General features: G+C 44.0%; 3 long non-coding RNA genes across 5 annotated transcripts; 1 reads left to right on the forward strand and 2 right to left on the reverse strand.

Annotated features, from left to right (window-relative positions):
- The first annotated feature begins 28,817 nt into the window (after window positions 1-28,817).
- On the forward strand, window positions 28,818-50,472 carry LOC111757653 (uncharacterized). 3 transcript variants are annotated; one of them, XR_010049652.1, is made up of 3 exons: window positions 28,818-29,045; window positions 48,852-48,994; window positions 50,063-50,472. It is a non-coding gene; the product is annotated as an uncharacterized LOC111757653 (long non-coding RNA). The 3 variants fall into 3 exon arrangements; XR_010049651.1 differs by lacking the exon at window positions 28,818-29,045 and having other exon boundaries at window positions 48,761-49,066; XR_002791957.2 differs by lacking the exon at window positions 28,818-29,045 and having other exon boundaries at window positions 48,761-48,994.
- Window positions 32,393-35,413, reverse strand: LOC134477523 (uncharacterized). Its single transcript, XR_010049547.1, has 2 exons — window positions 33,640-35,413; window positions 32,393-32,822 (listed from the first exon to the last, which is right to left on the reverse strand). It is a non-coding gene; the product is annotated as an uncharacterized LOC134477523 (long non-coding RNA).
- LOC111757654 (uncharacterized) lies at window positions 38,305-50,066 on the reverse strand. Its single transcript, XR_002791958.2, has 3 exons — window positions 49,510-50,066; window positions 39,169-39,274; window positions 38,305-38,406 (listed from the first exon to the last, which is right to left on the reverse strand). It is a non-coding gene; the product is annotated as an uncharacterized LOC111757654 (long non-coding RNA).
- Window positions 50,473-72,089: the final 21,617 nt, after the last annotated feature.

Raw genomic sequence — 72,089 nt, forward strand, 5'->3', positions numbered from 1 at the left:
AAGTTTACACTCTCTGTCCAGCACATCCTCAAATTTCCAAATGAGAAAATCTCAGGGGATTACTGTGGGAAGTTAGTAGAGTATCTTGGTGATTGGTAAATGTTTCTCAGAGGGACAGGACTTTGTAGTGAATCCTGCAGTTATTTGGCTTCAATTTCCTTGTCTGAAAGGTGGTGCTTGCCCTGTCTAGGTCACAAATTCTAACCTGAACAACCAAGACGTAACCATGAGCATCAGGCTCCCAAAGAGAAATGCTGCAGCTCAGAGCGAATGTGCCTCTGTGGTCCTGGGTAGTGGCAGCTCCTCCACCCACTCGCACCCCTGCGCTCCAACCCCTGTGGCTAAGCCTGACATCTTACCCACAAGAGGCAACAGATTCTTACTAAGAAATAAATTTCTTTCCATGTGGAGATCCTTCTGCAGTGGATAGATCCCTGGACGCCGTGCCACCCCTGATCTCCATCCTCTGAAGAAAGCAGCCTTAGGATGGGGAGCTGGGGTCAGCCACCTCGTCCATGTTGCTATCCTTTAAATGGCTCTGCTCAGTGCTTTCTGATGTTTTCAGTTTGTCTTCTCAGGACTTGGGATTGAGAAGCAACTCAGATGTCTGTTCATGTGCCAAACCCCAGAGCCCCTCTGCTCACTTCCTTTCTCTCCTCCTCTGCCCCACCCTTGGAGAGAGCGGGGCTGTCCGCTCACAGGGATTGGGGAGCGCTTCCATGACTCGCTGGAGAGGCAGCAGCTGAGTATGGAAAGGAAGAAAAGCTGGAAAGTGGAGAAAGAAGATGGGGGAAAGACAGGAGATTAGAAGGCATCAAGAAGAGGTATTGAAGTCCCACGCAGCACCTGGGAACTGGTGCTTGTAGCTACATGGGGCTGGAGCTGGTCCGAGAAGCTGTGTATTGTAGGAGCCCAAAGAAGACGGTTGCTTGCTAGCAAAACTCTGGGGACTTGGAGCAATACTTAGCTCTCAGAGAGTAGTGCCAGGGCATCTGTGTGCTTATCCTGGCCTAGAGGGTGACAGGTGCTTATCTGATTCACCTCTGCATGAGGTGGACTCTGTGTGTGTGGGGGGGGTGTGATTACATTTCATTAGTCTATGAACCACAGGCATTCACATCTGTGTGTTCCCAAATGTGTGAGTATACAAGCCTGCCAAACAGGCAGATGGGACTCTGAAACCATGACCAGCTAACAATCCAGACAATGCCAGTGAAATAACAGTCTTCACTCTGCGTAGGGACAGCAACTGCCCACTCTCCAGGTTAAGCAGACTCTAACACATGGCAGTAGTTCAAGGCCACCACCTCCTCCTCTGTGGGTTGAATTCCTGACTGACCTGAGCCAGGCCCGGTGGTCTACCAGGGACTTTCACCCTCAGGCTCTCATGTGATCCTCACAAAAACCCATCCAGCATGCTGAGCAGTTCCCTTACAAACAGAAACCAAGGCTCAAGAATTTACTCATTTTCACAGTATTGTGAGTTATGGGTCTTATCCCCATTTAACAGATGAGGAAAAGTGACTCAGAATATTAGATAATCTTAATACTTACACAGAACGCATATGGGATTTGAGCCTGGCAGCAACATTTTGTTTAACCACTGAAATACTGACACTTCTTTGCGGGACTACACGACCACTTGCATGTGGGAAGCAGGGTAACAATGCATGAATATCCAAGCCTGTCTGCAAACTAGTTCTCCTCCCTTAGGAGGCAGGACTTAGGTCTCTCCCTACTGAAGGTCTTAGATAGACTTGGTGACAGTCTTCACAAGGAAGAGTGAGCACCATGTATGTGATTTCTGAGGCTGGTTAGCAAAGCCCACCAGCTTATGCCAGTCTCTCCTGGAACAGTCACTCCAGGATCCCGTAAAACCTGGCTATTTAATGGCACCACATGGAGAGCCCGTGGAGGAGGAGTGAGATGCCCAAAAGCTCTGATTGGCTGTGTCCTCCACATGGATTAAAAATGGTTGCAAGATGACCCCAGTACCACTTTCACTGATATGCACAACCACAAGAGCATCTCTGCATGACAACTGCCTTACTGAGCCCAGGCAACCCCCTGTCCACGAGCAGATGAAATGATGTTATTTTTATAAGCTACTATTTCAGGTGGTTTGAGATGCAGTAGTAGGTGATCACAATCTTCACTCTTCAATAGCTGTGAGGAAAACTTGAAAGTGTAGGTGTCAAGACCCTATCCGGAAAGCCACCTTCTGTCCATCCTCTATCGGCACTCTCTGGGTGCTCTTATGAAGACCTTCAGACTTACCTCAAAGCAGAAGCTGCTTACCCACGAGTTGAACCACCACCTCAATAAAACCATGAACTCTTGTGACAGGGACTCTACTTTCTCAGGGTCACCCATGATTTTCTTGGCCCTTTTGAAAAACAAAATCACTGTGTGGGATGTTAGAGAATGTATGCTGAATGTATGCTGAATGTTGCTAGGTCCTCCACTGGGGTCACACTACGGCAAGTTTTCTTTAGACTGTACATTTTGCAGGGGTAAAACGCTTTAACTGTATTTTATTGTGTTTATGTTGCAAATTTTGTCGTGGAGGCAGAGAGCAATGCATACTAGATTGTAAGGAGGGAGTCACAGACCTCTCCGAGGGACAAGAAAGAGGGAATGAAAGTGAAAAGAAAAAAGAAAGAAAAGAGGAAAAGGTGGAGGAAGAATAAAAAGAAGACCAACCGAGGCAAAGGAAAGGAAACAGCGAAACAGCCAGAAAGCCAATGAAGGTGAAATACAAACAGAGAGAGGGCGGGGCTTAAGAGGAAAGGCCGAGAGCAGCAGGAGGAAGGAACACAGGCTGCTGCTGATCCCCAGGCCTCCGGCTGCATGCTGGAGCGGGCAGGCTGGGGGCTCCAGGCCACAGATCTGTCTGCCTCTCCTGGTGCCAGCGCTGGCCTTGCACACGCAGCCCTTGCCTGCAGCTCAACACCCTGAGCTCCTTAAATAGCTTTGATTCGCACGGAGTGGTGGATAAACATTTGTTTCACAGCTCACAAAGCAGAGCTGCTGGCTACCGGCAGGTTTGATGTAATGAGTTCCATTCTGGACCTGGGGGAGCATTTAGAATGGGCTCTTCTTTGCCCAGGCTGCCAGTCAAGCTGGTACCAGGGGGAAAAAAACACAACGCTAATCTCTTCCTCACCATTCCTGTCCAGATCTGGACTCCCCTGATGCAAACTACTCCATTCTCCTGGGACAGGATTGGGCACCTGAGTGCCCCAGGAATCTAGCATCTGGGTGCCAAAAAGAATGACCAGGCACCTCCTGTCTGGGCATCCTTGAGATATTACTTGGCCTCACCACAAGCAGCCCAGAGCACAATCTCTCCTTAGGAGCTGAAATTACAGGCACTGTCTCTGGTGCCAGCCCCTCCTCTGCCTGCCCCCGCCCCCCCAGCCTCTGCAGCCCTGAAGCTTGAATCTTAGGAAAGAGGGTTCTAGTGAGACAGCTTGGCATGGTCGTCCTGGGTTGGCAGCCACACTCTCTGACCACTGCTCCCATCCAGATTGAACTCAGAAGCTTTCTGCCCACCTCTGTGATCAGAGAGCCATGGAATCCACTGGGTCAGGGGCTCTTATGTCCTTCAATTTGACCGAAGTTCTGAGGAGATAGAGGGACAAAGAAGGATTTCCTCTTTATTCTGCCCTTCTTTCCAAATTCCCCACTTTAGGACCATATGCCATGCTGCTGGAAGGAGCTGAAGACCAGTTGATATGATGTATAAATGGTAATTACATCCTTGGCCTTTCAGCCCTTCCTCTGTGGATATTAATAGCCATTAATGCCCTGCTGTTCTGTACTACGCCAGAGCCTGCCAGATATCTAGAGCAGGTCGCCGCCTCAGCCCCTTCACTCGGCTCCCCCCACTCTATGGGCTCCACTTCATTTGCTTTAGAATTTTAGGAAGGAAATGAACTAGCAAAGATGGTGGAAAATTAAAAGGGAAGAAAACAAACCCAAAGGGGAAGTTGATTTAGTTTTTCAGCCAAATTGGTTGTTGAATTGGCTTCTTGGACTATTACGATTGGATCTCCTAGTGGGCATCTTGTCTCTTCCTCAGACTCTAGGCAGGAGTCACCATGAAGCTTATATCGTTTTCCTTAAAGTTACTGGAGCTGAAAGAAATCGGCATATGATTCAGAAGCAGACCTGAAATTCCCCACCAAAGCATGTTAAAAGACAAGAACAGGACTAAGGCTTAAACAGCACAGGTTTAGAACACACGTGGGCATTCTTGAAGCTGGCTGCCTTCCTGCAATCAGCCTGATGTGCTGGAAGACCATGGTCCTTGGAATCATAAGGAGCCTGGGGTCAGGTGGCTGGCCTCCTTACATGCTAACTCTATGACACAGACTGTAGGAGATAAGGAGAAGAGTAGAGTCCTTGGGTGAGAAAGCTCAACTTTATAACTGTGTGATCTGAACCTCAGTTCCCTCATGAGAAATAAATGTCCTCAGAACATAACAGTGTATAATAAATAATAAATGTTAGCTAAATCCAGTAATGTGTAGAGCCCACTTGTACTAGTTCCTGAGAGCTATTGGTATGCACCTCTTCCCAAATTTGTGCTCAAGAGCATTATATGGTGCTTTGAAATTGATCATGCTAGGAGTATTTACACCAAGGAAATTGGCAGTACTACACGTGATCATTTTATCTCAAGAGAGACAATTGATCGATCTATACCAGGGACACATTGTTCTTACCCATTTCAGCTGTGTGCAATGGAGAGTTCTGTAGCAGGTCCTCAGGCTTCCAAAAGCTACAAGCCAGCCCTTTGGATGATGTATTTGCTTCCCATCCACCACAACAAACTGCTCACTTCTAACACAGATTGTCAAATCTCCTTGAAGCCGTATTTGAAAGCTGCAGCTCCTTGATCTATTCAGCACCACGAGGCAAGTGTGGAGGAAGTTGATTGTAGTCCAAATCCAGGTATCAATTCAAAATGTTTTTGCCTCAGACAACCACGTACGATCAGTAATGTAATCCTCTGCTAGTAGGACACAAAAACAAAGCCCCACCTTGCCTCTTAAATACAGCACCATTAGTCTTAGGATAAACTATAAATTGATGCATAGAGCAAACAGCCAGAGCTGCGTCACAGGAACGGGAGCAGATGAAAGAGCTGTACTTTATGGTGAATGACAAATCATTGCTTGTTCCATTTCCTATCAAGTGGAACACCATCAATCACATGGTGGACTCCTCGGGTTCCAAGACGGATAGGACACCACAAGCACAGCCGTGGCTAACACTGCTGGTCTGGGCCGAGCTGTGTTTTTGCTTTTGCTGGAAATGAAACCAATTCACTCTCTGTATGGTCCTGTCCTTCATTCCAGTCTATAATGGTGAGAAGTGCAACAAATCCCATAAGTCATAATGTCCTGAAAGATGAGAACTTCATCTTTTTTGTGTTACATACAGTCCTGTCTGATGGTAAAGAAAGAGCTAAGCTTCCAACCTAGAGAGAAAAGAAAAGGGACAGATCATCTTTTGATTTCAGAAAGTCATTGAGTCCTCTCTGTCCTACAAAGTGACTATCTCTGAGTCTGACAAGGAATGTGTAATTCCCAAACTTTAGATCTGTTTAAGTTATTGTTTTATTATTGGGACAAAATACCCAGCATCCTCCAATTTAAAAAAGAAGTCATTTATATTGTCTCACAGATTTTAGAGGACTTAGTCCATGATTGGCTAGCTCCGATACAGAAGTGGCACGGCCAACGGGTGTAGCAGGGGAAAACTGTTCATATCACGGTGGCCAGTAAGAAGAGAGCAAAGGGAGGAGCTGGAGAGGGAGCCACATCCTTCCAGGTCACATCCCCAGTGACTCGGTTCCTGACTAATCCCCACCACCTAAGAGCACATTCAGTTATGGATTCATCAGTGGATCAATCCACTGATGGAATATAGTGCCCTCATGAGTCAATTGCCTTCCAAATGCCCCACCTCTGAATACATGAGTCTTTTGGGAGACAGTATAGAGCTAAACCATGGCACAATCACTCCTTTATATTAAAGTATTATGTCCAGAGGATTACCCTGCTGTGTGTATGCCTGTTCCATCAGAGTGCACAGCATTGTTCGTATCTTCCTGCAATATGGATAAGTAAGAGGATGGATATATATGGCACAGTAGTAGGTTTGGATGGAAGAAGAAAAACAGAAAGAGTGAGAGGTTTAGCTGTGCAGTAAACACGATGGCAGGAGATACTGATTTCAGGGATCGGAGACCAGAGCACGTGATCCAAAATGAAGGAGGATGGTTTCGGAGAGAAAGCAGAAGGCCTGTGGATAGCATCCACCTCCTCTCCAGTTTTTCCCAGGGCCAGTCCCAGACCTAGTTTGTTTTTAAGCAAAGCATGTTGAAAACAATAAAAATCAAAGCCTGTCTCTGTCCTAATGGGAATGAGAGGCAAAGAGGAAAAGTTAGGTGGTTGTGATTTGCTGCAGCTCATGAATAATCCCTCTGGCCCTATTTCTGGCCTTCTGCCATTCCTGAGTCGGGGAACTGAGGGGCAACGGAATCTTCCTGACTGCTGATTTAATTAAGTGTGGCTAGTCTGTGACAGAGGCTGACTTGGAACAGAGCCAAAGTAACAGGTGAATTGGTCGTGTCATTGATGAGTGAGTCCAGCCTCGTGTTTGACCAAATCAACCAATCTTTCAGGATACCTGGGGACTTACGGATAGCAACTGATCTTACTTTGGTACCAGAAGACGCTGATAACTTGGTTAAAACCCATCAACGTGGTGAAGAATAGGCCAGTTATTTCACTTGATCTGACAGTCCAGGATAGCTACGATTTTAGCGACACTGAGTATTTGACATGATGTGCTCCAAACAATAATTGACTGATTTTTCCCACTGGGTTGTTGGGAACATTGTGCTGACACAGCTTAGGAGTGGCTTGGAAGCAATTGATGTGTTTTCTTTCTGAATCTCACCTTCGCCATCTGTAACTAGGAAAGCGAGTCTTCTTCCTGCCAGTTTGCCCCAGCTGAAGTCTACACAACCTTTATCCAGACATCAGGAACAGCTGTCTCAGGCAGAAGGAGGCTGACTCCAGGTGTGCATTCAGTGGCAAGGTCGGGTGAGATAATGAGCAATAAGGAACCCTTTTCAAGGAGGAGGGGGCCTGTCGGGGAGGAGAGTGGTTTAGCGTATGCCAGGCCTTACTCAGCTTCCAATGCTTGCCCTTCCGTGAAACTTGTGTCTCACTGTGGGCTCAGCTTTCCCTTCCCCTCTCTTCCTGTTTGCCTGCCTTCTTCTCTCCCTCCATTGACTGGTCTTGATGCCACAGAAGAGTCAGAGATGGGGCAGCTCTAAGCCCTACCCTCAAGGATCTGGTTATCCTTAGTTTGGAAAGAAAGCAAGTTTGAAAATAACCATACTGAAAAAAATACCAGCAGGAGATAAGATACACATGAGAAGAGATTAAGTGATTTTATTTTGGCTTCAGAGAGGAGATAAATAGTAAACACAGGTGGACTCAGAAGACCGGGTGGGATTAGGATGACTGCAAGCATGGGACAGTGGCAGCATCTGGCCAAGTATGAGCAGGAGAAAAAGAGAGAAATAAGATGTAAATGTGCAAAGTAGGCCAGAGTGGTTGAAGTGGCCAAACGTTTTTCTGGAGAGAACATAAAGGTGGGAGGGTGTGTTAGTTAATCTTGATGGCCAGTTTGGCTGGATGAAGAGATTTCTAGGGACCTGACTGGACTGTGAGGGTGCTGACCTTATCCATGAGGATCAGGTAGAAGGAGCAGGGCGTGGAGTCATGCTCTTGGTGATTGTATCTGTCCCCTGGGACCTTCCGCTCTGGCTCTGTCCTACCAGCTCTGCTTCCTGGCATCCATGAGTTGGGAAGACTCCCTCCCTCGTGCTTCATGAGGTCTCTGCCGTAGAACCCGTCAACCAGGCACTAAACCTCTAAAACTGTGAGCCATAATGAACTTTCCCTCCCTACCTTAAACTGTTCAAGTTTGTCCCAGAAACGGGAACACTGATCTGTAATAATGGTAAATGGGAAGGAACCCGCTCACCTCCCTGGTGAGCAGCTGTGGCTCGAGCGAGCTGTGGGTGACCCAGGGAGAGAACCAGCCAGCCGGTGTCTCCCAAAATCCGCTCCATGTTGGAACTTAGGGTGCTGGGCAACAAAGCAACCAACTCACCTTCCTGGTATGCAGCTGTGAGCCTACCGGCATGCAAACAGGGAATCAAACATCCCATCCTTCCCCCTTTAGCAAATGGGAGCCAGGGGTCTGAGCATCTCTTGGGAGAATGACCGTATGCAATATAGCAGATAGGGGGGAATTTCCTTCTACCGTCTCTTTGAGGGTAGATATTATTATCATTGTTTTGCTTTGTTCTGATTAATTGTATTGCTCTATTCAGTACTCTGTTTTGATAGGCTTTATGATGTTCTGTATTTGGTTTGATTTTGCTACACCTGACTGAATGGACAACTATTTTGAAGATAACGAGATATACTGTGGTACCTATTACTGTTATCCCGGTAACCTGCTGTAAAGTTCTGTACCAATTTCACTGCATTGTCTCAATTAGCTTTGTTCTGTCTTGTTCTGTTGTATTTTACTACCTTCAAAAATAAAGTGGGGGGTGGTGGTGGTAAATGGGTAACAAGATGAATATGTTTGTCTCAAACAAAAAGGACCGAGCAACAGGGATATTAGATGCCTGGTTAAGGATGTCATTGAAAGTCATTTGGAAGTCACTGAAAATTTCTTAGTAGATTAGTGATATTACAATTAATCTTATGGAAGAATTATCTGGCATCAGAATGAGGGAAGGGGATACAGTAGAGGTAAAAGAAAATAGAATACGAGATCGTCTCAGAGAGGGCAATTAAGAGCTTGTACTGATGCAGTCATGGGAGAAAGCAATGAGGGGACGATGCTAAAGAGCAGGTTATCCCTGGTTGGGACACATGGGACATGATGCTAATAAGTGTAAACTGCACTTTTGTGCTTTGTTGCTTGGTAGTGCTCACTTGGAAAGGATGCTGATGGCTTTAGTCTCCCTTTGGTCTGCCCCAGCTGAAGGCCTAGAGTAGTGGAAAGTTCCATGCGTGTGCAAATACAAGTGTTTTATCTGATTCCTCCCTCCAGGGATGCCTGTTCTTTCTACACTGTGCCCCAGAACCTTCTCCAAAACCTAAGTGATCACTTAGCTTGCCCCAAAGAGTGGTCGGAATATATGAGAGAGGATATCCTCAGGGAATTCTTCACCAATGGGAGATGGGATCAGCGCTGCACCTCTGGTCCTTCAATTTGGAGAATCCAGCAACTTCTGGAAGATTCCAGTGGGAAGAAAGCACCACTGCCCAGAGCACATCACTGCTTCTCATTCCTCTCTCACTCCTCCTGCTCCCTCACACACGTCCCCTGGGGTCACTGCTCACAGCAGCTACCCGTACCCCCATTCATTCCTTCTCCCAAACATTTACCTTGGGGAGTAATTGAGATGGACATATAGATTGAACTCTTCCCTAAGGAAAATATAAATGTGAGTTCAGAACTATAGAGAGAGGGTGGGTTTGAGACACAGGTTGAAGAAGCATTTGCATGGAGAGAAAGTGGACAAAAAGGTCTAGAAAGAGGATACAGAGGAAAGAAAGAGAAGGGAGGGAAACCAGACCTTGGGGGATTCTCCATCTGGTAGTTCGCAGGGAAACAAGCTTGCACTCCGAGACAGGGAATTGGCAGAGCACAGAGGGGTGGTGAGGCTCAAGTTAAGGGCTCACAAGCGTGGCTGTCAGAGGCGAAAGCTGCAGAAGTCCAATGAGGATGTGGCATTTTGGAAGTCCTTGAAGACCTTAGGAAGGTGGTTTTAGCTGGGACAGTGAAAGCCAGGGGTAAGGAGATGAGGAAGCAGAGGTCAGAGCGATGGTGATGAGCCTACAGCACACAGGCCACGCGGGCTCTTTGTCTCTCTGAAAATTCTGCAAGATTCACCATCACTGACCTAGAGCCCAGATCGGCTGTTCCTACACTTGGCACTTTCAGTGCCAGGTATCTTTTATAATGTACAAACACTGACCAACTAAATAAGAATCTCTAGGGAGGGGGACCTCTCCCTTAGTTAGTTTGAGGGGGAAGGGAGGAAAGTGACAGTCTGGTAGCTCTGGGTATCAAGGTAAGGAGAGGAGCGTGAGGCAAGAGAGGAGGAAGAGATTTGGCCTGGGCAGAGCCAAATCTGTGGAAAAGTTACGTATTACAGATGTAACAGAGAGGGAACAGAATACGGAGGAGTGTTCAGTAGCAGAGAAGGGACGGAGAACAGAAGCGGGACAGGAGCGTTTAATTAAGAGGGTTCAGTCTTCCCCACCCAACAGGAACAGGTGACTTTGCACCAGGGCACTGGCATAAACAGGAGGGCAAGGGACAGTTTCTTCCATCAAGGTGAGCGGCAGTGAGAGATGACCATTAGAAATGTGTAAGTTCTACAGTAGTGGTAGCTACTACAGAAAAGACAAAGATCTTCCTGACTTGCATAGAACCTGTGCCCCCTCCCCTTCCCTGCACTCAAGGGAGAAGTTACACCAGCCTGAAGACATGATGGTGCTAAAGTGCTCGGCTCGGTGGTGAACACACGTAGGACTTCCAGAAACCTGGTTTCCGGTATGGCACAGGAGTGCAGCAGGCAATGACATCACGGAAGAAGCAATGCCTTACTCTTCCAAGAAGACTAAGCAGAAAGCTTTCCAGCAAAGCTATTATTCAAATTTAGAGCTGCAAGACAGAAAAAAGGTATATGAAGATGCTGGAACAGTAGGAGTCAAGGCAGCACAGTTAATAAAAATAACTTAGATGGTTCTGGTCTTCCAAGAAACAGAAAGCAAGCTTGTCTTTGGAGGGTAAATGCCATGGGTTGAATTGAGTCGCCACCTCCAAGAAATCTCACAGGAAGTCCTAAATCTAAGAAGTTCAGAATGGGACTGTGGTTTATAATTAGAGCTTTTGGAGAGTAAATTAAGTAAAATGAGGCCACGTGGGTAGACTCTAATCCCATGGATTTTGTTCCAAGAAGAGGCGATTCACACATAGACACACAAAGGAAAAGACAGTCACCTACAAACCAAGGACAGAGAAAACTGTCAATGCGTGGTCTTGAACTTTTAGCTTCTAGATCTATGAGGAAGCAAGTTTGTGTTAAGCACTTCCCACCCCAGTCTGTGGCTTTTCTTGCAGCAATCTTAGCAAATTAATCTGCAAGGACCAGGGTCTAGAAACAGGTCTGAGAGAGTGAGGGACAGATAATGCTTTTGGAAAATCCACAATGGCCACATCCACTAAAGCTAAATAGTTAGGTCCCTAGGAAGAAACTGTTCCAGCCGACTAAAGGTGAGTCCATGATTGTTTGTTTATCTGGTAAATAAGATAGCAGCGTGACCCTGAGATGTGTCCAGATTCTGGTACCAAGGCACTCTTGGGTCAGGAGAATGGGGCTTCCAGAGTGACTGTCAATGCTGACTGACTGGCCACCGACACAAGCTGGGAGAGACTGACAAGGCCAGAGAGGACCTTAAAGAAGCTCTGGAATTGAAGGCCAGGAAGCAGGAGGTAGGAAAGGACAAAAATGTTGTCCCTAGAAGGACAGTGGGCGTGGAAGTGTGCTCATGGATTTAAAATAATGGACAGAATTGCATGGTGCTGTGAGAGGACTAAGGAAAACCACACAGTGCCAGTGAGTAGAGAGGACCCCCACTGGGGTCCCCCCTGGACTCTCATGTTCTTGACCCCTGGGAACAGCCAGTCAAGGAGATGTCAACAGATGCTTGGAGAAGAGCAGAAGGCAACCGAAATGAAATATCCCAGAATGTCATTAGCTCTGCCTGTTTCTGTCAGATCTCTGCTCTAGGTGATTTTCTAAACCATTCTGCAAGAACAGCCATGGATTCCCATTACTCTGACCGCAGCTATACACTCCCTGCCCCTAGGAGAGAAGCTGGCACCAAGTAGACACTCATTAAATGTTTGCTGAGCACAGAACGCTCCACCAGTCTTCTGGACTTCTTTGAATTCTTTGTGCTCCTTCCTAGGAGTTCTCCGGGGTTTCCCTATTGCCTGGAGTGTTTCTACACTTAGGTGCTGAAACATACTAGTTTGTCTTCTCTGTTATGAGGTGCTTGGCAAGGAATTTGTTACCAATAAAGAAGTATCCCAGCTGGGCCAGTTTTATTTGAAAAACAGAGAACATTTCAAAGGCTGCTAGTTATGTCTCTCTTTTTTACACTGCAGTTTCATAGCGAGGAGGAGAGCAAAGGATAGTCCCAGCTGGGCTACAGGGCCTTGTGCATAGCCTCTGGTAACAGAAGGGTGAGTGTGAATATGGAACTTTCATGCAGTGTTCCTGACTAGGAGGAGAATCGTCTATGAGGGTCACTGTTAGAACATGCATTCCTCTACGTGGAAAGGATGGCCAGATCTTTAGATTTCACCTTGCTAGGCTAAATATTAGCAGATCTGCCTGGTGATTGGACAGTAAGCCCTTTCCTGAAGAGCATTTTAATTGGATGAGTGGGCCTCAGAGAACCTGCCCCCATTAGTACGAGACTGATTCCTGAATGTTGGCTGGAACATAGCAAATGCAGCCATGCCTTTGTCAACATGGTCCTGGGGCCTCTGATCCATGTCTCTCTCCGTAGCCTTGGCTGTTTCAAAGAGATCATTAACAAGGCGGAATTGGGAGCCCCAGGGTCACCACACAATATACATTGTTGCTGTCTTTTAATGGACTTGCCAGAGACACCGTGTTTCTTAAACAGCAGCGTTGGCAGCTGCTAATGCATGGCACAGCCACGCTATCTGCAACAGCAACCAGCCTGCCAGTCCTGCCAAAATGAATCTGAACTTGGGCAGATGGATCGGGCTTGGAGGAGGGGCACAGAAAGGGATCTTAAGGGAGGGGACGTGGGCAGAGAGGCAAGATAGCCTTTGGAGGTCCTTGTTATTGATTTAGCGTGAGGACTGAAAGTGGCAGGCAGGCAGGTGGCAGGGGCTGGTGGGCAGGGAAGACAGGTGCAGGCAGTCGTGGGCACTGATTAGCCGGGGCATTGCAGATGTGGCTGAGGAGTCAGCTGGTGGTGATTAGCATGGGCACTTCTGAGTCCAGACGCGAGGAGCCAGTGGTCCCCTCCTCCAGCTTCCCAAAGGGGCATCTCCAGCTCCGCATCGCCCTCGGGCTGCCCACTTCTCCCTTCCCCTCCAGGCAAAGGCCTGGACTCGCACACTGCCCTCCCCTGGTTTCCCGTCTCTCAGGCACTTTTCCAGATGACCACACAGACGCCAGGGGACAGAACGTGTGTGAATCCCCAAGTATCAGCACACTCACTGCATCAGCACATGTCAGGTGTACATGGTCTCCACTGGCCTGGAGCACTTTTCATAAACAACATTTACACAGTATTCAGCAAGAAATATTAATTATTCACTGCTCTGACTTTTCCCGTCAGCCCTCGTAGTCCCTGTCGCCTACCTTTCACTCCAAAAATGACCACGTGACCTTATTTACTTCAATTGCTACACACTCCCTTAGACTAGTATTTGGGAACCATGCGTAAATGGATCATATAAAGTGCGTTGTGTTGTGTCCAGCTATTTTTGATCGATAATGTATTCATAAATGGCAGATTCTTTTTTCTTGTTGTATATTACTCCACCTACAAGTAAACCACGATTATCCATCCCATAAATGTTTGGGTTGTTTCCAGATCTGGGTCACTGTGAATAACTTAGTTTTAATACTCCAACAGGACTTCTAGTGTATGTACACATTCATTTCTATGTTTTTAAAAGTGACACTGTTAGAATCTTCAGCCTGAGTACATTCAAATGTAGTAGAAATAATTCAGTAGAAATTTTTATAATAGGGCTCTGCCAGGCCCAGCTCTGATCTCTTCCACACCACAAAGGCTCAGGAACTTGCAAAAAACTGGCCACTACCAGGCCACCCATCTCTGCATTTTATAAGACCAGATTGGAGTTTACATGTCAATTCATGATTCTCTGTCGTCACCCTCTTTCATGTCTTGGTGCGTACAAACTCTGCCCAGCTGGGACCATTTTAGGTTCTCAGTGCAGCAATGACCCCATCAGACAGGCCTCTGTGACTCACATTCCACCGTGTTGGAATGTGGCGGTTATTCTGGTTTCGTTTCCACAGAACTCATTCAAACCAGGTTCTGGCTTCCCTGCTGGAGAGAGTGGAGCAATCAGAAATAGAGCCCAGCATCTCAAGAAGGGAAGCAAGTGAACTGTAAGACAGGCAAATCAATGAAATTGGCATTTTCTTTATTAATGGGAGCAATTTGTCTTGGGTTAATGGCTATTTACACAATTTCAAGATGCCTCGCTCTTTGAGTTTCCCTGGGTCCTGGCCACTGTTGTGAAATGATTGTGTGTGTGTGTGCGTGTGTGTGTGTGCATGTTGCTGTCTCACAATGTCTGTTTATTTCCAAGCCCGCACCAAAGTGCCCTGCAGGCAGAAGAGGATGTGGAACGGCACTGTCCCATGGCTGGTGGCCGGAGATGACTCACTCAGCGTCTCCACGCCTCCCTCCCTGGAGTGGAGCACACGGTAACCGCAGCACCCGGCAACTCAGGCGGTGTCTGAATGATTGGAAACAATTTGCGAATTGAGTCACTTCAGTTGAGAAAACAGTTAAGTCAGTAGGAAGAGAAAATCAGTGAAACTGGTTATTTGGCATGATGCAAAGTAAGTGGCCCATTGTTTGGTTACAGTTTTCACTTTCCAGCTGGTCACCGTGACACCGAGGCTGGGCTTGCCCACACAAATGCTTGCGACAGTTTCGACCCAGGCTATGTCTACACAGCTCTAAAACCATCTGGTGAGCCACTCAACAGAGTCCAACACCCAGGCGACTTTCTGCTTCCCTAGTAATTTTGTCCTCATGACATTTTATGGGGCACATGTAGGAAACTACAATACGGGTTTTGAAGAGGCATGAGCCTTTGAGGGTGCTGTCGCACGCCTCCTGTCTTCTGTATCTGGGACCTCGGTGGCCTCAGGTGTGTTTGTTTCCACACGGTATCTGCTATTGGGAGTGGGAAGCAGAGGCAGGGAATGCCAAACTGTCAAATCTAGAGATAATCTCCACAAATCGTACTGACTAAATGTTTGCTTTCATCCAAGATTAGTGAGTGAGTAACCTGAAAGAATCAAACATTGGATTCTGGCTTTCATTAACGTAAATCCTAGATTTTAGAGGTGAGTTAAAGGAACCCCAGGGAGGCAGGGAGCTGTACACAGGGTCACAAAGCTAAGAAGAGAATGTTTCTTGGGGTAAGATTGACTGTTCCTCCCCATCTCCAGCACTGGTGCTCATACATAGCAGACCCAGCTGCATTTTAGGAGCTGGTGATGGAGATTCTCAGAGGAGTGGGACACACAGCAGAATTCTCTTCTGAAAACTGGAGAGTTTCCCCCATCCTTGTTAGAGCACCCTCCCTGTATCTCATCCTGTCTTTACCTGCCAGATCCACCATCAACATCCAAAGAGCAGTTGTGTCCAAAATTAAGGCATCACTATGATGTGAGATTGGTGGGGTGCATTTGGGACCTGGAGTGTGCTCTAATTGTGCAGACACCCCCATAAATGTTATTTTGTTAACAGTAAATCTGTCATAAGTAACAGTGAGTTTGTAGGTAAGTTTAATACGCTTGCTGTGAGCCTTATCAGTGTAGTAGCTTCAATCCATGCTGCTATCTGTGCAGTTACAGCATTTTAGGGACACAGTTTAGGTGCTGGGTTTATAAGATGTGGTTCCTCATAGCTTAACTCTCATAAAAACCTAGTAATTGTTCTTGGGCTGGGGATTTAGCTCAGCAGCATAAGTGCCTGCCTTGCAAGCAGGCAGTCGTGAGTTCGATCCTTGGTACCGATAAAAACGAAAAAGACCAAAAAAAAAAAAAAAAAAAAAAACAACCTAGTAATTGTTCTTAAAGATAGGAGAAAGAAGACCAGAGGTGCCTAAAGGTTTACTCTCTGGAGAGTGTTTGGAGACATTTTGGGCCAGTGTAGCTAGCGGGAGTAGGTAAATAAATGCACTGAATTTTCTTTCTACCCTAAGTGCCTAACCTGTGCAAAGATCCCATGTCTGCCATCTTTAAAATGGTGCCAGTACATGAGCTACTGCATGTTAAATGCAAAAATCTTGTGAGCCAGGCAAGTTCTTAGAACACAGGAAAAAATGATGGAGTGTATTCTACCACATTGGATGATTTCCTGTCGCCGTTCTACTGGGGAAGCCGCATGGCCTGCAGAGGGTCCATAATCCTCCGCATCCTCGAAAGAAAAGGGGAAGGGAGTTTGATGTATGTTTCTACCCAAAAAGAAATTTAAAGTAAGTTGAAACCCAAACCCATGTTGATGAAGCAGAGTGATTCATTTTTTACTTGTGATGTACAAGCCAGGCGATTGTAAATGTTTTAGCACTCTTTAGGATGTTAGCAATTGTCCAGACTAAACTGGTAGTGTTTAGGATCAATCAGGTTCAGTGCTAGTCATTACATTGCAAAGCCGATCATGGACGACCATTTCTGGGGCAAAGCTGAAGCATCCAGAGGAGGCTGTCTTTGAAGGATAAAATTGGGAGGCATTTGCTTTTAGCTCACAGAATTGAATTAGTTGTTATTCATTACAAGAAGTCACATTTCATAGCTTCTAAGAAATAAGGCAAACTTGGTCATAATTCCATGTCCGATGGAATTTCTTTCCACAGCCTTTTCAGAACATCGCTGTAAAAGTTCCCCACCATTTTTTTAATATTAATTTAAGAAGAAAATGAACTAAGTCTAGAAAAAGATGTTGGAGGGACATACAGGTTTACAGGCCCAGAGAAAATGTGCTTGAAGAAAAATGTCACAAACTGAGGTCAGCAGACGTTAAATTACAGGCATTTCCATGGTCTGTCCAGATCGGTTAGAGCATGTTTCGCTGTAGCAATAAAAAAGAGAGACATTAACAAGCAGTGATCTAGATGGAATTAAGTAGTGTTCAGATGATGAAAGGGAAAATTAAGGAGTTAACCTCCCTCTGCCCAGACAGTTTACACGGTCAGTAAAAATATAACATGATATTTCTCACTACCCTCGCTGCCAGTGGGAGAGAGTAACTCCAATGGGCCCAAGGCCAACTGGCTGTCACATGCCCCTGGCCAACTGTCCTTTCCGGACCCTCCTGATGGCTTTGGGTGACTAAGTGGCCAGCTAAGTGCAGTGCATTTTGACTGTGAATCTTGTCTCGTTTTGCGGTCCCCTGGTACTTCCCAGATGCAGGAGACGCCATACATCACTGCCTCTCTGCAGACGCACCACCCAGATAGCATCCGAGAGACTGTAAACAGGGTGATTCACAAACTGGTGGCAGCAGCTAAACGCAGTGCAGTTCGTGACCCTAAGCACAACGCCAAGATTCTAAATGGGATCCTGCAACAACGAAGCTACTTGAAGATTCTAAAACATAGCGGTGTCACCCAGACATTCATAGGGTGCTGTAACCTGTAACTGACAGGCACAGCTGCTGTCATTTATCCCCAGGTGCAGAAGTCTTGAGCTCCACTGAGCTTCTTGTTGCATTGCTGTGTTTATTTGCATCTACAAGCAGGGGAGCAGATACTCTGCAGAAATAACCCCTGAGAGATATCTGATTCCCAGAAGCCTTTGCAGGCAGCTACAGTGGAAAGATTTCCAATACTTAGTTACTGAGAATTCTGACCATGATATGCAGACCATGGAAGATCTTAATGACAATAATATCATCTCACATTTTGATGGCGTTTAACAGTTTACAAAGTGTTTTCACATACATTATCACATTTAATCCCAGTGAGGTCAATAGTTTCTTCTCCATTTTATTGGCAGCTTAGTGAAGCAGAAAAAGCCTTGGAGTGAGACTGACTTAAGTTCGAATCCTAGCCCTGACCCTCACTGACTATCCAATCATGGAGAATTTGCTTCATTTTTCTGGGTCTTCTTCTACCTATAAGTTGAGGAATCATTTCTCTTTCTGAGGTTTATAGCAAAAAAAAAAAAATGAATAGTATATGTAAAGACCCACAGCACAGGGCCCAGTGCTTAGAAGTGCTCAATAACAGTTCATTTCTATGCACCCACAAAGGCTGGAAATGTAGCTTCAGAAGTGAAGGAAAGTGCTGAAAGGAATAAGCTGGTGAAAGACAGAGCTGGGACTTCCTTCTTAACAACCATTATTGAGCATTTACTGTAGGCCAGTGCCTGGGGCATAGGCAAGTGGAAGGAACAGAATTCTAGCTCTTGAGATGTTCGTTGTGGGGTGCAGGATCTGAAAAGTTAGTACTCAACTGTGGCCTAGTGTGGTCTGGAGGCAGAGTATTCAGGGAACGCCTAAAGCTGTGGGAGCATGCAGGGACCTCTGCAAGAGTTGGGTTCAAAGAGGAGCGAGCTTCAGGGGAGCCACAGTGGAGATCTACTTGAAACTGAGCTTGGACGATCTTGGTTTCAGAGAAGGGCAACCTAAAGAATCATGTGTGTTCCTCCACAGAGCAAGGTGGCTGTCATGTGTCCTACAGCAGTGAGGGGCCTTGAGGGGACAGGTAGAAGGGCAGAGGCAGGAGGGAGACGGACAGAGGGGCTTGTGCCTTGTGCTGAGAAGCATGCATCTCAGGTTAGTCCACAGCAGAGCGAATCCTGTGGTGATTCACATGGGGAACCAACCTCATAGGCATTTCTGAAATTACAACAGGAGGGTAGAACATTGGCTACAGGACAGAGGTAACAAAGGCAGGAGTCTGCTGAGAGATAATGAAGCTATGAATGAAGAAAATGGACGAGCAGGTGATTTTGGAGGTATGGTGGAGGCAGAATTGGCAGGAAGTGGTAATTGATCAGCTATAGAGGCACAAGAGACAGGCATCTACCAGCACGCCCAGGTTGGACTTTGGATGGCACAAGAAGGGTACGAGGTTTGAAGGGATGCTAGTGAATTCATCTGGACTTGCTCACTCTGAGAGCTGTGGACATCAAGGAGCAGACACTCAGTAAATGATTACAGCACATGCCTCAAGTTAGGGAGAGGACAGATGGGAGATGCACAGGTCCGCAGACCCCTGGCTTGCACACGTTGTTGAAGCTGGTTTCAAGCTAAGGAAAAATCGGAAGAAAAGAGGTTCATGAAATACAGCAGGGAGCACTGATGCTTAGGTGCAGAGCGAGGAGTGTCAGGGGAGTGAGCGAGCCAGAGAAAGGGGAGATTTGGGAGTCAGGGGAGACAGGGCTTTGTGGTTGCAGAAGGAGAAGAAAGGATCAGACTTTACCAAGAGGTTAAAAGAGATGGAGTTAAACTGTGTACAGACTTGGCAATGAAAATGTCACTTTGGCAACTCCAGTTTTAGACAAAGTGATTGAAAGAAAAGCAGTTCATTATTATAATTTTTTACTGTGACTTACAGTAAAAAAGAAATTCCATATTGTGACCTGGGACAAAAGTTTCATGAAATAATACTCACTCCTTGATGTTTCATACTTTTTATTCTATTTTATTCTGTTGTACTCATAATACTGTGGCACACTCACTACATTTGCTTTATGGCCAACTGGTGGAATTCAACTTGCAGGTTGAAGAAGCAGTGGCTTAGGCAGAGTGTGGGAGAGACCAGAGAACACCGGATTCTGAGCCAAGACCCCTGATTTACAGCATGACTCGGCTCCTTACCGACTGTGTGACCTGAGATGTGCCCATTAACCTCGCTGCATCTCTTTCATTATCTGTAAAATTCAGATAATATATCAGCTGCAAAGGGATCTTCTGGGGATCAAATGAGATAAAATGCGTGAATGCAAAGAACATATGCCCAGAATTGTCCTGGTCAAACGAAAATTATCCTACCAAAATTAAAAAAAAAGAAGAAGAACAAGAAGAAGAAAAGAAAAAGAAAAATGGTATAGGGTGTATCCCAGATGGTCTGATTCTCCAATCTGAATCCTGGACTCATGTCTCTGCAGAACATATTGAGAACTGTAAATAGGACCAAAAATAATCAGGTAAGACAGGGATTGCTGCCACATTTATAAAAATTGTAGCATTTATTGGCAGAGAAGCCTTTGTGAAATCAGCTCAGAATCACGGCACTGTTGTTTGAATACCATTGTAGCTGTCTTGATTTTCTAAATACCCAGACACCTCTCTTAGGACATTCAATATCATCTACTGTGAAGGAGTTGATTTAGGCCATTTGAAATGACAATAGACAAACTTCAGGAGGAAATGGCAACGTCATTTAATCTAAGCAATAATCCCCATAACTTCCATAGATCCTGGTGGTATTATTGCATTCAATTGATTGTTACTCTAATTTTTATGATTAAATTGATTTTAATGATTCACTCAACAAACTATTACACTTGAATACCCAATGTAGGTACTGACCTAGATGCAAAGAAGGCAAAGATGACCAAGGCTTGGTTCTGGGCCCTGAAAAGGTACATTCAGTTGGATAAAATGGGCACATAAATAGATAATGTCTTTTAATTTGAGAGAGATCTGCATCTTAGCATGAGAAGATATGAAAACATCATGGTAGAAAAGAACAAATTGCCCAAGGTGGAGTTTGGGGAATACTTTTTGAAGATCCTCCCCAAGTTGAGTCTTGATACAAAGATAAAGGAAGATAGACCAGCTGAAAAGGGCGGAGGAGTATGCAGCCCTCTAGTGTATACAGCATTTCTAGATATGAGAGCGGGTGCAGCCCCTGTCACTGAGCTTTCCACATCAGGCAAAGGTGCTTGGAGCACATTTCACTGCCCAGCTTAAGGCTAAGGGAGATGGCAGAGGAAGTTGAGAGGTGATCAGGGACACAAGTTAGGGGACCCCTGCAGCGGCCCAGGAAGAGATGTGTTGAGGGCCTGAACGAGAGATGCAGTGCTAGACATGGAACGAGGAGCTCGTTTTGAAAAACATTTTTATACTGTATTTACTGTATCTAAATGTAGAGGCTGAGGCAATGTAATAAAGGTTCTGTTTCAGGGACCAAAAGATAATTAATACTTCCCTATAGCGCCCATTAATATTGGTTCTCTTAAGGATCCAGTCTAGAGAAATTAAGAAATGTCTACAGGACACATTGTGTGAGTCAGGAGATTCTTGGTGAGCGGGGAAGGAGGCAGACTGTGGGAGTTAAAAGAAAGGGGTGAGTTCCAGACAGGTGTTCCAGCGATGTGTTCATGGAAGAAGTGCCCTTGAAAGATGGCTAAGAGCTTGCTATGAAGGTAAGAGAAAAAGGAATTTTTGGCAGCATCTTGACCACAATGCATGGAGTCTAGGAATAAAAATAGAGGCTCTGGATTTACTTAAGTCTGGGATACGCGTTGGCTCTGTCACATTTTAATCACTGGATCAAGGGCAATTTACTTCTCAGAGTTGCTTCTCTTTTGTATTGTGTTTCTAATTATCATTTACCTTTCTTTGCCATTAAAAATTACTAATCGATTGCAATGAAATTGAGTTTTACCAGTGAGTTTAATATTTTCATGTGTTTTCAAGTTATTAATTAGGATCCTTTTATTTTGACTTCAAGTATCCATTTTAGCATCTCTTATTAGGCAGATGTAGTGGTAGTGAACTTCCATGTCTTATTGTTTATCTTGGAAAGTGCTTGGCTCTCTTTAATTTCTGAATGACAGCTAAGTATTCTTGTTAGGTACTTTTTTCCTTCTAGTACATGACATATATCCTACTCTCTCTCCATCTGTAAGTTTTCTGCTGAGAAATCTGCTGATAATCATGGAAGATTCTCTTCTGTGTGATGAGTTGCTTTTTTCTTGTGGCTTAAATCTCTCTCTCTCTCTCTCTCTCTCTCTCTCTCTCTTTCTATCTCTCTCTCTCTCTCTGGCATATTCTGGTATAATAGGCATGTGCCATCATACTCACAATTACCTGGTCTTTGGACTTTGAGAGTTAGATTATCACTGCTCGGTGAAAATCTCTTTTACTCTACTTGAGGTTCTTTAGGCTTCAGAGATCTGCATGCCCATTTTGCTCTGCTGATTGTTCGTCATCTTTGAGGACATGTATTGACACTGATGCGTTTGATGAAGTAAGCACTTACTCTGGTCTTTGCAGGCTGACTCCAGCAGGGAAATGTTTTCATCAGTTAGCCCATTCAGAGATTCTGGGCAAGCTGTCTGATATGACTTTTAGGTGAGCTGGCTGCTGGGTTTTCAAGCAGGGTAGTAAATATAGGGAAGGCCTGGTTAATACTGGAGCCTGGACTCATCAGGCAGACACAGAGTGTGGGTCTTCTAGGGGGTCTGGAACATTTAGGAGCCTGGAGCCTGCCTTAGAGAATGACCTAGAACCTAAGTTAATGTCACTTGATATTGAGTCTGCTATGACCTGTTAGGTGCTGGCATGGTCTGGAGCTGGGATCATGTGAAAAAGTCTGAACCTAAGTCCATGGGTGCCTGCCTGGTGATGGAGCAGCCTGGAGCTTGTAACTATAGGGACAGGGATGGGCTCTGGTGTGATGGGACAAGGCTAGCACCTAGATCTGCACTGCTGGCTCTGGAGCCTACGGTAATGAGAGTGAACCAGTGCTAAGATCTACCGAAACAGATCTGAACTCTGGTTCTGCTGGAACAGGCCGGGGCACTGGGTCTGCTAGATCATGGGGCCACAGGGGCTGGCTTAGAGGTTGGTGCTAGCCTGGTTCATGTGGTATCATGGGCCAGAACAGAGGCGGGGTTTAGAGATACTATCATGGTAGTGAGGTAGGGCAGGAGGCTAGATCTCTGGGCGGTGACCTGAAGTCTGAGCCTTTGAGAGCCAGTTGGGTGCCTAGGGCCACAGAGGATGGCTTGGCACTAGGTGGGCCAGGAGCCTGTATCCACAGGCACCAGTGTCCATCTGGAGAAGGCTTGGAGACTGGGTCTGTGGATGCTGAGTTGGAGTTTGGGGCTGCAAAGGCTGACCTGCCTCTACAGGCAAATGAGTTTTGAGTCAGCAAGTACTGGCCTAGAGCTGAGTCTCTGAGCTCTTCATCCTAAAGTATACCTGCAACCTGTGTCCATAGGTCTTGGACTGGAATCTAAGGCTACAGAGGTTGGCTCAGTGTTGGGGGTGGTCAGGACCTGGGACTTCCAAGGCTTGCAGAGTGATGGTGCAGGCCTGAGTCTGAATCTGCTGGACCTGGTGTGGCACTAAGGGAGACTGAATGCTTGGTTTGCAGGTTGCCAACTGGAGCCTAGACCTGTCTTTTCTCATACTTGGTTGTCCTGGGATGGGCCCAGTGCTAGGGTCTGAGGCAAAGCCCATTCCTTGCTTCTGTCTCTTTCCTTCAAGCAGAGGGCATCTCTCTGTGCTGTCCGCTATTCTGGCGAATGATGCAGACAATGTGAAACCATCTTCCCTTGTCTCTCCAGTGTTGCTCTTATTTCTGTACTATCCCCAGGTGCAATAGCATTTTGTTTAGCTTCCTGAGATCTTGTGAAAGTATTTTCAGGCATACAGCATTCTTCAAATTTATGTTTCTTGAGGGGAAAAACCCTGGAAAGTCTTATCCTGACATCTTGCTGGTGTCATTCCCCTTATGAGGATTTAATGAAGTAATAATACACATAACTGTGCTTGGCTCAAAGCAAGCAATCAATACATGGTATTGTTACTGTGGTAAAGTAACAGAGAGCAGGAGTTGGGGCAAATTTCATCATGAAAGGAAGAATGCGTATGGTACAGAATGAAAAGGAGAGAATGAGGGAGGTCAGAGACTCAAATGGCCTGTGGTAGGCCTTAGCACTCGAGTAAAGAATGTGGATTTATGAGGTGGCCATAGTGAGCCACTGAGGATTTATGAGGAGGGTTAGGAAGATGAGCTATGCTGACCAGGGTTAATCAGCAGCCACCCCACACATGGTTTGGGGAAATGAGGGGGTAAAAACGTGAAATGCATTTATGAAATTTATTATAAGACTTTGGCTTAATGATAGTAACGATTTGAACTTACGTAGTGTTAGTAAGCGTGGAGAAGACATCTTAAACATAAGCAAAGTTTTTAGGGTGAAATAAAGAGGAAATTTTAAAGATATTCAGGTTTCCAATTGTGGTTACTATATAATGAAGCTTCTCAAACATTAACAATACAATAACATGAAGAAGGAAAGATGTGATCCAGGGCGGGGCAGGAATTACAAGGGTCAGACAATAGTGCAACGTGGTATTTTCAGTTTTTGAGATCACCAGTGATCCCAATGTTCTCTTCTCTGTTGTACTGCTAGGCCACCAGCTATCAATTTCCCAGGCTCCTTTGCAACTGGGTGTGGCCAAGTGATTTATTTCTGACCAATAGTATGTAATGAGAGTAATGTGTAACTCTCCCATATTATTATTTCCATAATAAAAGCTGCTTGTTTTGTACTCTTCTTCCCAGTTTTTAGAGGTCTGTATAAATGTAATTCAGAGATACCAGTTTCTGCCATAGGGCAGTGTGAATGCTACGAAAATTCTAACAAAACTGCCCTGTCCTTCCAACGCCCAGTTCAGGTACTAGCATGAGAGGGAAGCGAAAATTATATTCATTCAAACATTGCATTTTTGTTTCTGTCAAATCCGCAGAAGCAATATCCTAACTAACAGAGAGATGATGAGCTCGAGGTATTGCAGAAGGCAGAGCTGGCCAAGACAGCTGGAAGGGAAGCACTGTAGCCACAGAGATGGGCCAGAAAAGGAAACACGGATCTAGGAGTCTGCAGAACAAGGCTAGCGGGTGGCTGAGTCATCCAGTAAGTTAGATCACTCAGGGAAATGCTGTCCAGAAAGAACAGATGAGGGTCACAGAGAGCCCTGACAATACAGAGGGTCGGGTGACAGGAGAACAGGATCAGAAGTTAAAGCTGTAGACAGATGCGGAACGGTGATGAATTAAGGGGGTGGTGTGGGGGGGAGCAGTGGGAGAGGGGCCGTGCACAAGAAATAGTGGCCAATAATATCAACTTCTTCCAAGGTATCAAGAAGGTAAAAACCAAGAAAAGATCACAAAATTCGAGGTACTAGAGTTTACCTATGACAGGAAATGATCAAGAGAAATCATGAAATCCTCAGTCATCTGTTTCAGAAGGTAGAGGATTTTATAATAAAATTTAGAGAGTTCCATCTAAAATTGTATGTTAAAAATTATACGTGGGAATACTTTTCTTTCTTGGATAAGGAACTTTATTCTCCTAATCCTACACTCTGCAAAGGCTGGACTCAGCTTCCAAACACAGAATATATAACAGGAAAAGCAAACGATGACTTCCAGGGAGAAACCAGACAAACCACTGATCTTCGCCAAGTGCTGAAGGTCAGCACCGCCAGGGATAAGTCACATGGATATAATGCACTCCTGATACGATGCAGGAGAGGGCAATTCAGCTCTGCGGTTGTCTTTCCCAAACCCACAACCCAGGATAAATATGAGGAAAACATCAGACAGTCTCAAACAGAGGGACATTCTGCAAAATACCGGAGCAGTACCCTTTAAAACTGTCAAGGTCATAAAAAAACAGAGGAGAGACTGAGAAATCATCTCAGACTTCTGACTTAGGAGACTTGAGGACTAACTTCCGTGGCCTTTCTGGGTGGAAACAGAAAGAAGCAAACAAAAACAAATGGAAAAACTAGCAAAATTCAAACAAAGTGCGGGGTTTAGTTAACAGCACTGTACCCCTGATAATTTCTTAGTTTTGACCAGTATACTGTGGATATATACAATGCTGAAATATGGAAATCTGGGTGAAGGATGTTCTCTCTGTACTTCTCTTTGTAACTTTTCTCTAAATCTAAAATCGTTCCAACATAAAATGCTTACTTAGCAAAACTATAGAGCGGAGCATACTATGAATAAGCAAGTTTGAAATATGAAGTATCCGGTCCTCTTCTTCTCCTCCCTTCCCTTCCTCCCTTCCCCCAAGAAAAATTTTTCCATTAGTCCATTATTACAGTACAATGGAATGTTCAATTTCACACTCTGTGTGACATTCCATGCCAACTAGAATAGTTAATGCAACTTTACATTTATGACTCTGCTTGGGTGTGAATTATTGTGTTTATGAAAATCTCCATATTAATGTCTGATTGTAAATCATTCTGCCGGCTCCCTTTATTAATAGCTCAATTCCCACTACTCACTGCCGCAAGCCATTCAAATTACTGCCACTGTAGTGGAGAGGGGCAGCTTCTCATGGGTTTGTTATCTACATCTAACCATCCCGGGCTTTGCTCTTAAGCCTCCATTCTGTGTTACTTCTGACTGTGATTCTCCATTGGTGAGTTTGGGCAGCTTCCCTGACAGGTTGCCTCTCTTACTCTCTGTTTCTACATTTGTTAATCTTTAGAAACACCCAGTGGAAGGTGATTGGGCATGGATTCTGCATTCAGAATGATTTGGGTTCAAATCCTCATGTAGTAAGTTCCGAAACCTCTGAGTTTCAGTTGCCTCACAGACAGTGGTAACCTATAGATTTAGGGTGATTAAATGTAACCAGGTATTGTATACACCCCTAATCCAGTACTTTTAGAGGCTGGTTGGAGTCTAGTTTGGGGATTTAGCAACTTACTGGGATACTGTCTCAAAATAAAGAATAAAAATAAGAGGCTGGGGATGTAGCTCAGTGTGAGGGCTATGAGTTCAATACTCAGTCCTACAGAGAGAGGGAGGGAGGGAGGGAAAGAGAGAGGGCTGGAGGGAAGGAAGCAAGGTAATGTGATGTAACACTGTTAGGACAGTTCTTGCCACACAGGTAGCCCTAGGTGGTCTTTGTGCTATGGTAATTATACTAAAAATAGCAGTTACAGTAACTATACTGGATAGGGCAGGAGGAATTTGGGCCAGCGGTTGGAAGGTCTTGGACTCTTGCTCCCATAAGCTGCGTAGATGGTTATGGGAAGTCACTTCACATCTCTGACCCCTCACTTTTCCCCCTTGTAAAGTGAGGGAGGAGCCCCTCATAAGGCTCTTGACCAGGGCAAACATCAGTGTTCCAAGCACAGAACAGAGAGCCCGCCCCGGACGGCCCCTCCATCCCTTTGTCCTGTCTCTCCTCTTCCAGCCCTTCTCCTCCGTCAGACACAGCCCAGCACGGAATGCAGCTCCCGGAGCCCTCAGGCAGGGGCCAGGCATGGCTTTTCCAGGCCTCCCAGCTCAGCAGCCCTCAGGCCTCCTGCCCCAGCCCCCTCTCTGGCAGGAGGGGAAATATGAAATCCCAGCAGGCAGGGAGGTTTTTTATGCTTCTGTAAATCATTAAAGTGGCCAATATTTTCCTCTGCTGCACTTCCCTCACCTCACAATATTTTTTTCCCCTGCAGTGAAATCCATACCCCCAGCCTGGAAATGTGGGCACTTTATAGAAAATCTTTAGCTTGTACCAGCACAAATGGATGGGTCTTATTTCCTGTCTGCAGTTCATGGCATTGCAAAGACATTGCCAAAAACTATCAACTGAGACATAAAAGCAAAAAATGGATGGGGATGAATGCGCTCACGTTCACGTATACATCTGCAAATATGATCCGGTCTGTGTTTGAAGGGGAAGTTCACACAGTGGCCTCCTAGCTGCCAGCCCAGATCAGCACCCCTGTGCATGGAGGTGTGAGCGTGGGCAAGGGCCGAGCTACCGAATTTCAAGGACCAGGAAGGCTCAAATCCCTGGAATCCTTCCCTGACCCTTGCGCCCTAAGGCTGGAAAGGGCACAACTGAAGGACTAGTTTTTGTGTGATTTTAAAAAGCAAAAAGGAAAACCACATTCAACCCTTTGGAATTCTTTCAGCGATGCGGCATTTCCTAATTCCACTTGGCTACATGGCTTAAAAGGGACAACTTTTTGCTCCACACACTGTCATATGGAATATTATGAAGGCACGGGTTGTGGAGCTGGGGACTCCAGGGTGTTGCCGGGAATCCCTTTGCAGCCTTCTTTCTGCTCTATCCCATCCCCTTCTAGAGAAGTGGCCCCTTGAGCTAGACTTTCTCCTGATCACAGGGCTCCCAGTCGGTGTGAGAGGAGGCCCTGGTGGAGAAGCCGCGGAGACTGGGGCTGTAGCGTTCACCTGGGTCCTCCTCGCCCTGTCTCGGACTCAGACGACACTGGGCTACATGCCCATTTATTTGTTTCCTGTGTGGCCTTATCTGCACCCCATTTCCTTGTATTTAGAAAGAGGGCTGCTGGCGGGGGGGAGGCATCTGACGGAGAAAAAGCCCTTTTCCTCTCCTCCCCTCCCCTCTTCCCCTCCCTTCCCCTCTCCTCCCTTTTCTCTCTTCCCTCCTTCCTTCCTTCTTCCCTCCTACTCTGCGCATTCCTCCTTCCTATTTTTCTTTTCTCCTTTCCTCCCTTCTATCATCCCTCTCTTCTGTTCTTTTTCATTACTTGACGCTTTGAACCCAAACAGCCTGAATCGCTCACTGGAGGAAGCTGGTCCTTCCCTGCTTCTCTCCCTCCCCAAGCACACCCTACTCTTACGTCCTGGGCAAGTCAGTTGGCCCTTGGGTTACTCTCGGTGACCAGTCCAGGTACCCTCATTTGGCCACACTGAGTATGCTCTCCCCTGGGACAGGCCTGTGCTCAGAGCCAGCACTCTACCCAGCCTGCAGCCTTCTGTTGTGTCAGGGCTCCTCCCGTTGGGTGGCGGGCCTCCAGGCTGTAATCAGAGCTGCCCACTGCCTCCTCTGACATAGTTACGAATTTCCCAGAGCAGGACTCCTAAGTACAAATGACTCCTGCAATGGGCAAGTCCAGAGCCAGTGCTTCCAGGGCCAGTGAGGTTCCCTCTGTGGAAAGAGGTACAGCCCCCCAAGGGCAGGATGGCACCTCCTCTTCACTGCTAACCTCCACCATCAATCATCACCCTGGGAATCTCCGCCTTGGAAGGGCCCTGTTGTCTCCTCCACTCCCCACCCTGACTCTGGTAATGGTGTCGCTCCTGGCCCATCACATCCCCCTTCTCTGGACAGTGTGGATTCTCTGAAGGTGAGGGGACAATGGCTATTTGCTTTTTGTGCCTCCTTAGATGTTCTGTTTGTCGAGTGAATTGTTTGCTTCCTGGCTCGGAGCTGGTAGCTGACACGGCTCACCCGTGCTAATTAGCTAAGCCAGCTGGTGCATTGGTGAGGTTTTTCTGTGCTCCTTAGTGTGTGTTTCTTTTTTTAAACATGATCAATACCAGCTCTGGCTGGGCTCTCTTGCACATTCCCTATTGTTCTCCTGTTTGCATTGTGCCTGAGTCCTAGTCAAGGACTCAGGGAGCCTCGGAAGACACACTTTTCCGGAGCCTGGCGCTATGCCTGGAGCTCCAGAGACCGCACAACAGATGCAGCACGACCTCTCTGGCCCAAGCCTGCCGCCTGCAGTGATTTCCAGTAGCTGTGGACAGTGCCACAGAAACCTCCTTGGGCATCAGACAGTTGAGTAAAAATAAGAACTTGCTGTGTGACTCCTGAGAAAACTGCTTTCCTTCTCTGGGCTTCTGTTTTCTCGTTTGTAAAAGAAGGTGTTAATTACCAGTTTTGCAGTGGCCTGTGCCCTGATTCCAAAAGTTCTCAAAGCAGTTTCTTGAAATTGGGATCTTCTTGGGAGGAGAGTCATGAAGAAAATACATTTATAACTAGGACCTCAGTTGCTCCTGCCACAGTGCTAAGATGGACCGTGCACACGTTTGGCAGGTGGACTCAGAAGAGGCCATGCCCAGGCAGTGACAGGCTGAGGGACGCCAGGCCCCACCTCCCCAGCATCTTGGCCCCTCAAGTCCACTGTGATTCTTTCTCCTGTCATCCAACTGTAGTGATTGCTACTCACCGCGCAGGCTGCAAAGAAAATGACTCAGCTAGTTCAAATAAGGTTTTATTGACAACTCATTCCAGGGGTTAGATTTTTCCTGCTGCTTTCTTTGGATTAACAGTCTCTTCTGAAAATTTTGAATGGACCGTGCATGTGCTAGAGAGATTTTCTTATTCTTCTCCAAACTAATACATTTTTTTTCTGCTCTCACAAAGTGGTAATAAAAATATCCCACTTTTATTGAAAACAGTATGTGCCAGATACTCTAACCAGGCACATAACTGAAGTATTTTATTAATCCTTGCGAGGTACATCTGCTACCCCATCTGACAGAGGCCCGGAGAGGATAAAGGCCTTGCCCAAGGCCACCAGGTAGAAAGTAGGGGGATTAGGAGCACTTTCTGCCCTTACACCTTTTCTTCTGGATCCCCTCTTGATTCTCCTGTTTCAATGTTTAGCAATCCAAGTGGTGACATTTCACCACTTCTGATGACAACATGAAAGAGGAGAGAGGACTCCAGGCTCAGGGCCAAGTCCAGGCTTCCAGCCCTGACCCCATGGGCTCCTGGAAAGTAAATAAATAAACTCTCCAAGTTTCTTGTACCCAACTTCACAAAATTACCGTGGAGGATAAGATAGTGTTGATGAAAATGCTTTGCAAACCATAAAGCACCTTAGGGACATTTACTATCATGGTTTGTTTTGACACTGGCCAAGAAAGAGAACCAAGTCTTCTCTGTGCAAAGGAAGTGTGCCCTCCTCCCATGCAATGCCTACCTCACCCCAGTCAGCCCTGCTGCCGCCCCTGTGGAGTCCCCAGCACTGGCCTCTACAGCAATCTCCAGCTCCCTGACTCCGGAGCCTCCCTCTAGACACAGAGGAGCTGGAATGGCTGAGTCAGCTGCATTTTCTCCTGTCTCAGGGCTCCCTCAAATTGGCTGCATGGTATGGCAGGTCTGCTTGCCATCCAGCAAGTCCCCTGGGGTGTCCGTATTAATCACATTCCCTCCCGCTCCCCTCTCTGGCCAGCTCTGAGGTAGGTGCACAGAGCTCTGTGTGTGTAGATGTGGGAGAGACTGTCTGTCCCCTGGGAGCAGCCAGTGACTAAGTTCCCTCACAATAAAGAGAGTTGCTTCTTTCCTGGTAACCGTAACCTATCCCTCTTTTCCCAAGCAAATACCGACCTCCATCCACCCCCATGATGCATCTCTATGACTGGGAGAAATCAGCTCTTTTAGTTCTTCCCACCACAGAACAGGCCTGAGAGCTGCCCCATATCAGCCTGCCAGGCTTCTCTCCTATTCAGAACATCCTCCTGTAGTTATTTGCAGCTCCTGGACCCCCCACACAATTTAGGTGGCCTTCAGAGCCCAGGAAGCATCTTGGGGTGCTGATCCTCTCACTTTGGGCTGGGGCCCACAGAGCCTTGCCAGTGTCTCCACCCCACAAAGTTCCCTCTGCCTGAGGGGTGTGAGGATGTCCCCTCCGGGAGGCCCAGAGTGGCTCTGCCACGGCACATTTCTTTGAAGCCTTACAGGAAATCATGTGAATTTTATGTTCCTTTTCATTTCCGGATGACATGTGCGTTTGTTTTCATCTAAGCATGTTTTAACCCCAAATCTTCAAGCTAAATTGATGCCCCAGGAAGATAGACTCGTTTATTCAGTTCCTTTATACCACCTAAGTTGCCAGGATCTCCCCCCGGGGTACAAGTGGTCTACTTAGAGAAGCATATGCAGTAAGAACAACAGAGAAAGCCCCAGTCCCCCACCTTTTCCTCCGCACTGGTTTCTGCAAGAGAGAGCCTGTCTGTCTGCTTCCTGTGCACACAGGTCTTATGTACTTGACCCTAGGAGAATGGGGAGGAACAAAGAGCTGGGGAAGCCAGCAAAGTTACATGGATCCATACAGTCTCTGGAGGCTCCAAAATGTTTGTGGAGTAAATTCTTTTCCCTTCCTGCCCACAGTTCAGCATTATTATTAATAGTGATATCCTAACCAGAGAGAGAGACCTTTCCTCAGTCCCTAACCTTTTCCAAAGGGCTATTAAGATAATAGCCTCGTTGTCATTAATAACTGCCTGCATATTGGTTTTTTACAAGGCTGGAGTAAAAGGCAGCTCCTTTATAAAGTAAGAAGTTCTTAGCAGTTACGACCCTGAGAAATTTGAGGGAGACGAACAATAATGCTTTCTCCAATTCCCCTGGTCCCAAGGGGAAGGTCAGTTTAGAAAAAACTGACATTGCTATTGAGCAGACCAAAGAAAAGTCTAGGGATATCAGGAAACAAAAGTGGGAGAATTGATTTGGCTGAGAAGAAGATCTTTGGACAATCAAGGGATTCAGTCTGGATTGCACTAGTAGGAGAAAGTCCCCAGAGGCCAGGCAACCCTACTTAGAACAATGTAGGGACAACCAACTCCTTGCCCAGAGGCAGGGAGCCAGGCAGGCCAGGTAGTCCTGGAGCTACCATCTTCCTTCCACGCTGGCTGTGAGCTCCTCTAGGTGAGATAAATGATGGGACACAAAGGCACAACCTGATATAATATTCGCAGTATTTCTTAGACAGACAAGGGAAACATTCAGCTCTGTGATTTCAGTTGATACAACAAAGCCAAACCTTTATCACACAAGCATAGAGGAAGGGAGCTGTAAACATCTCCGAGAGCTCTGCAGACAGCCCCATACGGAGACACATTTCAGTGGGGTGGCACGGGTGGGGAGGGAAGATGAAGCTTGCCAAGCCACAGCGCTCTGATTTGCAGGGAGCAGAGCGTGGATATTTCAAATCACTTCCTTTTCGTTAGTACCTAATCTCCCAGCTGTTCTCCGAGCTCTGGTTCAAATACTGGGAAACAGTGGGCCTCAAATGTAAAAGCCACAGGGCTCCTGTAAATTATGTTGTCTTGTTACATTGGAGTGTCATGTCAACCCAGGCTCCTGTTCAGTTTCCAGGAGAAGGAAATTTTGTCTGATGAATATAAAGGAAAATGAGTCATTTTTTAAAAAAATCAAGGCCACTTAAAATTAAACATAGCTTGGAGTCTGGTATTATTTGAAAACTCAGAAGTGCTTAAGGCAGATTGTCACAGTTACTGTCCCTGCTCCCTCCTACATCTCTCCAGGCTGCAGGGTCCGAAATGACCAGGAGGCATTGGGCATCGGAGAAGTGGAACCAACATCTAGCACCAGTCTCAGTGGAATTTGGTTCTGTTCCCATTAACCAAATGCAGTGCCTTGGACGGTCACAGACACTGTTCCCATAAATTAACTCATTTAGCCCTGTGGAGCATAGGGGTTAGCCCCTTTGTCCCCACTGTAGAAACTGCGGTTTCTACAGAAAGATGTGAAAAAACTTGCTCAATTCCAAATGAAAAAGCTAAGTAGCCAGCACTTATGTGAATGAAGGTTTTCATGTCAAAGCTTGGACTCTTTCTGTTCTACCAGAAAGTCTCATTCCATATTCATATATTCATTCATTCCTTTATTTATACACTCAGCAAACATGCATTGGGTATCTACTGTGTGCCAGGCACTGGGGACACAGGGATGACTTAGACATGGTCCCTGCACTCAACGATTGCAGAATCTAGTGGAACTCATAGTCTAGTCTTGAAATATTTATTCACCAAATATTTAACATTTAGTAGAGCAAACAGCTGGCCCAATGGAGCTCAGATCTTAAGCAGTTGTTTTCCTGGCCCGTAGTTTGTTACTGCTATTGTTTTATGAGTGAGCAGCATGCCCATTACCCATGCTCAACAAGCAGGGAAAATCAAGGTGCATACCTGCAAGGCCTCGTGCTGATTCATTAAGTTCAGATTCATTAAGTTCAAACACCATTCCTTTTGGAAGCTCTGCAGGTGAACCATCCGATTGCCAACTGAAACCCAGAGCCAAGAGACACATTCCTTGAGGGCGAAAGAATAATTTGGCTTTTCTGGTTTTTATTTTTTATTTGGGGCTTGGGAAATTAATAAAGAGGATTTACTCCCATGATTTAGGATTTCTTGGATTACCATATTAAAAACATTCTCCGACTAGACATCAGCTGGCAAATGTCACACATTTGCCAGTGGTTGAAAATTACTTGTTTAAATTTATTGACTTGGCTGGGTATTCATCTCAGCTCCTGCCCTGTCCCATGATTCCCTGTAAAACACCTTCTAAAAGTCCTCCTCCAGTGCCTCCCATTGCTTTGGAAAATCTCATAAACCATTCCTTTGGCATTTTCCTCTTGTCTCCCTTGTCTACCCCCATGGTGCCCGAGCTTGGCCCCAGCCCTGGCATCTGCCCCACATCCATTTGCCTCTCTTTTTCATCCCTCTTCGGCCACGGCTGCGTGGTGAGGATATTCCAGGAGTAACCCGTCTCTACTCAGCCCTGACTCCGCGAACTGCTGGGCCCAGCTTAGCTTGGCAACAGGGGAGGCCAAAATACTGTGATGATAAATATGAAAGGAAAAGAAAGAAATAGAGATGAGGATAGGCAAAAAAATATTGTCCTCCCCCCATACATACATTTTCAATGCTAATGATCACTTAGCACAAAAGAGAGAATTTCCTTAAAAAAAATACAGTTCAGGGAGTATAAGTCCATTACTGTGTCCAGCTATTTTGTAGACAATAAGAGCAGAGCTCCCAAAGGATACGTACTTCTCCCCAAAACACCCCGATCCACAGAGCCATCATCAGGAAACAAACCCAAAGCAAACACGAGAAGCCCTAGTATCTGTGTCCGGCCCCTTCCTGAACACGTACCTCCAGATGGCTGGGGATGCCAGCTCCCTTTCCACGCCACTCAGCTGAATACCAAGACATGTGTTGTGGTAGAACCAAGCTGCACACAATTTCCATGGTGGGTCAGGCCTGCAGTGCAGCCAGGCGGCCGACAGAATGTCAGCCAGCCAACCAGGGGGTCATTAGCATTCAGGAAATATGACAAGCCTCAGCTCCCTGTCCACTGCCATGCACCATGCATCACAGTACATGACAGGAGTGGCCCTGGCTGGAGAAGGGAAGCAAAGCAGGCCATCCCTGCAGCTGCAGGTTAATAGTGGACGAATTACACACTTGGAAAACAGTTTTCCCCTCGATGCATTATCTGGACCATTTCAAAGCCCTTTGTCTGGGCTAAGCTGGCTGTGGGTGATGTTTGCAGGCTGGGGACTTGCAGAAAAGATGTATTTTCTGACAGAGAGAAGGTCACCCGGGTAGAGGCCATTACAGTGTGTTGCGGTCGGGTTGGAATTTCCCGGATCCCGATCGATGTGGTCTCAGGGCATTACTCAAGCACTGGGATTAGAACGCTGGCCAAGAAAATGCTCTTCAAATTGGTGGACAAGTCACACGCCATGGGAAAGCCATTCTGTCATTTACCATCACCCCACCCCGTCCCACCAGTGCTTCAAGTAGGCCCCCAGGGGTCACATGAAGCCTGAAAAGGGAGCTGAACAGATTGAGAGGTGGAGGGGAGGAGTGGGCTGGGCGGAGAGCTGAGCCTGGGGAGTCCTGGTGAAGGACTCAGTTCTAGCTCCAGTTCTGCCCTAGGGTCACTGAATGACCTCGGGTCCTCTGCATCTCTGCTTGTACGTCTATAAAGTGGGACTAGGGGTGCTCACCGATATATATATATATATATATATATATATATATATATATCTTTGGTCATTAGACACTACAGACACAAGGCCTCTTTGAAAACTTAGAAGTGGTATTATCTTCAGAAAAGAGTATCTCTTCTTCATCAGATGTGTGTGGGCAGTCTACAGCCGGCCATACCCCTGAATGCATCCAATCTCGTCTGATCTCGGAAGCTAAGCAGGGTCGGGCCTGGTTAGTACTTGGATGGGAGATGTATGTGGGCAGTTTTGTTGAGTCCTCCTAGCCAGCTCACCAATAATATGAGTAAAAAGGATGCTCTACTAGCTCAGAACTACGAGTGTTGCTTCCTGGTGGTCATTCCTAGGCTCTAGACCAGTCTTGATATATGGTCCTCTTTGCCCAGGCCATTTGCTCTAAAATCTGTGTTGCAAACGCAAACTAACCCTACAATCTAGCCCCAATGTTGGGCGGTAGTGTAGTCTGGCTAACTGAACTCCGACTTCTTGTTTCCAAAATGCTGCAACCTGTGCTTTTAATCGAATGGATACAATGAAAGGCACCTACCTGTCCTGAGAGATCTGTAACCACCTGGGTCATCAGACAGAAGCCCAGGAGGCAAACTGGGGAACAGTAAGTGCTGGACTCTGTCTGAAGTTTCTGCCCATAGGGCACAGGTGGGCAGGCTCTCTGTACTGCTGTGTAACAGGCCCCTGCCCTCTGAGTCTCACTTCTGCACTTGGGAAGGAAGACCACCCACTGGACCTTGATCCCCAAAATCCAAAAAGATCGCACCCACTAACAGCACTTGGGCTATGGTCAGCACGCAGTGGGTGCTCCCCGGAAAATGAAAATATGTTTCAGTGGCAGAGGAGGCCCCCAGGGAGCCGGTCTGAGAAGCCTCTGCTTTGCCTGAGCAAAACCAGCATTTACATCAAAATACCCTGTTTCTTTTGTCTGATCAGTGTTGTCTTGGTGGCTTCTGTGCCCCTCGCTGGAAAATAAATAAATAAACAGCAGATGAGGTGAGAGGTTAGAGAAGGGATGTGGCAAAAGACAAAGAAAGAAAGAGAGGGAGATTGATTTCTGGGTAGAATTTATATCTTTTTGGCTTTTTCAAAGGTAAATGAATAGATTGTTGTTGTTTTTCAGCCTGCCGCTGAGCGTGTGCAAGCGCCTCTGTTATGTATAGACCCTTTTAAAGGCTCCTGGAAGCAATCCCTAGCATTTTCTATAGGTGCAGACAGATAATTGAATGCTTTCAAAGACCACTGTGAGGCAGGGAAAGTTCAATTTTGCTGTGTGCTGGTGCCGGCATGGACTGCGCGCGCTGTGTGTGTTTTCTTGAGGAAGCCGAATTTCTTTTTTGCTTTTCTTTCTACTCCTGCCCCTTCACCCCTCGTCCCCCCTGCCCATCTCTGATGAAGCACTTAGACAGAGGACAAGAAACAATAAATAATCACCCCAAAGTCACACCAAATAAACACAGCCGAAGCTCCCAGCCACTTCTCTGGCTGAGAATGAAAAGCGCTGCCTCTTTGCTCGGGGGCTAGCGAACGGGCTTTCTGCTCAGCTATTATTAGAGCCTGATGTGGCAGAAGCCCGGGCAGCTCTGGGCGGTGGGGGGTTCTTGTTTTAATTTGTTGCCTGCACAGGCAGAACAAGTGACATGGGGAGAGAGGATGGGGGATTTCCTCCTGCTGCTATTTCTCTACAGGACACCTCTCTCTCATAGTCTCTCAGTCTCATTCTCTCTCTCTCTCTCTCTCTCTCTCTCTCTCTCTCTGTCTGTCTGTCTCTCTCTCATTGGCCTGGAAAAGGGATGTCTGTGCATGCACACTTTTGTGTGTTTGTATGTGTTCATGGAATCATGCAGGGGCCAAGGCCTGGGTGTTCCCCCTGGGTCGGACAAGAAAATGCTGCATCCAGCCAGTAAGGGATTCCTTTTAGGGTGTCAAGGAGAAATACACAGAGGTTTGAGATAAGGAGACAAGGAAAATCCACCCCTCTAGAGGCATGGCAAATTCAACTATCACTGACCATTAATCTGTGCAAATGATACCTAGTTACCTCTCACAACTACCCTTTCAAATATTGCCTTCTGTGTTCCATAGCTAAAGAAACTGAGGCTCAAAGATATGGTGTGAATTACCTGTAATTCCAGTGCAATTTCTGCTCTATTAGGCTTGTCTGGCTGGGGTGTGGGTTAGAGTATAGCGTGTCTTAAGGTTTCAGATCTAAGCACTGGGAAGATTCAGCAGGGTTCTTCCATGTGGAGGGCAGAGGCAGGGCAGCAGATACAGAGTCCATTCTGCAGGCTTTGGAAAGGGAGGCCCCGTCATTCCCATGCATCACAATTTGCCTCCAATATACTGAACTATGGAACACAAAAGGGCAGAGTATGGGGCACAAAAGGGCTGAGCACCAACAGGGGACTAAAAGCTGTAGCAATGGGTTCTCCTGTCCTCACGCTGTAAGTCAGAGGATGTAACCTCTCTGCTCAAGTCGCCAGCTAGTAAGTGTCCAGGCTAGGGTTCTAACCCAGCTTTTGCAATCTAAGTCATTTTATTTCTTCAGGGCTGTGCACAGTGCCACTGACTCTACCTGACTTTAGGGCTCACCATGTCGTGTCACGGGCCGTGCTCCTCTCATTGCTGTTCTTAATCAGACAGAGAGGGCACTTTCCAAGCTGAATGTCTGTCTTCTGGGGGGACACATCACAACCCCCAACAAAGGCTTTTTTTTTTTTTACTAGTTTTGCTGTAGTCTATCTTGTTTCCTCTCTTGGAATTTAAACTCCCTGTCTTGGTTACTTTTTACTAGTTGCTGAGACAAAATACCTGATACTCAAAGTTGGGAAAGGAAAGGTTTATTTCTTACAGTTTTTGGAGGTTTCAGTCCATACTCAGTTGGCTCCAAGGCAGGGTGGCATGGCGGGGCCGCAGTTCATGGCGGCTGCAAACAGCAAGGTAGAAACTGTCAAGAGAAAGTGAGACACCTTCCTGCCATTACATTATATCCTGGCTCCTCCCCTAGGTGGGGGTAGCACTGACACCATCAATCCAAGCCCTAGACAATGAACCCATCACAGATGCACAATGCAAACTCATGAGGCCTGGGGGCCACCGACATAAACCATGACTCTGCCCCAAAAGAAGTTTCAGTTATTTTTGACCCTTCACCTTACCAAAGGGTTCTAGTCACCACTTACTGATATTCAAATATGCCACTTGCCATCCGCATAGTATTACTATGTGACTGAAATTATATATAATTATACAGATAATCCAGAACATAGCAGACAATGAATAAATATGAGCTAGCTTGACTTTTAATATTGCTATCTTCTTTCTAAGAATCATAGATTTTAGAATGAAAAGAACCTTCCAAGTCACTTTGTTGGCCTAACATCCTCTCTTTAGATAATAGAGGATCTATAATTAGAAGATCTGAATGTGAACCCTAGATTCACCACTTACTATTAGTATCAATTACTTTTAAAAATGTGCTTGACCTAAGTCTCATTTTGTTCAAATGTTAAAAAAAAACGTGGTGACAATAACAAATATCTGCCTGTCTCATGAACCATTGCAGGCATCAGATGAAAGGAGGCAATGCAGGGGTAAGATGGAATTTTATATGAATGGTATTTAGTCAGTACCAAAGACAAATGAGACTCAAGCTGGTCAAGTAGTTACCCGAGAGGAAGCTCCTCACCTTCCAAGATGGTGTCATCTGTTAGACAGCCTGCAGTTAAGTTTCCACCATGGTGCTATTGTGGTCACGATGGAAGAACCAGGAGCTGTTTTTAAGCAAATGAAGACTTGGATCCAAGCAAAAAAAAAAAAAAAAAAAAAAAAGTGGGAAATAAAAACCAGAGTGAAGAATCATGGTACAGTAAAGCAAACAGAAGACCTGGGAAACTCAACAAACCATGAACAAAATCCCAGCATAACAGGAAGAAGCCGGAGTTATCGTGCTTAGCCAGGCACAAGAGCAGGCACAATAAAGTCACAGGATTAGTAGAAAACACTGTTTATCAGATTCTGACTCCACCTATATTGAGAGAGGAACCGTTCATTTTCCAAAGTTCCTCATGGTGGGTACTTGTGGTTCCTTCTCTAACCATCATGCCTTAACGGGCACTGCCCATTGGCTGGTACAGCCAGTTAATATGCAGAGCCTGTCTCCCTAGCCTTTGCTGGTAGAGCTAAAGACAGACAACCGGCTCAGTTTGGGCCAAACAGATTTCTGAGAGTTCAAATTTTGCAGCCAAGACATTTTAGATCAAGGAGCTGCTGGTGATTCTCTTGCACTCTGTGACTGCACGGAGGGACCCAGTCTGCAGTGGGACTGAAGAGCAGAGCTAAGTCTCAGAGCAGACAGACAGACGTGATGCAGAATCAGGCGGGGCCACCAAGATCCCGCTGCTTGTTGTTCCTGAGACATCACCGTGGTCCTGACTTTGCATTCCTTTTCTTATAATTAATTGCCATCTGCTTAAGCTAGTTCCAGTTATGCTCTGTCATTTTTAATCAAGGCTGACCTTAACTTCTGTAAACTAGCTCAAGATATCCCCAGTGGTCCTCTTCATGGGGTTGTAATATAAGATCTTGGAAGCTAGGAGTGAACTGCTGGGCAATTTATGATTTATCCTAATCGGTCACTTCCCATTCCTGGCCAGCCCTTGTCTCTGGACCCAGGTTTGGCACTTGACATCCTGTGTCCCTACATAGCTTTCCCGTTTCACCCGACTCGGTTCTAGTGGTTCAATCTGTCAATTCCCATGTAAATCAGGCACATTGGAATTCACAAAACACACCTGACTTTGTTTTCAGGGAAATGAGCTCAAATAAAGTAAGAGATGATTTTTATGCCAGTGGTGGCAAACCTAGGCACACGTGCTACAGTGGGCTGTTTGGTATCACTGAGATCTCTAAACGGTTAACCATTTGCTTTTCCTTGGGAAAGTCCCTGAATTCAGACCTCTCAGTGGCACTGAGGTTCTTAAATGTGACCCCCCCTTTGCTTCTGTCCTGTGATAGCCCCTACACTGACGTGTCTTCAGAAGCTCTCTCTCTGCTCCTTGCTCTCTCACTCTAATGACACTTGGTCTTGGGAAGCAATGAATCTCTTGCTCGCTGAGAGTCAATATATTTTTAATGGTACGATTTTTCTCTGATGGGTATTGAGTAAAGGGGTGTACTAAGTTTAAAATTATAGGAGGGTAAGTCCTCATATAGTTAGAAAATATATGTATGTTATGTAAATTATTTTTGTGATGTAAAACATAGAAAAATGCCAAATTTAGTAATTTTGCCTAGTTTGCCATACATAGAACATACTAGAATACCCTGAGGCAGACTCCAAAAGTTTAGAGCCGCTCATTCTGCATCTTCTTTAGCATTATCAAGGAAGTCTAACTTACATATAGTAAAATGCATAAGTGGTACATGGATATCCCAGCGAATTTTCCCATATGTGTATATACTTATAGAGCCAGCCACCTTCCAGCTCAGGGCTTAGAGCATTTCTTACACCCAAAAGGCTTCCGTGTGTCTCCTCCCAGTCAACAGCCACCATCACCATCACGCCTCAATGATAACCAGTTTTTTTGATTTCCAATTACCACCAATAATTTGGAACTCACATCTTGGACTTCATGCAAATATAATCCTACAATAATCTTTTTGTGTTTGACTTCGTATGATATTATTTCTGTACAATGCATCCATTTGTGCGAATGATACTTTACTTTGTCTCATTACTACATGGCAACAGAATATATATATGATATGGTTTATTTGGGCATTTTGTGGTTGATGGACATCTGAGTTACTTTTAATTTGAGCCTATTAAAAATAGTTGCCGCGAACATCTTTATATAGATCTTCGATACACATAAGCACTCGTGTCTGCCTGCTATATACCATGTGTGTCGTACAGCACGTACATGGTGGGCTTACTGCACGTGGCCAAATAGCTTTCAAGGAGCTTGTGTTCACCCCACAATGTGAAACGTTTAGCTCATCAATCACTAAGCACCTGCTATGTGCCAGGTGCCCCACCGTGCTAGAAACACTGTGTTGTAGTCATGGGTTACAAGGAGAACAATTATATACAGAATGCAGAATTTATAGTATTATTTTATGATGGTGACCCAGAATTAAATATAAGAAAGTGCAGGAAATCTGTCCACAACAGTAAAGACTGAGAAAATCCAGTCAAAGGTTTAGATTCCATAGCAATATCCTCAAATTAAGAACCAAGGTCTACCTTGAAAAGTACCACAACCATCCTCAGTGACAATGAGTCCAGCCGAAAACTTAGGACCCATGACAATGACTCATGCAAGTCTGTTTTACAGATCTGCACTGGGAAGGCCTAGAGGTCAGCAGTGGAATCTAGAAAGTCTATGCCAGTGGGGTGAAGGGTCTCTGCCAATAGATTGAGGATTCTACACTGGAGCCAAGAAGTGATGTTCAAGTTAAGGACCAGGGCTGCCCTGAAGAGCACCACAGACATCCTCAGTGACACTGAGGTCCTGAGCTCCTCTGACAATGAGAACAGTTGAGTACATGTCAGGAAGCCAGCGTGACAAGCTTTTCCTGGAGATTAAACTGCACACATCTTCCCCTCCAGAGCCAGGAAGTGATGCTCGATGTAAGGACCAGAGCTCTTCCAAAGTGAACCACAGACATCCTCAGTGATAAGGTCCTGAGCTCCTTCGATACTAATGACCAAATTCCTATTGGGGAAGCTAGCCATGATGAGCTCCTTCAGGAGAACCAACAGCTCCAAACAATGATGCTTAGGAGAACCTTAATGCCCCACCCTTCTTCTCTACATCTCTATGTTGGTGACTTTCCTCGGGTGGGCCATCCTCAGTCGGCACCATACTGGTGTTAAGTTGACTCCCAATTTTCAATCTATAACATATTGATAAGACTTACCAGTGCTGCTTGCCTGATTATGCAATATGGGAAGTGCTAGATCAGAGACGTGTCTGATACGGGAGCCTTTAGGGCTCTGGGCTGGCTTTCCAACTTCAGACATCCTGCAAAGGCTTTGCCGAATGAGGAAGGGATGGAATCTGAGACAGAAGGCCCAGACTCCTCCCACCTCTGCCAGGATGGACCCTGCAGGCCCTTCCCCAGTCAGGAGCCTTCCTAATGCAGCAGCCGGGCCCAGGCCAGGCTGGCAGGAGTGAACAAACGGCTGCCAGCATGAGCAATGATTTAAAGGACATGGTTGAGACGTTGGTGAGATGAATACCAGTGACTCCGATGCCATCCTGGAAACGATTCATCAGGGTGGCTTGGGAAAGAGGAGCATAAATCTCCAGCCAGGGAGGCCGTGCAGGGCCCCAAGAAGAGGAACAGGACATGATGGCAGCTTCCAGGGACGCCTCTGTGAAAAGTGTCAGCCTGGAGGAAGCCCAGAAGTGAGTTCTGTAGTGAGGTGTGGTCCTGTTTGATCCCCACTCTGCACCCCTAAGACACTCTTCTCAAAAGGGCTTCTGCTTTACCCTCTCTCCAGCCTGAATCTTGTCACACCTGGACTTTGGCTCCAGTGATTTACTTTATTTTTTAATGACGGGGGATGCTTTAGGAGTGAACTCCTCCCTCGGACTCCTCCCTCTTTGAACGTCTGGTGCACTACCCTTCTCCAGCAACCTGAGGCTCAGAGAGACGGGCACCTGGAACATCAAGGGGAACAGATCACAGAGCGGGGACCACAGATGCCTGGGTGAATGAGTGATTTTTATGAGTGAAATTTGCTCACAAGCTTCTTTAATAATGTTATTCATCTTTCTGTCAAAGTCGTCACATTAATGTAGCGGGGAGAGATTTAGAGCAGATGAATTAAGACTTAAATACACAAAATGACTTGGGGAATATTTAAGCACAATACATTTTATTTTGCTGCGGCATCCTTTGTCACGGGTGTTGCTCCTGCCTCTTGCCAAGCTCAGGCAGCCCAGGAATCAACAAGTCTCTCCATCCTCCTCCTGAGTCTTCGTGTATCCCTAGCTCTGTGCACCGAGTATATGTGAATTCATAGTCTCTGCAGAGAGCTCAGAAGTAGCCTGAGGGTCAGAAGGCCCAGGTGTCTGTTCTGTCATAAACAGGCCAGTTTCCCTTTGGGGACCTCAGTTTACTCACTGGGGGAAAAAAAGGTGAATTTCTCTCTGAATATTAAAGGCTGAAGAGACTCCTTCCTCAGAGTCACCTTCCCTCCTTCCCTAGAGAGGTAAAGGGAAACCCTCCCATGCCAAGTTCTACCTGCCTCCAGTTTCTCCCTAACAGTTCAGGCTGTCAACTCTTACATATTCGTAGTTGTGTACTATTTCCTTTTAAATGAAATCATTTTGGCTTTTAAAAAAACACCAAATGTTCTTTCCTTGCCTTCCTGCCTTCTCTCCGTCTCTCACAGTAGCTTACACAGGGGAAGACTGGAGAATTCCTCCAAAAGAGTTCCTGTTTCCCACTGAAGGCATGGGTCTGGAGCGTGGGCCAAAGGTGCGTGTCAAACAAGGTGCTTAGGAGGTGAGTGCGCTCTGGGTCTCATCCTAGGAGGCCAGAGTGTTTATAATCGCACCCCATGGTTCCTAGTCCAGAAAAAAAGAATAGGGGACAGCAGAGCCGCCCATTTCTGGAGCTCTTCAGTGCCCACTCCAGAGAGACATTGCAGGTTACACACTTCAATTTGGATAGCCTCCTGAGACAGCAAGGCGACTCAGTCTCTCTTGTTTGCCTTAAGTGGGGAGCTCTGACTTTTACAAAGCCCATTCTCCAATATTGCCCTCCAGAGGACCTGAGGCCAGGCTCCAGGGAACATGCTGACCTCTGACAGGCAGGCCTTGCTTTCACTGCTGGCTGTGAGTTGAAGTCACTGTCTTTAATGATGGCCGGGGGCGCGTGCTGGGCCATCGCATTGTCTTGCTGGGAGTCCTTTGATCTGGGAGGTAAGTGGTTTGTCTGGCTGGGAGGAGGAGAGTGGGTCCTACAAGAACTGCTACCTGAGAGCTGAAACTTGGAATTAAATGACACGCAAATATAGGGAAAGTGGGAACTGTCCCTTTGTCCTGTGTCTGTATGAGAAGTGAAGGCAAATCTATAGTCCAGAAGGAAGAGGGACAGGACTCCTCAGCTGCGGCCAGGCTTCCAGCGTATCTTGGGTTTTGGGCACAAGAGAGGTATGGGATAATTCCATGAACCTGCCAGGCCCAGCCCCACTGACTTCTAGCTGAGAGGGCATGGAGAGGTCCTGGGACCAGGATATCTCTGATTTTAAGCACAGAAGGAACGTGCCTCATGTCACCAGGATGTGGAAGGCCTGCCTCTGATGCCCAGGCCATCCTGATATTCACATTGGCAGCTTCTTCTCCCTATGCTCCTCTTTCAGGCTCATGAAGAGACTCATTCAATCTTTTAAAACAGGAATAGAAATGGAAGGATGGGCACATCTGCCCTCTTTGCCACCTGCCTCCGCCATTCTGTACCCCCACATTATGGGCAAGCCCAACATCATCACCCCTCAAATAATTAAGTCCTAATAGCAGAAAACTGTCTTGTGACAGGATAAATTCAAGTGGCTCTTGGGGGCCTTCTCAAGAGGCAGACAGTTTGTATGAGAGCACTTTACAAAATATTCGTTGACATGGAAGCTATTATTTTATTATTATTAATGTTGTTGAAAGTAATGTGTCGCCCTCACTACCCTTAAGAGAATTGATAGTAGGAGGATTTGGCAAGAATTACAGCCCCCTGGAGACCTGCCTTCTTACCAAAGTGTCTATTTTTTATTACTTTTCTTTATAGATGTCCCACCCAAAAAGGTAGATTCCTTCCCTGGAGTTCAGAAATTCAAAGAATGTTGAACTGTTTTAGGAATTATGACATAGATGAAGTTATATCTGGGAACAAAATTTAAATTACAACATAAACGTATGCAGTGTAAGAGGCTTAGCTTCTGGGTCACCTTCCTGCCATTAGCTTAAGAACTCATGTCCCTGGTTCTTTGGCAAACTGGGTCCTAGATGCTAACCTGGCACTGAGCACATTCCCTCCATGTGGCTTGGTGTAGTGATGAAAACCTCAAGCCACGAATGACGCAGCCTAGGTCAAAGCTTGCTCTGTCTTTCACCAGCTTTGTGTTCTTGGAAAACCTGTAGGACTCTTGATTGCTTAAAAAAAAATACATACCTAATGTGTGGCCTGAATGTGAGAAGGTACCATCTACCGACCAGGAAACGGGTCCTCACTCAGACAGTGACTACACTGATGTCTCAACACTTTCCAGTCTCCAGAACCATGAAAAATAAATTCCTCTGGCTTAGAAGTGACCTAGCCCATGATATTTTTATAGCATCACAACCCAAAGAGGGATTGGACGCATATGCCATGGCCTAGGTCATGGTGTGGGTTTAGTCTATGTCCTTTGAACTGGAGTTAAATAAGAGTAGGATTACAGGAGGGCTAATGGGAATGCATTGTCAACTGACTGAGGACAGAGGACGGACAACTCTATACTGATTCAACCTAGTCAACACTAATGAGAGGAAACCACCTAGAAGCCCAATCATAGAACCTGTCAAATCCGAACATGTGGATTCTGTAAAAATCAACAACATTCTTCCATGGATTCATTAACCAAACAGCCCCTCTTATTTATCAATGCTATTCACCCCAAGTGAAGATGACAACAATCAATTAAATAAACAAATCAAGTTTAAAAAAGCTTAACTCAAGGCAGACGTGATTAATTTCCTCATCATTGATTGACATTAACTATATTAGCCAGCTTTGCTATGGCAACAAACAACCCCGAAAATCTTACTGGCTTATAACTGCAAGCATTTATTTCTTGTTCACAGAGCATGTTGGCAGCTGTGGACATGCTCCACGAATCTTCTCATTCGGATCTTAGGATGAAAGGGCAGCCCCTAATTTAGGACCTGCTACTCTAGCAATAGAAAGGACCAAATAAGAGAACCGGCCAAACGCGCCATATTTCTTGTGGCTTCTGAACTGACTCCATTGGCCAAAGAAGATCACATGGTCCAGCTGACAAAGCAGGTGTGGCAGGTGTGTGTGGGAGGACAGCACATACTCTATTTTCTAAAGACCACTGAAAGTCACGGGGAAACAGCAAAGGTGCACAGTGCTCTGGGTGAAGGGAGGGAGAACATGGACCAACAATCCAGCTTACCCCACTGGCCATCCTCTTCTCATTCAGCACACAGCCGTGAGATTTACAGAGCACGCTCCTTGAAAAGAGTGTCTACTCTATTATCTTTACCTATCTGGTGTATTCAGTGCAGGACCATCTGCAGTTGGGGCCTCATCTTTGGTGTCTCCTATGCAGGGTAGTCTGCCTTCTCCCTCGTGTTTTCTGCTGGATCCTTTGTGTCTATCTTACTCCTCAGGACTCCTTCCTTCTTACACTAAGCTCACTGAGGTGACCTTTCCCAAGAGTGGGCCACAGACACAGCGGCTTCCATGACCTCGTCGCAGCCAGCGCTAACCTGGATTTCCCTCTGTCTCCGGCTGGGGTCATGGGCGCTAGGGCAGGGTCCCTGGTGCCATACCGGCCACCCTTCTCGTTGGTTCCCGAGAAACAGCATTTCTGCTTTTTCTGTTTCAGCTGCTCCTCCTTGAATAATGCATGCCGTGCATACACTGGACCAAGGACAAGCGACTAAGAAATTGGGGAGCTTTCATCGGATTTCATTATTTTGCTTTTAGACCCAAGCATTTGCTGTTGTCAGGCATTTCAAAGAGGACAAGACAACAAGGTGTCCTGAGACAAGCAGGGAAGGTCAGATATGCTTGGGAAATAAAGGGACTGAAGTGAGAAAGGCAGGGAAAGGACAGCCTTACCCCCAGGCACAAAGACCCGAAGGGGCACCCGGCCACATGTGTTCCATAAGGGTCAGGGTAAACCAGAAGTCCTGAGCAAACAGATCCTTAGTGAATGTTTATGGGAAAGTTGGAGGCTTAACACTTCCCAATACATCACTTAGATACAGCGGAGAACTGGCCTTGTGGAGAGCTGTAAAATGGTAGCTAGAAACTGCAATCAGAGTCCAAAGCAGAGGATGATCATCATTAGAGCAGAAGGCCTTCGATAAGGGAGCTGTGATTTCAATCAGCAAGACTTTAAGCTAGTGAATTAGCCCAGCTCGAGTTGCACATCCCTGCCTGGTGTCCTGACTTGGGCTTCTCATGCCTCTGAGATCCCACTGTAGCATGGCTGACCTTGCAAAGATGACAAACTTAACCATCACAGTGTCCCACCACCACCTCCCCATAAGCACGCTCTGCTCTCACCCCAGTGGCTCTTCCCTGCAGGGCATGTGCCATTTGCCTTCTCCATGCCTTTGCTTTTATCCTTGCACCATCTGGAATCCCCTCCAGCCCCCCTTTCTGCCTAACCAGCCACTGGCCATCCTCAAAAGGCCAGCATGAGTCCCACCATTTCCTGAGCACTTAGGCCCACACTGGTCAATGTCTCCTGTCAATGCCAACTACTGCCTTCATTGATAGCCAGTGTGCCTTGCTGTTAATAAAAAGAGTAATATGTGATTGCAAAGCTTTTCCTCTCTGGTCTTCACAGCACACTGCTCCATGTAATGGCACACTCAAAGGCACCTTGGAGGGCACTCTGAGCAGGAAAAGACCAAGGAGGTGGACCCATTTTATGGTCTCACTGAAGTAGCCCTACCCTGATCTGTATGTTATTTTAGAGTTTCATACATGATCTTTCTGTTTAAAAAGGACTGCACTATTGATTTGGAAACCACTGCAGTTTAAATTTCACACTCATGAGAAAGCTTGTGGACATGTAGGACTAGGCATTGCCACCTTTTTGAAGCTGAGGGACCTGAGGCTCAGAGAAACTGTGTCACCAAGTTAAAGGCGGAGAGAGAATCCCACCTTCTGTCTCCCAGAATGCTTTACTTTTATAACCCACACTTGACAGTGGCGTATTTCTGACTTAATTGCTAACACCTCGCTCTCAGCAGCAGAAACTGCTTTTATAATGTTTATTCAATTTACTTCCCGTTCAGAGCACATGTGGGCACACAGTAGGGACTTAGCTGCTACCTCCCTCCTTGGCTTGTTGGAGTCTGCTGTCACCTCTGCCTTTCTGGGCAGCACACGCCCGTGAGCTGGGCTAGGTATCTGGACATTTTAGGCAATCAAAGGGATACTTTCTCACTCCCTTTCTCTTGCTGTTGACATGGTTACGAAATCTTATTAGCCCAGCAGATGAGGTAATAGGACACGACATTCACATTTAAAGTGCTGCAGTTACCTCCTGGAGAATTATGTGTATTTTAGTGATTATGCCGCTGCTGCATCTGATGTAGTCTCTGTTCTCTTCCTCCACAGCACCCTTCACTGGCTGTGGGCATGAGATATTCCCACCAGGAGGAAGGACAAGAGGTCCTGACCACGCTGGCCATGCGGTCAGGGCACTACACCATCCCTACCCTTGTGATCCTAGGAGGAAGGAAGCCAGGGACCAGCTTCAGGTAAGGGGAGGAGCAGAAGCGGAGAGCTGACTTACAAAGAAGAAAAAAAAAAAAGAAAAAAGAAAAATCAAGGTAAAATTGTTTCTAAATTGAATGTTTTTCACTATTTTCAGTGTGGTGTCTGCATTGCTCCAAGATGATTTCCTCTCGGGGCTTTCAGAAAAGCTGTAAATAGAATGAATTGCTTTTAGGGACATACTCTGGTAGTTGGCTTCTCAAGAAAATATATGCTAATGCATGTAGACTATCATTATTGGGGAGACCTATGTACCGACTCTTTTATGTCTATGAAGAGCAGCTTTCTGATTGCTAGCATTTTGCCAAAGTCTCTGTCATGCGTGGGCTGAATATCTAGCATAACGAGGCGGATGCAGCAGAGGCTACATGCTGAGCCTCTCCTAGGCCGGGGTTAGAGGGGGGACTTGGTTTGCCCAGTGTTTCTTATTAAATTAAAAATGGGAAAAGGACGTCTTTGCCTAAGAAACTAAATAAAAGCCAAACCAACCCAAACTCACCTGCGATCCTGGAAGCCTAGGGTGGTTGAGAGGCAGGGAAGACCCCTCCAGGGACAGTGTGCGCCACAGCCAACTAGCAGGTGGCAGCACCTCCCACATGCCCCCAACCCTTCTCCTCTGTCCCTGTGCATGGGGTCCTGGACTCCTTGCCCAGCCAGCCTCTTCTGGGTTTTCTTCTGTGGCGGCAAAGTGGGTTAAACAGCGCTCGGCTTTGCGAGGAACACAGCCAACAAATGAGATATCAAACGCAGCTTCCCGTGTAAGAGATCAGACTCCGGCGGGCACACACGCCGGCGCTCTGCTGGAGCTCCTTGGCTGTGCAGCCAGCTTCATTTAGGATTCATAAATACTTTTGCGCACTCCCGCGCACACACAGCCGCCAAAGGAATTTCATTCTGTGTCATCTGCATTCAAACGCAACAAAGAGGAAAAAATGCAGACGTTAAAAGGAAAGAGATGGGAAGTGGCTCAGAAGGAAATCTGAGGCTCCAAGTGGTGGGTGTTTGGTAGACGATGACTTGATGAAGGGTTCTCTGTCTTTCTGTTCCCACAGAAGCGTCTGGTGGGCGAATGCAGCTGACGACACTTTCAACATGCTGCACCGGGTGTCTGTTAAGGTGGCATCAGCCTTACCAGTGTTGGTCCTAAAGTCCACTTGAAGAGTTCTGGGAGCTGGGAGCTCGAATTCCAAGATCAATGCCTTTGGGAACAAGGCCTGAGAAGCCTTGCAGAAAGCTGGCCAGGTGTCAGATGAGTGTGCCTGCTCAGCCTAAGGGAAGCAGTGTTTCTTGGGCTCCTGCTGGCTGTCACCAGGAGGAAATTATTGTCAGATCCCTTAATATATCAAAAGAATCCAGAAATGTATGTTTTTTTTACACTATGCAACCTCCTGATTTTCAAATGATGAGCACTAATTTAAAAAATTAAATATTGTGCAGGCCAAATAAAAGAATTCCAACAGGTTGCATCTAGTGTCATTTCTACATGAAACACCCTAATCTATCAAAGACCTACCTTCTCTGGCTGTATGAAACTCACGACCTGGTCCACAGGACGTGCCAGGTTCCGGTTTTCTGTCTTTTTCTTCGTCTCTAGCTTTGCACTTTTGGGTCAGCAAGACTGTATGCATTCCAAGGGTAGGACGTGTCTCTTTTCCCTAAAGTTTCCAGATGACACTGGATTCTCAGAAATTTCTTGTGGATTATAACTCAACCCAAGCCATTCCACAAGGATTTGAGGAATCCCACAGAAATACACGCTATAGAAAAGTAAAACAAAGAGTTAAGCACACCAGGGTGAACACTTGCACTTGACCTTTGGACGGGCAGCCTAGAGTCTTAGAAGACACAGTGCTTGGCAAGTTTCTTCAAGATCACATCAGAACATCTTCCTTAGATTATGTGCAAAACCCTGAGGCTTGCGAGGGTGCCTGGCACCTGGGGAAAGCTCACAAATTGATTATGGCGTGAATGAAGAACAAGGCACCTAAAATGGCCCGGGAGGAGGAGGCCTGTGGACAGAAGACACAGAGATCAGAATATGGAATCCAAGCTCAACCTAGAGCTGGAAACCAGAATAATGAATGGCAACTTTTCTATTGAGCCTTCTTTGGTTATCAATGACAAAAATAGAACTAAAACTGGCTTAAGCAAATAGAGAAATGTCCTGGAAGAATATTGAAATAATATCCTTCCAAGCCATAGAAAAAGAAAGGATTCATTTAGACCCACGAGAGAATCTGAACCAGATATATTGTCATAACTCCCGCTCTGTATTTCAAATCTGTCTCCCTTTGAATGTGCCTTTATTCTGTTTCCCAGCAGACAGGCTTCCTCCATGCTTTAGGAAAGAGGGTTACCAACAAGCTCTGTGCCTCACATCTAACAGAATCCTTTCCCAGAGAGGATTGCTTCGCGCTCTCATCACAAGATTAAAGCCCTTGGGGAAGGGCTCTGAACGCCTCACTGCAGTGTGGATGCCACCCCAGAGCCTTTTCAATCAAGGCTGACAGCCACAAGAGGAGGTTGCCATGACAGAATTCGCTTTGGAAAGATACACACACGTGGATACCAACATGGCAGCCTCTGTTCAAGCTACATGGCTTGTTTGGGGAAGAAACATTTCCAAAAATAGGAATAGTTCCCAGAAGAAGGGAAGGGTACTGGCAGATCAAACATCACCTGGAGTCCACAGGGCGCCTGGCTACAAACGACATGTGTATGTATCATCTCACTTTATTTGTTCTTCACTCTGCTCCTGGAAGAGTGCAGAGTACTTGTAATTGCTCCCATTTCACTGTTAGAGAAAATGAGACTCAGAAGAACTAAGCAACTGAATCAAGGTCACCTAGATTTTCTAGCTTTTAAAAATGGTCAACCCAGGACCCAGTCTAAGTTTTCCCCTTCAGCTTCAATGCCAGTGCTCGTTTTCTTATATAGGAGGCCAGAAGTAACGTTGTGACACTCCAGAAACAGAGTCTCTTACTGCACGATCATGCTTTTCTGAAGGATTTAAAGCTTGAGCAGTAGAGTCTTCCCTTGGTCACTGCTCTCAGCTGAGTTTCTCTCAGTTCACAGGGATTTCCTGAAATATGCACCCCTGACCTCAGCGGCCTTCTCTGCTTGGTTCACAGCTCTTTGTCTACCTGAGATCCATATCCAGAGACCGCAGAGTCACCTCATTCCTGATAGGGTAGTTCTGTACATACAGAGACAGATCTTTCTTGTGACGTAACTGGAGTCCTCTGATCCCAAAGCACGACTACCTGTGAAAAAAAGAGACTGACCAGAACAAAAGAGAAACTCCTGGTGAGGATTCTGGGCTAAACTGGCTGGAGATGGCCATGCTCATTCTTGAGCTGGAGAGTTCCTCTTGCCTTTGGTGGAGGGCACCACTTTATATCAAGGATTAAGGCCATGGTAGCAGGCTGTGTGACATTTTTTGCCTAAAGATAAGAAAGAGGTCTCCCCATTTGTATCCCTTGAAGACTCCTATAGACTCACCAACTCTTATGACTCTTCATGCTTCCTTTTATCCTGTAAGTCGGTGTTCAGAGACACACTGAATCCCCTTGATTTGAGCTGGGTGAACCAGGACCTGTGTCCAAGCTGCCTTGCCTGCGTGTAGTAAGTGCAACATACTAAAAAGAAAGAATTACGTTTGACTCCAGAGTGACGTCACTGCCGATGGCATCGATGATCTATTAGAGATGTAGAAAATGTGATACTAGTTATTGACAGAGGAACCCACGACAAGGTGAAGGCAAGTTAGGCTTCTATCGCCCTTTCTGGATGAATCCTCCCTCTCTAACCTACGGTGATTTGCCGTTCCCTAGGTTTGGCCTCATTCATAATTCAGCAATCCGCATGGCAGGAAAACATTTAGAGAATTTCTTTTGCCTTCTTCGAAAGGCTGGGACAAAGGTGGCTCGCAGCTATTCATCCATGCAAGGAAATCTATCTCAACTGCAACCTGGTGGAAGAGACTGAGGCCATGGCCTCTCGTTCTCTTTTGGGGACTTGCCTAAGGGTGACATAATGAATTGCTCTTACCTAGTCAGAGGAGAAAAATACAGATTGGATGAGATAAATTGATGTCACCCCAGTGTTTCCAGCCATCCTAGGGGTGACACACTTCTGCCTTAGAGGTCTTGTTTTCTCAGAAGGAAGTGATGGTACTTTTGTGTGGCTCATAAAGGTAAAAAATGAAGTTCTCTGGTTGTTATAGGGAAATTTAAATGAAGTGAGTGGTCACCCATTTATTCATCTTAAACATTTAATAAGCATCTGTTATATTCTAGAGTTGGAAGTACTCAAGTCTACGAGAAGACACAAGCAAATATACACGGCATTATACTTTGTATTTCTGGTATCTGAACTTTTGGAATCATACTTTTATTCTTTCTTCTGACAGATAATTATGAAGCACCAACTATGTGCTTGGAACTATATTAGTTGTGAGATATATAGCAATGAATGCTACAAGACACTATTTCTAGGAAGGGTGAGGAACAATAAACTAGTACACAGAACACCTGCAATAGTTATTACAGGAGTTCCAAATGGAATCAGGGGTGATACAGAAAGTGATGAGAGTTGGGGGTAACTTCAGAGAAAAATGTCTTTTAGAAGAAATTATGTCAGAGCTAATCTTTGAGAATTAGAAGAAGCCCATCATGCAAAAAACATTTTAAAAAGGTGATTAAGAACAACGGTGTGCTGGTAAATGTCCCACAACTGTTTCTTAGGGGAAAAACACTGGTTTGCAGTGTTTGCCAGGCTCCATGGTGTAAATACCCCCATGCTGTCAATTAAAGCCAGCTAGTGAACCATACAGAGCGTATGGGAAGAGAAGCGTGTAATAGGTTCATCCTAAGTTATGCAAGTGGCCTCCAGCATGCCACTGGTGGCAGTTACCCACTCATACCAGGGGCCAAGCCAAGAATGAGTCCTGATCAAAGCTGAGGGGTCAGCCAACCAGACTGATGCAACCCAAAAGAGTTCTCTGGGACTGTGTGGTGGGGGTAAAGGGTTGTTACATTCAGACACAACCTCCGTGTTTTGTACAGATAGCACATTGACCATTCAGGGCAGACAGCACTGTACCTGTTGCTTCTTGGTCTCATTTTAAATAGGATATTCCCATACCACCCACTTAGATATTTTCTGCTTAATGTAGTAAGTACAATTTAATGTATGTGTGTGGGTGTGCACGGGTAGGTGAACAGTTAAGACATGGTGTCAGGGACATGAGAAGTATAGAGTCCTTGTCCTCATGCCACAGACAGTCTGTTAGAGAAAACAAGGCAGGAGGAAAAACTCACATTTATTGACTATCTACCACTCATATAAATTAGAAATCCCAGAATGGGAAACACAGGAAGATCGTATGCATTTGCTGTGATGGATTTTAAATGAATGAATGAATTTTTAATGCTTGATGTAATTCAGAATTTTCAAGAAGGACAGAGTTTCTGGGCCAAAAATCGGTGGCCAGCCAAGATGGGTGTTTTTGTCAGTTCAGGCCAGAAAATGGCATCAGATAAGAACTGCTCGCACTATTATTTTAGATGATCACATTGTTCAGCTTTACGGAACACCCAGTAGATCAGTTTATAAAGTTTGATCATTGTAAACCTCAACAGCCGAGTATCTAGAACCCAGGATGGTAGCCTAAGGTGTTACCAGGCAGCTGTCAATCCATAAAATGCCTTAACAGTCCTGAGACTAACAGGATTGAGTATTTCCACTTCCTGCTTGGCGTATGGATGCTATGATTTGTAACATGAAGTTTACATAAAAGGAATTGTTCTTTCTGATTGGCATTTGGGAGATGTCCCTGATGATAATTGCACCGCTTTGAAAGGGTGGCCAATAATCTTTCAGTGTCTGGGCTTTACAAACCACTTTGTCAGACGCTCTGCAACGATATATTGATTTGCCTTTGACAGCAATAAAGAGTTTGAGTTCCTGGCAGGAAAATCAGAGGAGAAATCCAGCAGAATTGTAAAGCTGGGATCTAAGCATGGAGACATTGGGGCTGGTTGTGCATCCAGAAGAGAGAGATGGGTCCTTAGGAGAGAAATTCCTTTCACTTCTAAGTGAAACACTGCAGTAACAGCAGCAAAGGCAAGAGAACTTTGGGGTATAATGAATTTTAGAGAATGGAAAAGAGATGTTCATTTTCTAGAAATAAGTGAATAGAAAATCATGGAAATAGGCTTCCAAAGGAGAGCACGATCAAAAGGTTCAGGTACTGCCAGGTAGTTATGAGATCGACAACTAAGGCGACCGAACGTGTTACTCATTATTTTAGTGAGAGCTGTTTCAGTAACACTCATGTTCCCACAGTGCTCTACAGCGTAGAGGGAGAAAACACTTTCTTACCAATTTGCTCATCTCTTGCTCATAACATATATAATGAAGAAAGTAAGGCTCTGACAGTATGTGGGTGATTCCGAAACTGGGCCCAGATCCTCTGAACCCACATCTCACCTTCTTCATGCTCTATTCTACGACATCTCTCAAAAGAGCAGCTTGGAGCTGGAGGGCCTAGCAAGCAAGGAGGGAAGAACAAACCCGTGGTCCAGGCGAAAGGCACCAAGAGTGGAACACTGACATCAGAAACGGGGTTGGCAAAGAGCGGTTGTAAAGTCATTTTAGGAATGTTTGGCTCTTACTGATCTTGTTCTAAGATATAAATAAGTGTAAATGTTTGGAGCTGATTGAAGGGAAAGACTGAGTATCCAGAGAGACGAAGAAGGTCCCGGAGGGGAGGAGAGGGATGTGAGACCCAGAACACAAGGAGAAGGTGAAAAAGTGAGAGATAGTATGACCTGGAGAAAAGGGAATTTGAGGAAACCCTAGTGTTTGTTGAGGAAATCATGTGATCATCTCCTGAGGTGAAGAAGCTCCCTCAGATTTAACAATTGAGAAGAAAAATTGCCATGGCATGTTTTCTTGGTGATTTTCTGATACCCTGTCATAGTCGACTAATGCCCTCAGCATTTAGGAAACCAGAGACTTTTTGAATTAGAATAGCTACTTTTTGGCATTAACTATCTGTTACGGCTTGTGTCTAGATGTCCCCCAAGTCCCCATGTGGTCACGAGTGGGTCTTTTTCGGGGGTGGCTGAATCTGTGTGTGTCACTGGAATTGATTAGTGGTGCAGTGGTTGGTACACTGTGTCAACTTGAGACGTTTAGAAGTTCAGCTAAGTAACTCAGCAGCTCTACAGCCTGCTGTGTGAAGGGCATGTTCTTCTGTGCTAGGATGTTATTCATTGCCTCAAATTAAGAAGTTTAGAAGTTTAACTGATTCAGCAGGGGGCCAAGGGCCTCACTTTATGAACATCCTGAGCCTGTGCAAGAGGAGGACATAGACATGGTGTGAGTGCTGCACCCACCCAGCTTGCTTACAATGTAAGGGAGGCAAAGAGGCTTGTTCCCCTCTTTCTTATTTTGTTCTTGTTGCTTTTGCTGTCTTCTGCCACCTCAAATGGTTGTCCTGTGTCATGTTACCCTGCCTTGGAGCCAGTTTATTAGAGACTGAAACCTCTATTAACTGTGAGCTAAATAAACATTTCCTTCCTTAATTTGGGGGCATCAAGTATTTTGTTCTAGCAATGAGAGAAAAGCAACCAAGACAGCTAGACACAAAGGTACTAGGATGAAGGGTATGAGTGCCATCTGCCCTAAGTAGCCTGGTTAAGAATAAAGAGCTGTGGTCACCCACTGTTGCATGGTTACCTTCTACCCACCAAAAACCGTTTCTCTTCTGTGATGTCTGTTTGCCGTGCCACCCACCTTGGAATCAGCCGATTATGAACTGAACCTCTACAAACTGTGAGCTAAATAAACCATTTCCCCTTTAACTTTGGAGTTGGGTATTTAGCCTAATACACTATTCTACTTCAGGATAACTGTGGTTTAGTGAAACCCTGGTCTTGGACGCCTAATCCTCAAGGAATAATTCTGGACCCCAGAGTTTTCCTAAGCATTATGTCAGGAACTCTAACTGCTGGACAATGTACCTGTGTGTATTACCTGGTATCACAAATTCACAGGGACTAAACCCATCACAAAATAATAGATGTGGTGGTGGAAGGATTGCCTGGACTAATTCTTGAATTCCCTTTTATAACAACTGCATCGGGTGCCCTGCTTATCATTCCTGTGACAAGGCACCCACGGCTCCTTCAGGCAGCTTTTCCATTTTTAGGCATGTCTAATGAAAATTCGCCCTCATATTTGTCTTAGATCTGACCTCTAGGCAATTCAGAACACAGAAATAAATTGGCTAATTCCTGGTCCCCTGGGAGTGAACATCAACGATTTGAAGACAGTCATCCTGTGTCCCTATGTTTTCTTTCTGTGCTTCAGGACAAGCAAATCAAATTCTTCCTCTTATTTCTGGGCACCTGGATGCCCATGGTATGGAGTCCACCTCTGGATTATTCTTTTTTTGTTGCATATTTGGTCCTCTTGACTAGAATTTCTTTGTATCTCATTCTTCTTCTTTTCTCAGGACCATCCTGGACACAGACTGCTGTCAAATCGGGCTTTGTAAACATGACTTTTTACAGGTCACTTCCCTTGTCATAAAAACTTCAGTGGTTTTTTCATCCACTGAGAGATGAAGCCTAGATCTGGCATTAAATAGCCTACACAATGAGACATTTCAGTATTTACCTACATCTTTCTGTTTTGAATGTTCCTCTCCAACCAGGTTTGCTCATATGTGCCTTCTCATTTATTAACCTATTTATTTATTGGAGAAATATTTAAAGATTGTCTACTCTATGCCAAGGGCTGTCGTAGCACAGACTGTGATAAAAGACATCATAGAGACATGGTCCTTGACATGAAAGGGCTCACAGTATGCCCAGGAAGAAAACTATGTGACTGCACAACAATTCAGGATACGATATACAGCAAAAAATAGTCACTAAATATCACACCAATAATGTGAAATAGTAGAAGGAAGAAAATGACCCAATATCCTAGGAATAGACAGGAAAAGATTCACAAACAGGCTGATGTTCAAGCTAAGACTCAAAGGATAAGGAGAAGTGTGTAGATAGTTAATAAGGTGAGGCAAAATAGTATAAGAAACAACATCCAAAAGGCCATGTTTTTAAAAGCTCAAGTTGTTTAACATTTCAGCAGAGTATTTGTTTTAATTATTTTTCTCATTGCTGAGACAAAATATCTGACACCTAAAGTTAAGGGAGAAAGAGTATATTTAGCTCACAGTTTGTAGAGGTTTTAGTCCATAATCCGCAGAGAGGCAACTATTCACAGTGACAGCAAAAGCAGCAAATACAGAAAGAGAGAAACACTAGCCTGTTTCTATCCCTTATATAGTATCTAGTCCTCTGGGATTAGGGTGATGCCAATCCAATCAGTGGACTGATTCAACAATCATCCACCCTTAATCCCAGCATTGCACTGTGAATCAATCACACACTCTAGATCCAGCCACCTCACAAAAATCCTATGACTCCTTGAGGCTTTGGGGGTCATCTAGGCATAAACCATAACAGTATTCTAGTGTTTTAGTATGGCAAAAAGCATTGGGGAGCTGGTAAATTTTTAAATAGGTATTTTGTGATTTACATGCATGAACTACACAGATTAATGGAGTTCAGTGTGATATTTCCAAATGTACTGTAATTTTTAACATTTGCCTATTTCTACAATGGAAGCACTCCACTACTGATATACCAGTGACATCACTGATTTAGAAATGTGGAAAATCCCCTGGATTGGCTCTCATAAGTCCTGGCTTAAATAGACAAGCACCTAATCAGATAATTCTTCATATATGTTAGGGAATTTACATTTTTGTCTTGCGAGGTTAGGAAGAGCCCCTGAAGGCTTTAGACTAGGAAATGACAAACCTAGCTTTGCTCCATGAACACAAAGACTATGCCTATGTATAATGTGGGTGTGGGTGGGTTTGGAGATGTAATCAAAATTAGGAAGCAAATCAGCATACTGGTTTCTCTCACCTTTTTCTCTTACTAAGGATTGAATCAAGGGCTTTCTCACCGAGCTATGTCTTCTTCCCAATTTATTTTTTACTTCGATACTAGATCTTGGTAAATTGCCCAGGTAAAACCCAAACTTGCTATCCACCAGCTTCATCCTCCCAAAATGTTGGGATTATAGGCATGCACCACTATGCCCAGCTGTCCTACTCACATGCACACATTAGAATTACCTGTGTGTTAGGGTGGGGGTGGGAGAGCCCTCAGTCCTGAGATTATGATTAAGCCTAACTGGCTAGGCCCAGGCTGCAGTATGTTTTTAAATGCGTCTCAGGTGTTATTAATATACAGCATATACTGCAAAGCACTGTATTAGAAGGCTATTGCTCTGCAATGTGTTTTCTCTTTACTCAATCCTGTTTCGCCTTGGGAATATCTCCAGCTCCCCCTGCCTGAGCTCTTCAGTTGCCTCTGTCCACCCTTCAGACTTGGATCTTCTATTTGTCTTTCCTAAAGGCTTGTTGTATCCTCTTTTGTTTCCCAACTAAGCCTCACTCAGGTGTCAATTAGAAAATAGCCCTGATTTCCTGCCTTGCTGCTAATGAGGAGCCCTGACCACTCTTACAGCAAGATCAGGGTACCAAAACTCCAAGGTAGGAGTCTAACCCTATTTAAAGGAGGAGTGACAGCAAGTTTAAGTAGTGAAGACGAACATCTGTGTAAGGTGACTGTGAATGGACAAAGAATTAATAATGATGTAAGTATAATTATTGAATACTTACTGTTGGCTGAGTTCTAGATGCTTTCCATCTATTTGTTTGAATTTCCAGCAACTCTACAAATTAAATACTATTATTATTCATTTCTGATAAATGAGGAAATTCAAGCACAGGGCAAATAAGTAATATAAGTAAGTGCACCAATGTCCACAGCTAAGAAGTGACAGACAATCTTCAAGTTCATGGAGTTTGACTCAAACAACCATGCTGCTAACCACCACATTATCCTGCCTCTTTCAAGAAATGCTATGTCTGCTTAGAGAACACTTGGTTAATCAAGAAGAGGCAGTGGTTAAATTCCAGGTTCCTGGCATCAGCAGTTGAGGAGATCAGAGATCCACCAACCTAAACAGAGCACTTGGGAGTACTCTGTAACGCGTGAGTCTGGACGTGTGGAGTTTGCAGTACCAGAAGCGACGACCCTTTGTGGTCATGTATGAGGATCCATAAGTGAGACAAAGAAATGTGAGTTGGAAATATAGATTTCTGTAGTTAAGATTGAGGTGAAACTTAATGACAATGGAACAATCACTACAATGACCCAAGTAGTATTTTTAGATTGAAAAGAGAAGAAGGCCAATGTCCAGCAATAGGGCCACCAATGTTTAATGATTCTGGAGTAGAGGAAATTGAGTGCACAGTTAGATACCAAGTATCTGGGACACTTGACATAGAGGAAATCAAGTGAATATGGAAAAAAATGATTCTTTTTTTTTGAATGCTGTCACTCTACAATACGTGCTTCACTCTGATCATAAAGATGTGTGGTTTATTTTCCCACACTATTTCCTGACCAATTCTCTGATGCCTAGACATACCTGTGGGTCCTGAAATTTACCTCAGTCTGATGCTGCCTACCTGGTGACAATGAGGTCTGCAGATTGACTTCTGATTTGTGGTTTCTGTAATCCTCTCCTTGGGTTTTATAATTTTCCAGAACAACTCACAGAAATCCGAGAAACACGTATGTTCACCTGTTTACTATAAATGATATTACAAAAGATATAAATAGCCTTATGAAGAAGTACACAGGGCAAGGTATGTGGAAAGGGGTGCACATCTTCCCATGCACACTTCAGTCTTGTCCCTCTCCCAACACCTCTATGTGAATAGCAACCCAAAAGCTCTCTGAACCCCATAGCTCACAGACTGTCAAGAAGGCTTCTCGATGTAAAAAGCAGAGTCAGTGTAATTATTAACTCAATCTCCATCCCCTCTCCTTTCTGGAAGATGGACAGGGAGCTGAATGTTTCAAGTTTCTGATCTTTACTTGGTCCTTTGTCCGCCTTTCAGGAGCCTACCAAGAACCACCTCATTAGACCCAAGACCTTTCTACAAACCAGGAAATGACAAGCATTTTAGAAACTCTGATCCAGGAACCGTGAGCAGAAACCAAATATGCATTTCTTTAATTATATCTCAGTGTAACAATGATGAAGCAAATTATTCCCTCAAGGAAAAGATTGATCAGTAGTATCGAACAGTACAAAGGTCATGAGTAAATAAGGACAGAAAAGCAGCCATTGGACTTGACCTCAGGCAGCCATTGGTGGCTTGCCAAGTACTTTTAGTGGTACAAGGAAATAGTGAACTGAGTGGGAAGTGAGTTATGGGATACACGGGAAGTGACATATATGTGTACATACATACAACTTTTACTTCATCCATATGTGCTTTGCATTTGTAAATTTAGAAAGATTAAAAATTAAATAAGTATGTGTGGATCTTAGCAATGGGAAGCAAATTGGGAAGCTTTCAAGTACAGCACAGCACTGAGGAAGTGTGGACAATTTTTGTGTATTTTTACTTGCTTGATAAGTTGATTTCTAGGTGGGAGAGACTTGAGAATATTTAGATCAAAGGAAAAGAGACAGAAAAGACAGAATGTCCAAAGGAAATGGAAACGTTAAGCCTTGAAAAGAAGGTCATAGAGATTGCTAATACCTATATGGGTTTAGATCTCAGTCCAATTCATTCATACCTGGCCACTTCCCTATTCTTTGAGAAGCAGGACACAGGAGACACAGGAACACATGAGTAAGTAAAAGAGTAGTTTGAAATAGTTCTTTGGGGAGACTGAGTACAAATTCTCCCAGAACTAAAAGAAAATTTTGCTATACAGAATTTAAAATCCACCTTCTATCGGAAACTCTACATTTCTAGTGATGTCAGTCTTCATGGCTATACAAGTTCCTCCAGTTCTACACATTTAGGGGCAAGGAATGGAGATTGGAGGATAGATTTGAAAGTAGTGCCATATAAAAATAGGACCAAAAACCATTAAGATTGTAAGCAAATAGTTCAGAACTGTGAATTTTATAGTTGATGAAAAAGAATGAAAAGGTAGTTGATAGGTGAAAGAAAACGAGCATTCAATAGACTAAAGATTCAGTGGGGTTGGCAAGCAGTTATGATGAGAAACAGAATGTAAGAGGCAGATGAAAAGCAGTAGGTAAGACCTCACATAAGACTGCAGGCGATGTGCAGAAGGTCGGAATTAGAAGTAGTGTGTTGGGTGAGCTGAGAACGCGCACATGTCCCACAGAGTGGGTTGCTGGGGAAGGATCTAGAGGTCTATGGACACGTGATCATACACTAGGGCAGCTCTGGGGTCTGTGTAAATTACAACCCCTTTTGGGCTCTGCTCTCCTCACTTCTTTAACACACCGGGTTCACGCTCCGCTTCCTCTGCCTCTCTAACCGAGTCCCTGGGTGTTCTGTTGCTTGGGTTGTTATCACTCCAAATCTGTATAAAGAGTGAAATGCAGCCTTCCCAGTTCTCCCAGACCTACTGCTTCTGGAGACAAGTCTGTAGGCCATTTTGTTTCTGAGGGTTTTATTCCTGACTGTTGTCAGAAACAGAAGAGGAAATGACAAATGTCAAATGTAGGAAGTTGCAGTGTGCAAAATCTAACACCATTTTCTCTAATTGATTAACTTGCTTGGCTTGTGGAAATTTTTTTGTATGTATGGGTACCAGGAATCAAACTCAGGCCCTTGCACTTCCCAGGCAGGTGCTGTGCCACTGGTTGAAATTGACCTGTGAGGATTTATTTTTTGACCTGTAAGAATTTATATCTCTGGTTACTAAGATTTTCTCTAATGAAGTAGAATTAAAAATTTTTTTAACTTATGTGACTTTTATACTCTAATAAATATTTATTTAACTTAAGTTTATAAAGATATTCAACTATGTTTCTTTCAGAAATTTATAGATTTAAGTTTCTCATTCAGTCATAAAGTTGATTTTAAGTAATTTTTGTGTACAATGTGTTTTTCTTCACATTTATTTTTTCGGTCAAATACATGGCAAGTAACATCCGAATTTTTAAGTTTGCATTTTCTGATTACTTGTGAGAATGAGTACTTTTCTTCCCACATGTTCATAATGAAGAATGGGTTGAGATTTATTTTACCTATGGCTGTTCAATTGTTCTGGCACTATTTGTTAAAAAGACTATCTTTACTCCACTAAATACACTGGAACTTTGTCAGAATGAATTGGCCATACATTTGTGGTCTGTTTGTAGATTTTTAAAAAGTGATCCAGCATAATGATTTTTTTTTCTTTTTGGTCAATATTGTATTTTTATTATTATAGCTTTTTGTAATAAGTCTTCTTGTGAGTCTCCTGGCTTTGTTCTCTTTTAAAATTGTTTTGCTTATTCCCCTTATATAAGTTACTTATGGCTGCATAACTCTTCATGCAAAATGTAAGACTTACAGCAATAGACATTTAATATCCCACAAGGTCTGTAAGTCATGAGATTTATGACAGCTTTGTGACGTTTGGGGGGATACAATTCTTTCATAAGATGGCAATAAGAGGTTAGCAAGAAGTGTGGCGATCTGATGGCTTCAGTGGGTTAGATGATGCATTTCCAAGTTTATTTAAATGGCTGTTTGCCAGGGGCTTTGAAGTCTTAGTACCTTGGCTTCTCCATATGGCATTTAAAATATGACAGTTAGCTTCCCTCAAAATGAGCACAGAGAGGTTTTTATAATCAAAATGACATACCATTATTTCCACCATCATTGATGACTGTTTCTGAAGTTGATTGCCACAATAGATCCTTTGCTTATAAGTGTCAACTTTAGAATAAACTTAATGATTTCTGCTGTCTATCCCAAATTCTTTTATAGTTTTGTTTGGGATTTCCTTGAATCTATAGATCAATTTAGGTAAACTTATGTGTAGCAATATCCAGTCTTAATCAATATTGGACACAATATGTCTTTCCATTTTTTATGTCTCTCTTGATTGCTATCATTAGTGTTTTATAATTTTCCCCTTAAATATTCTATATATTTTTTAGATTTTTCCTTTATGATCTCATATTTCATATTATTATATATTTTTCTTTTATAATTCAACTTTCTAATTGTTCATTTCTAGAATATAAAATACACCTTTAAAGAAAACCAAATCCTACAAAATTGCTAAACTCATTCATTAATTCTAATAGCTTTTTTGGAAATTCCTTAGGAATTTCTGTTTAGACAGTTATATTTTCTGAAAATTTCAGCAGTTTTACTTCATTGTGAGCTTTGTTTCTTTTTCTTGTCTTGTTGAACTGTTGAAGACCTCCAGCACAATGCTGACAGAGAGTAGCAGGTGCAGATAATTATGTAGAATTAATATTCTTTCCTTCTTAAAGGTGTTGTAGAATTCACTAGCAATATAATCTGGGATGTGGTTTTCTTGGTTGAAAGTTTTATAAGTACAATCATTTAAGTCAATGTTCATGAGAAAGACAGATCTAAGATATGATCATCTGGTGAGTCCAGTTTGGAAGAATGCCAAAAGCCCATCTGTGTTCTGGAAACTCCAAAGACCCAGTCAAAAGTCAGAGGCCTGGAGCTTAATGTCCTCTGTGAGTCTGCATCAGGAAGCTGAAGGCTCTGGGCTGGAAGCCTGAAGACAGATGTCGGAAGGCGATGGTGAAGACTGGGGCTTCTCTGGAGAAACGAAAGTGAGGCCGCCTTCTTCTTTCCCTTTATCCCATCCAGGCTAAAGCCTACTGATTGGAGCCACCAGCCCCAGAGTGAGTCCTCCCTCCTTAGTAAGTCCAGCATCCAGACACACCCAGAACTATGCGAAACCTAACATCTTATTTCTTACTCAAGTTGACACTACAGTTAACTATCACAAAAGCCATGTAGCTTTTCTTTCTTTCTTTTGTCACTGTGTAGAAAGCATATAATGTACTTCCACAAATTAAAGTAGTTATGACACCCCTCCATTCCACCGTAGAGAGTGGACCAGCTGGAAGCCTGAGTCCATGCTCTATGCCTTTCCATTCTATCCCAGAGGGCAGCCCGGCTGGAAGACAGTGAGTTTGTGATCTGGGCCTCACCCATTGCATCCCAGAGGATAAGTCAGCTGTAAGCATGTAAGACTGAAGGGAACCTCAAGACCCAGTACAACAGCTCGGTACACAGAGGCACCCAGATGCCAAGATTAGGTCCATACCCAACACATCTGTGGGATGCAGCACAGACATTGGAACAGATCTGTGAACACCAGAAGAAGAAACTGAACACAGATGCCCCTACAAGGCTACCAGCAGCCATCAGGGACCAGTAGCCAGTTCTGATGGGGAGAACCAGCCAGCCAAGCTATCATGCACCTGTTGCCATCGGGGAAGCCTCAGAGTAACTGTGCTTATTTGGAGAAGCCAGCCCTGAACCCCAATGCTGCTCTGGAATCTAGAATAGAAGAAACCCAGGTGCCTGACCCATTGCCCTACACTGTGGATGGACAGCCAACATGGCATTATGGTAGCCATTGTTGATTTCTTACTATCTTGTTTTGAAATCTTCTGTCCTGTTCACTGTTTTGTTTTCATTGGATCTATTCTGTTTTGTTTGGTTTTATTCTCCTCAAAATAATAAATAAATAAAGTAGCTACAACACCATACAAGTGATATAATTTGATGAGACTTCATTGTATATGTTGTCTGTAGACTACAACATTGTTATATAGTGCATGACTATGCAAACCATTTTTTTATTAATAAGTATGGAGTTGTTTGGCTTATCTGCTGCTTTGTGAGTGAGCTTTTAAGCTGGTATGTTTCCTGTAATATATTGACTTCTATGTTTTCCTAAAATTATTATCACTGTATTGTTCAAAATATTCTGTTATTTTTTAATACCTATAGAATTGTTGTGATATTTTATTTTTAATCTGTAATGTCATCCACTTTAATCAGTATTTTCTTCTTAATCAAGCTTGGCTACAAGTTTATAAATTTTATTTATCTTCCTCAAAAAAGTCTTTTAATTGCATTATTTTGTTTCAACTTTACTTATTCCTCTATTTTAATTATTTCTTTCTTCATTTGCTTTGTTCAATTTCCCTTCTCTTCTAAAGAAAATTTGAAGGAATTTATTTGAATCCTTTCTTGTTGTCTAATACAAATACTTGTGTTATAAATTTAAATCTAGCACTTAACTTCTACATTCAGAAATGTAGAAATCTGCATTCTGTAAGTTACGTTTTCATTTTAACTAAATAAAAAATGGTAATTAATTTTCTTTTTGACTTCTCTCATGACTCACTGGTTATTTAAAAGTGTTTCTTTTTTTTTAATATACAGATTTTGGAGACCTTTTTTCCTGATAGTCTTCTATTGTTAATTTTTATTTTAATTTCATTTTGATCAGAGAATACAATACTTATGAGCTTAATTATTTTAACTTTTTGTTTTTGCGTTCCCGAATATGATCACTTTTAGCAAACATTCCATGTACACTTAAAAAAATGATATTCTGTTGTTGAGTACAGTATTATACAGATGTCAATTGGATTATGCTGGTTAATAATGCTCAGGGCATCTCTCTTTATTGATTTTCTGTCTACTTGTTCTATTAACTAATGAGAGAACAGTTGAAGTTTTTATAAGAATGGGTTTCTCTCTTGTAAGTTTTATCAATTTTTGTTTAATGTATTTTAAAATATATTATTAGGTATCTAAACATCTAAAATTGCTACATCGTCTTGATAAAATGACCCCTTCCTCACAATGAAATGTCTTTCTTTACTTCCTACAATATTCTTTTTCTGAGGTGTACTTTGTCTATTATTAAATAGTAACTCTAGCTTTCTTATGATAATTATTTTCATAATTTTCTATTACTCAATTTTAGCTTATCTATGTTTTTATAATTAAATTGGCTTTCTTCTAAAAACAATATAGTTTGATCATGCTGTTTTATACACTTTTACTTTCTCTGCTTCTTAATTAGTGTTTAAAAGATTGATTTTTAAAGTATTTATCTATCTGTAGATTTAAAATTTTTACAAGTTGCTATTTGTTTTCAGTGTGTCTTTGTTACTTTCTTCTACTTTTTTGGGCTTTCATTTTTGTTTTTGATTAATTGAGTATTTTTTATAGTTCCATTTTATCCACTTATTCCAATCTATCTTCAATAGCATTAAATTTTATATAAGAATCTTACATTTGCATTTCTTTTGCTGTAGCCTTGATGCTTTGTTATACATATTTTACTTTTACATGCTATAAAACCTTGAACAAACTATTGTTTTCCTATAAACAGTGAATAAACTTTTAAACAAAATTTAAAAATACATTTATACTCACCTATTTTTTATTTTTATAGCTTTGTGTTCCTTTATGTAAATCTAAGTTCACATCTGCTGTCATCTCTTTTCTGGGTCTGTTTTTCTTGACTTATTTTTCTTCTGCCATTTATAGGTCATGTTTTCCTACTTCTTCATCTGTCTACTAATTTTTAATTAGATGCCAGAGATAATGAATTTTGTGTTTGAGCTGCTAGAGTTTGCTGTCTTACTTTTAAAAATATTGGTCTTTATTTTGGCAGAATATTAAGTTACTCATGGATCAACATGATGATTTCAAGGCTTATTTTTAAGATTTTATAGGGCAGGTCTAAGAGAAAATGTCATTGTACCCCAGCCCCCATCACCTACCCAGTAAAATTAGATGCTTTTTCTCTCTCTCCTAAATTCTCTGTATAATCAATAAAGTCTCCTTCCTTGCCAGTGGGACTAAAATGATTCCCAGTTCGGTGTGAGTTCCATAAATAGTTCTTGGCTTACAGTGTCAGGTAATTGTTCTTTCTCAGGGGGTGTTTTTGGGCCAGTCTTATGGAGTTTTACCCTATAAATGTGGAGTGTAGTTTTTGACCAAAAACTCAAGGAAATTCTGTGCTGTTCTGAGCTCTTTCTCTGTGTAGCTCCTCCTCCAGCACCCGACGTGGAACTCTGGCCATTCCGGTCTCAGAGGATTCTGCTATCTAAATTCTGCATATGTAGGGAGACTGCAAGGCTGCCTGGGTTCTTCCTCCAGCAGGCCCAGCATCATATGAATGAGAAAAGCCCCAGTGATCACAGGAGTCACACTTTATTTTGGCTTTCAGGGCTTACAGTCCTGACTGTGTCTTGTTCAAGGCTTCAAACCTTCACCTATCTTGTCCAGTTTTTGAGTCTAGGAGTTCCCTCTGGACTGTTTCTTCTTCATAGCTGGATGGTAATCGCTTCATTATTTCAACCCACTGATTACTTTCAATCCACACTCCCTTGGAAATCTTAAAGAGTCCCTTGATTCCCCATAAATGTGTATTTTTTCCCAAGCAAATATGTGTCAAGTAGCATCTAATTTTTTAAGTTTGCATTTTGTGATTACTAGTAACGTTGCACTTCCTTTGTTGTTTTATATTTTAGGAATGTGCCTGTACATCCTTGGCTACCTGAGATAATCCCTGGGGATATTTTAAGATGCATAAACAGCATTAGAAGTAGCACGTTGGTTATGTTTACTGATGTTTGGAGTTATACTTTTAATTCCTTTGTTCTTCCTCAGAATTTCCTGCATTCTATTTAATTTATTGCATTTCATTTTAATTTCCTTCTTTTGTGCAGTTATATTCCTAAATTTTTAAAATATGTGTGTGGTTAGCTTTAAATTTTTAACCTGACTGCTGACTTGAGAAATCTAACTTTAATCAATATTTGTACTTTGCACAAAACAGGAAAGTTTGAACATTTTAATTCCCCGCTATTGTACCTGAACTATTTCACTTAATATTGTCATTCACTATTTTATTTTCCACCTTGTTTTTATAAATTCAAAATTAAATATTTTCATGATTATTTTTTACGTATCAGTTGCTGCTTATGTTATCTTTATTATTACTTTTTGCATCTCACTCTTTGCTTACAGATTCAACTCTTCTTTTTTCTGTGGAACTCGATGAGTTACAACTTTTAAACTTATTAACTTGTCTGACTACATCTCTATTTCTCCATCACTTAGGTTAGAATTGGCCACTAATTTTAGTTGACAAAAATAATTTTAAATTAGCCATTATTTTTTCTTGGCATTTTAAATACACAGTGCATTCATTATTCTCTGGCCTAAATAATGCCATTAAAAAGTCTGCTGGCCAAACAACTATTGTTTCTCAGAAGTAAGCTCTCGACTCCTTGTAAGGTTTTTTCTTGGTCTATTGTGTTTGGAAGTTTCACCATTATATATCTAACCAAGATTTATTTACTTTACTAGACTATTGTTTTTCAAATATGATAGATCAACTCTGGGCAATTTCGCCTCTTTTGCAGTATATTGTTTATTTCTTTCTGAATTTTCTGTTAGGTACTTTTCTCTGTTTCTCACATTTTCTCTTAGTATCACTCACCATACTCTTGTCAAAGTCTGTTGGTCCTTTGGTTAAAAGTATCTTGTGTGTTCTAGTTCATTTATTCTCTTTACTCAACCTCTAACATGTTTCCACTAGCTTTTAGTTTCAAAATCTGTGTTTTCAATTGCAATTTGATTTTTTTTATTTTATGGAAAAAAGGTAAAACAAAACAATAGGAGATAACAATAGCCAATATATTACAGGTTGTTATTTTTAAAGTGGTTGCTCAGGATATAAGAAGATATGGGCATAAAAATTTCTCTAATCAATATTGGCACAAGCCTTCCTGTTTAATGAACTATGAGTTACTAACAGTATAACGGATTTCATTATCATTTCACTATGCTTTTTTCAGGTCATAGAAGTCTACATTACTTTTTAAAGTCTTTTCTTCATTTTAAACACAATTTTTCTGTATTATCTTTTAGATTGTCACCTTATATCAAGATATTTGCTTGTTTGTTTGTTTTTTAACAACAGTGAGGATTGAATCCACAGCCTTCAGACAGAGCTACATGAATTTAATTCTTTCCATGATTCTGATTGCAAACCGAATTGGATGAGAAATGACTCAAATTCAAAAGTTAGGTCCAACACTGACCTCACAGGGAAATTTGATTTGGTTCTCATCCGGTTAGGTTTGTGATCAGAATCATGGAAAGGATTAAGTTCATGAAGCAAGGTACCACTGTACATCCCCAGCCCTGTTTGTATTTTTTCTTTTGAGATGGGGATCTCACCAAGTTGCTAAATTGCCCAAGTTAGGCTTGAATTTATGATCCTCCTGCTGGGATTATAAGAATGTGTCTGCTCATCTGGCTACGTCAAGGTTTGATGCTGACATCTTACTGTTAGTTCTGTATGCTGATTCTCACTCATGTAAAGCATTTCCATGTGTACCTCCCCTTTTTTTAAACTGTGAGATTTAGTGGGCTATTTCTCTCCTCTGGAGAAACTTCACTGCAGACCATGCTATGGGAGCATCCTTCAAAGTAGATTAACATTTGCTTTCATCAGCAATTTCCAAAGTTTTATTGAGCAGACAAATATTTTTGTATTAATTTACTCGTTTGGATTTTTTTGACAACAGAGTTCCTATAAATTTGAACCTGCAATCCATGCAATATGCATGGCGAGTGCTTCTGTTTCACAGAAGGTATTTTCTTTATTATCCAGAGCTCAGGCAGAGACAAACAACTCTCTTTATGGTTGCTCTGTGCTTATAGGCTCCTTCCTTTTTCCTATGTCACGTCTTCAGTGGGGGTGTATATTTCAAGTTAGCCTTGGTTTTGTCCATATAGCTCAGTTCCAATACTTTATCTTGTGTAGACACAAGGTCACCAAGACAAAATCTCTGCCACTCTTCCCCCGCTAGGGCATTTGAAGCTTCGTATTATTCCTTGGGTCCTAGTTTGTTCTTTCACTTTTCCCCATCTTACTTGAGAAAGAAAACAATGAGAAATAAAACAGGAAGATGATTTTTGTTTAGACGATAAACATTTCTAGATTATTCTAAGTGGGAAGATTTTCAGGTTCCCCAAACCACAGACCTCAATATCTCTTTTTTAATAACTATGCTTCCCCTCGTGTGAGTAATCATATGGTGACAGTTTATCTTCCTTGACTTCTGGTTTTATTTTTATCCAAGTTTTGAATGTGGGTACCAAAACCAAACAAAATCTGAAGCAGAATTGTAGTCCATGGGAGGTGGAGATTATTTCAAGGACATAGAGGCATCTTAGGGACATGAGAGAAAAAGAGCAGTTGAGTTCCAGGATAGAGAGAAAAGCCGAGCTTGGCTCGCTCAAGATGTCTGACCTCATCTCCCTTTGTACACCTGCTTTATTGTTCACCTTCATTCAGGCGGGCTTCTCCTGCTCCACATGCATGTGCCCATGAATGGCCACTGCTCAGGTAACTAGTTTACTGTCCCTCCCTTCGAGGGTCCAGCTCAGACTCTCATCTCCTTTCTCAGCTCCTGCAGAAAAGGGTTGGGTGGGCACTCCTGGATCCTGAGTCTATCATGGTTCTCTCATATAAGGTCAAGGAGTAAAGCTGCATCATTTAAACTGCCTGATATAAGAATTAATAACTAATATTATTAATATATTAATAATATAATAATTCTTATATCAGGTAGTCATCAAAAACCAAGTGACTTAGGGTTGAAAAATTGCTCCCCCATATAGCCCCTATATCCCTAAGCAGTGATGCTATCTTTGGCATCATTTATTGCAGATTGGCCAAGAATTTGGTAGATAATAACAAGGAAGAGACATGGAGAAGGGGCTTTCGTAGGCGGAGAGGAATCAGATTATCATAGGGCGTTTCCACAGGAGGACAAATAATGTTCTGGAAACAGAAACAATGGAAAGTTGACCCCAAGCCTCTACCTTGGTTAGATGACACAGGTAAGTGGGAGAGAAGTGCCCTCACAGAGAGGACTGCAAAGAAAGATATGAGCTCTGGGGTTCTGGGTTTCCATCAAAGCCCAGAGATAGAGCACTGAGCATGTAGGGTTTTCATAGTCAGGAGGTCCACTGGCCAGTGGTGCTTCTGTACAGCGCTGTGTGGTGAGGACACAGGGCTGAGACAGCTTGACAAAGGAGGAATGGACAGCACT

This window comes from Cavia porcellus, unplaced genomic scaffold (assembly GCF_034190915.1).
Source record: "Cavia porcellus strain 051 isolate PalLab524CR breed Dunkin Hartley unplaced genomic scaffold, mCavPor4.1 scaffold_9, whole genome shotgun sequence".
Taxonomy (NCBI): domain Eukaryota; kingdom Metazoa; phylum Chordata; class Mammalia; order Rodentia; family Caviidae; genus Cavia; species Cavia porcellus.